Source organism: Pan paniscus, chromosome 21 (genome assembly GCF_029289425.2).
Source record: "Pan paniscus chromosome 21, NHGRI_mPanPan1-v2.0_pri, whole genome shotgun sequence".
Taxonomy (NCBI): Eukaryota; Metazoa; Chordata; class Mammalia; order Primates; family Hominidae; genus Pan; species Pan paniscus.
The window spans coordinates 5,285,389-5,357,477 of NC_073270.2; positions in this window are offsets into that span (position 1 = coordinate 5,285,389).

Sequence of the window (72,089 nt, forward strand, 5' to 3'; positions counted from 1 at the left end):
ATGGAAGGTTTGAGGGATCACGCACCATCTTCAACTAATTTTGAAAGTGTCCCTCCTTCCCCTCCCTCTCTCTCTCCCACTCCCGTCTCTCTCTCTTTTTCCTGCCCCCTCTCAGTAGCCAATAATTCCTTTCCTTGTTTTAGTGAAGTGCTTTTCCTCCTCTCCAGTCTTGGCATTTGCTGTCACTCTGCCCATGAGGCTCTGTTCTGGCCCAGCAGGCTTCTTCAGGCAAACCTAAACAAACATAATGTTCTTCTGGAGGGCTTCTGGTAAATTCAACTCTCTCCACCTCCTACGCTAGAGACAATTCAGCCTACCTGGGAAAGAGATATTTTATCATGAATTAGCCAAATCATCCCTTCCTATTGATAGGAGATTTAAAAAGAATAGAAATGATTAACTTTACAAATATCTGAGATGCAGAATCCTCAAATCATCAAAGAAAAAAAAAAAGAAGGGTTAACATGCCAAGCCTATCAAAATGTGTTTCAAACCAATGCTTCTCAAAGTTCAACATGCACACAAATCCCCTGAGGATCTTGCTAAATGTAGGCTCTGATTCAACAAAACTGTAGTGAAACCTGAGATTCTATAGCTTTCACAAGTTCCTAGGGGTCACTGGCCCACAGACCAATTTAGAATAGCGAAGTTATAGACCAAGGGATTTGAAAGTTGACTGCTATTGGAATAACCTGGGGAGCTTAAAAGATATCGATGTCTGGACTTACCCCAAGAGTCTCATGTAATTGAGAATGGCTGGGCATTGGTATTTTATAAAATTTTCAGGTGTTTTGAGTATATAGCTGATGTTAAGAACCACTGTTCTAAAACAGAGCATCAAGCTCATATATTAATATCTGATCTTTTCCTATTTGGAGTACTTGAGCCTGCACAGAGGTGGACAGGAGGAAAGCACAACCCCTTCCTAAGGGGGACACCAATTGTCACATTCCAAGCAGCCCTCAAGGGCTCTGGGGAGAACCGGGTAGAAGCCCAGCTTTAGGATTGCTGTGCTGATAGCAAATGATAGTAAATTAAAAGAATATGCTAATCCTTTTAGTTAATTAATAAAATGGCAAATTGAGCTAAAATAAAAAGATTAAAAGGATAAAGTTCTGGATATCTCCAATAAGCTAAAAAGAAAAAAATTTTAAAGAATAAAGTGATAAAATGGTAAAATAAAGTGGTGTAACTTGATATAATGAAAAAGCAAATAGGACATATTTGATACAATAAGATGAATGTTTATGATTAAAAATTAAGCTACCATATACTCTTAGGTTGAATATAAGAAATAGCCAATATTTGATCTCATATGACCTAACGAAATGGCAATTTCATGCACCTGCAAAATAACAAAATGATGAAAAACTAGAAGATTTAATGATAAAGCAAAATAAGGTTAAATGCTAAGAATCAGCCTCAGGAAGAAGTCCCTTGGGCAGCCCTCTGTGCATTGATGAGAACAGTGTCTTGGCCTGAGTGCCTACGAGGGCAAGATCCTTCCAACTGGGTCTTGCTGAGGCTTGGGATTTGGGGGTGACACGATCCCCAGGGCAGAAAGCTCTTGGCATTGGCCATCTGGTACTTGAGTGTGTGTCTTGAGATCCTTGCCAAGACCTTTAACTGCTCTCAGAAAGCATCCCCAGGTGGCTTTTGTTCCTAACAGGTAGCAAGTTCTTTAGCTCAACTCATTGGCAAACAGCCTACAGACTGCTAAGATTCTTATTAGAGACTTGGAGAAGGGTACTGCTGGCAGGCTGGTCAGATTCGCAGATTAAATTCCATTTATTAAACATTTATTAAATTTCTCCTCTGTGCCAGGCCCTGTGGTAGGTGCTGAAATATGACAGTCAACAGGAGATCAGAGAGTGCTGCGTTTAAGGTCTGGTAGCTTAGGGCCCTGGAATGGAGTGAGGGGGTGTTATAGGTTGGGGTCTCCTAGAAGCGGAATCTGAGATGAGGTTTAGCATGTGGATCTATTGGAGATCTGGGGATCAAATCCTGGGGCATTGGGAGAAACTGGGCTACAATGGAATCCCAGTAAAGGCCTCAGTTCTCCCTACATGGAGCTCTGGTGCTGGGATGGCTCTTCTGAGTTTTTCACATTGCATGGAGTGTACCGAGCCTTGCTCTTCCCTCACTGAAACAACGCATGAAACAAAATACTTAGATTACAATTATAGATATATAGATATATTAGAAAACTAAATTTGTGATGTAGTACTCTATGTGTTTCTTTAATGACCCATTAAAGAATCAGATCTAGCAGTGTATCAAATAACTCTTGCATTTTCAAAGTCGTGCTGAACACAAATGACACCTACGGAAGATATCTATGAGTGTCATGAAATGTGAAAAAAAGTGTGATTTCTATATGTAACAAAACTGCAGGTATTGCTAACACCACTGTGGTTTGTTACTTACATTACATAACTGAAGGAGGTGCTAAGTGTTGGTTCACATTAGTTAACTAAATATTAGTTTAGTTAAATGTTAGTTAACTTTTTCTCACCAGGTTCAAAGATTCCCTAAATTCTATCTACATTCAGCCTGAGGATACCAGCATGAAGATCCCTGGAGTGACTATAGCAGGGAGTTGGCAGCCAACAAGGCTGAGGACCACTTATTGGGTCAGATGTCAAAAGGCTCATGCCATGGGTGGCGGGGTGGGGAGTCTCTAACTTTCCCCAACCCTCCATAACTTTATACTCCTTCCTCTGGCATTCAAGGAACTTTCATTTTAATCTGACACGAAACCATCATCCCAACCAGGAAGAAGCTTTTTGTTTTTTGTTTTTTTGTTTTTCTTTTTTTATTATTGTACTTTAAGTTCGGGGATACCTGTGCAGAATGTGCAGCTTTGTTACATGTGTATACATGTGCCGTGGTGGTTTGCTGCACCCATCAACCCATCATCTACATTAGGTATTTCTCCTAATGCTATCCCTCCCCTTGCCCCTCACCCCCTGACAGGCCCCGGTGTGTGATGTTCCCCTCCCTGGGTCCATGCGTTCTCATTGTTCAACTCCCACTTACGAGTGAGAACATGTGGTGTTTGGTTTTCTGTTCCAGTGTTAGTTTGCTGAGAATGATGGTTTCCAGCTTCATCCATAGCAAAGACTTGGAACCAACTCAAATCAATGAGAGACTGGATAAAGGAAATGTGGCAATACACACCATGGAATACTATGCAGCCATAAAAAGAATGAGTTCGTGTCCTTTGCAGGAAGAAGGTTTTAAATAAAATACCTCAAGTTGTTTTTCCTGCCATTTGCTACTATTATCCCAGAGAACTGTTCTATTGGGAGGGTTTACCAAGGGGCAGAATTAAAAGCTTTGGGTAAGGACGAAGTTAGAACTGAAGTCTAGAACGCGCTACCATGTTGGGAGAGGATGTGAACCTAAGGCACATCTTCACCACCTTTACCCAGCATGTATTGTTCATTCAAAAACAGAGGAATATATTCCAGACTTAAGGACTATTAAGTTTTGGGGACTTCATACCCCATTTCTTTTTCTTATGAAGTTTACAATGTTTAATAGAGTTGTACTGATAACAGAAAATGACCTGATTTTATATCTGATATTTTTCAAACCTAGTGTGATAAAGTGAATCATTGGTCTCAATTCTCCCCTTCCTGTTCTGCACATTCATTCCTTTGTTATGGTGTTATGTTGGGTAGAGTGTATTCCCCAATTCCTTGACTTTGAGCCCAATTATGTGACCTTCTTTGGCCAATGAGATGTTAGCAGATAGGACATAAACCGAGGCTTGAAATATACTTGTGTGTTGGATTTATCTTCTTGTGCTCTTGCTTTTTGCCACGAGAATATACCCTGGGTAACCGCTGGACAAGGAAAATATGGAGACAAAAAGAGCAGATCTGGGTCTGGCCTATACCTTGGAACCAAGTCCAGCTGAGCCTGGATTAGATTAGGCCAGCCAGCCAACTTGCACATGTGTTAGCCGGAGAATCAATGCTTGTTATTCTATGCCACCGAATTTGGGAGATGGTTTTTATTGCAGCACGATTGTAGATAGAGCTGACTAGTATACAAGAAGCATCATATTTTCAAGGCTTTATGGTTTGTAATAAACTTGTCTTAATTTACCCATTTCTTAAAATTCTGCATAAGAAGTTTGCTTTAAAAAAGAGATGGCTATTAGTTTATTTAAGTTTAATATTTATTTTTTCCAGATTCTGGCTGTTGGCCACTTGAGATATTACTGTACATTGGACACACACAAACTGAGGTGACTCAAGGGTAAGTGGTGGGATGTTGGTGAGATTAAGTAGGGAAGGCTATTATAGATTTAACTCAATTAAATTCAGCAAATTATATATATATTTCTTACTGTATGCAAGGTGCTTTTATAGGTTCTAGAGACACATCGATACAAATCTCTGCCTTCATAGAGCTTTTCTTCTAGTAGTCATTCACTAGATATAGGGATCATCTCATTCCATAGCAGAAGAGGGTTCTTAGCATCAAACCATGGATTATGAGAGCAAAAGTGACACAAAGAATCAGGAAAGGTCACACTCACTGAGCCTTTACTCTCTGGAAAGAACTATTTACTGTGAAGAGAAAACATAAGGAATGAATGACAGCCTGGGAAATAAGTAGCAATGAGTTTCATTTAAAATGGGGAAAGAATTCCATCTACCAAGTGGGAAACCTAAAACTGTAACAATGAAGTCAAATCAGGGGGAGGAAGTGGCTTTTTTCTTGCCAGGAGTTTATCTAAGGGCCAAGAAGAGAAAGAGAAATAGATTTCAAATTTTAATGAACAATTACAGTCTCTTCCTCCTAGGTAGGACTGATTTTCTAAGCCAGTCAGAGATTCTCCTCTATTGCTAACTATACATGCATCCTCAAACATCCTCTGCTTCTTCCAGGTTCCTTTTCCTTGAAGAGTTGTTAAGGGGTCATCGGAAGTCTTGGTGATCCATCTAAACTATCCACTCTACTGGGTAGTCCTAGTGTTGATTCTGACCTTGTTTGGCACTCATCCCAAGATATTTGCAGAAGATGTGAAAAAGCCAGGCAGTCTACTAGGTAGATGTCTGAATATATGGAAAATTCTAAACAACAATGACCTAGACAAGGTAGAAATTTATTTCTTGTTCACATAAAACTTTGAGCAGGCTGCCCACAGTGGTGATGGTGCTCTGTGGTATCAGGGACTCTGGTTTCTTCTACCTTGTTGCTCCTTTGTGACCTGGGCTGCTAGTCAAAGATGGCAGCATCTACCTTCCAGGTTGCAGGATAAAGAAGAAGAGAGGCTGGGCGCAGAGGCTCACGCCTGTTATCCCAGCACTTTGGGAGGCTGAGGCAGGTGGATTGCTTGTGCCCAGGAGTTTGAGACCAGCCTAGGCAACATGGCAAAACCCTATTTCTACAAAAAATATAAAAATTAGCTGGTGTAGTCCCAGCTACTTGGGAGGCTGAGATGGGAGGATCACTTGAGCCCAGGAGGTGGAGGTTGCAGGGAGCCAAAATCACACCACTGCACTCCAGCCTGGGTGACAGAGTGAGACTCTGTGTTAAAAAAAAAAGAGAGAGAGAGAGAAAGAACAGCAAAAGATATATTACTGCTGCTCCTATAAGGAAGGGGCAATATTTCCACTTATGTCCCATTGGCTGGATTTTAAACATATTCCTTCTCTCAGCCACTAGGCAGGTTGGAAAAATACAGTCTTTATTCTGGGTAGCCGTGTGTCCAGCCAAAACTTAGGGGATCTAACACAGTGGAGAAAGTGGATTTGGGGGATGAATTAGTAATAATAGATTAGGCTATGCTGTGGTCATATAAACCCTAATATCTCAGTGTCTTGACCCAACTAAGGTTTATTTCTCACTCAGGCACCTCAGTTGACAGGTGCTTCACCATCCCTCTGCTGATTGCTGGAACATGGGGCCTTCAAGACAGCTGTTAGAGGGGAAGAGAGGAGGACATGAGGCAGAACACCAACTCCTAAATGCTGACTTCTAAATGCTTACGACTGACATCCCTCATTTCTGCTCTTAGTCCCTTGGCCAGAACTAGTCCCATGGTTTCTACCTAACTACCAGACAGCCTGGAAAATGTGGAAAAGCATTTTATTATTACAAGTGGGCAATAAATGTCTCTGCCACTTATTGGGGTTAATACTTGAATTCATTTAAAGAGTTGTATACAATGACTAATTGCTACAGCATGCTGAAGTTTTGATTGAGCACTTTGTCAGCATTTAACATTCCTCTCTTCCCCCACAGGCTTATTTGTGGCTTGGAGCCTCCGTGTCCTTCTAGCCCCGTCAATCTGTGGTTTTCTCTGTGTATCCACAGTCTTGAGGAAAAGCCCTGGGCACTGGCGCTAGGTTTTCCCATTTGACACAGAGGAGGCCTCCCTTTAAACGACAATAAAAATAGCCTCCATTTATGTTGCTGTTTCTTTCCCTTTGTCTCTTCTACTAAAGGAGCCAATTAAACAAAATGTGTGCTTTCGGCGCCTGTTCTGTATTCACTTTAAGATTTAATCAACCCTCTGAACCTGCAGCATAACTGCCTCATAACGTCAAGTTAATATATTGAGATCAGCTCAAACCCACCATTCCCAAGGGTGGTTTTGTTTAAAGGCAAGTTGTAATTGAATTTCTAAGCAACTGCCAACTTTCAAGGTACCAAAATAAACATTATCCAAACAGAAACTTATCCTGGAATCTTTGGTTAACTTATGTGTACTTTAAGAAAACAGAGGTTTTCAGAATTTAAAAAAAAAAAGTAAGCTGAACTCTTTGAAGTCCCTTCAAAAGTTAATCGCTATTACCTTCCCCCACCCCCATTTCTTGAGGCACTCACAGCTGAGTACCCAATCAGGTAAATCAGCAGCTGAGTAGTCAGTAAAACACAGCTTTCTTTGCTTCACAGGAAACTGTCCTTCAGGCTCCTTTGACTTTTGGGCTCTTTCGTTGCTCAGCTAAATATCTTCAGGGATCCTCACTGCCCACAGAATAAAGTCCAAACTTTCCATCCTGGGATTCAACCTTTTCTGTGATCTGTCTCCAACATGCTTTTCAGGGCTTATCTCTACTTACAGAACCCTGTCTCCCTTCACCCAAGCATGAGCCTACTCATCAATCATATCCCACGGTTCACTTCTTGCAGATATGTTTGACACTTTTCTACCTGGGTTTTTGTTGATGTTAGTCTCTTAACCTGTAATGTTCTTCACCCCAAATCTATCTATTAAAATCCCACCCAAATCAGTAGCCTCTTCTAGTTCCCCACAGTTGCATTAAATGTCACCGTTGTGCTACGTAGCACTTGGAGACACGTTTATTGTTATACTTCCCTTATTCTGTTGGCATCTGAATAAGTTCCACCCAGCTTCCACATGAGTTTATATGTTCCTCAAGGCCAGGAAGCGTATCTTCTGTTTTTCTTCCCTCCTTTGTTTTTAATGGACCTTTATTAAATACCTACCGAGTGCCTGGCACTGTGCAAGAGACTCTGAGAATTACAAATCAAGCACAGTTTAGACTCTCAAGAATCCCACAGCAAAGATTGGATGCAATGTTTTTTCTTTTTTAAAAAATATTTTTGGCCCCCTCTTAGGAAAAAAAATTTTTCTTTTAAAAAATGTTTATTTATTTATTTTTATATTTTGGATGCATATTGAAGAGAGGGGACAGAATGAAGACTAAAGAACTCGTGTTAGAGATAGCAATAAAATGTATAAATGTGCATAAAGTTAAAATATCTGGACAGTGCTCTGTGTCATCACTGGTATAAGATACCTTAAAAGAAGGGGGTATTGCTTCAGATTCATGGCTGATCCTGAGCATGAATTTGGACATTCATAGACAAGGAGAAATGATGTATTAGGGGGAAGACAGCAAGGAATTGGGAGTTTAGTGAAACTCAAAGGGAACAATAGATGGTTTTTTTGTTTGTTAGTTTTGTTTTTTTGAGATGGAGTTTCACTCTTGTCACCCAGGCTGGAGTGCAATGGCATGACCTCAGCTCACTGCAACCTCTGCCTCCCGGGTCCAAGTGATTCACCTGCCTCAGCCTCCTGAGTAGCTGGGATTACAGGCACCCGCCACCATGCCCCACTAATTTTTGTATTTTTAACAGAGACGAGGTTTCACCATGTTGGCCAGGCTGGTTTCAAAGTCCTGACCTCAGGTGATCCACCCACCTTGGCCTTCCAAAGTGCTGGGATTACAGGCGTGAGCCACCGCACCCGGCCAATAGATGGTTTTCAATATAAAGCATTTGTAAAGGGAATCATTGGGTGGCAGATAGTTTGGAAATTAAAAAAAAAAAAAACAAAATCGTAGAAGTCCTGAATTTCCAGATGAAAGAACTTGGACTTTATTCAATAAGCACAGGCAGCCACCTACAGTTGTTGAGCTTTGGTGTGATGTAACCCGTGCTTTTCCAGGGACTGTTAATCTGGCGTGGGTGCAGGTTGATGGGAGAAGCTAGAGGATGTCATTAATTCAGGAAGAAAACCGATGGTCTGGATTGAGGGAGCAGCAGCAGCAGTGGGCATGGAGGGGAAGAGAGGAATGAGTAAACTTGGTTAGAGGTAGAGTCACCTGGGTTTATGAACAAAGGAGATGTAGGATTTAGAGATGGTCCTGAGTTTTTTGATCTAGATTGCAAAAACAATGGGGCTACCGTCAGCAAGAGGCACCTAAGAGAAGGCTCAGATTGAGGGCAATTTGTGAGCATAGGGGCCAACAGGAAATCCAGGTGGGGGGCTCCATAGGGAGTAGAAAATGTAAGCTGGGATTTGGGAAGGGGTCAGGGATGGATATAAGTAATATTTGAAGAAAGTAGGCTTATTTTCAAATTTGGGGTATGTTAGCATTTTACTGCTGGACTGTCTATGCATTTCATTATTGGAGTATCTTAATACAAACATTTGAAAACCTCTTCTGAAATGCAATACATGTATCATAAATTTCACCCACTGGAAGTGTACAATTGAGTGATTTTCAGTATATTCACAAGGTTGTGCAACCATCAATGCAATGTAAGCTTAGAACATATTCATCACCCCCCAAAAAAACTTCATGCCCATTAACAGTCACTCCTCATTCCCCTACAACCTCTCCCCAGTCTAAGGCAACCACGAATCTTTTTGTGTTTATAGATTTGCCTATTCTGCACATTTCATTTAAATAGAATCATACATTATGCAGTATTTTGTGACTGGCTTCTTTCACTTGGCATGTTTTCAAGGATGTACACGGTTTTCAAGTATGTTTTCTTTCGCTTAGTGTGGATTGTACTTAATTCCTATTTATTGCCAAATAATGTTTTATTGTATGGGTAAACTGTATTTTGTTTAATCTGTTCATCAGTTAATGGACATTTGGCCTATTTCTAGTTTTTGGATATTATGAATAATGCTGCTATAATCATTCATGAACAAATTTTGGCAGGGATGTATATTTTTATTTCTCTTGGGTATATACTTGGAGTAAAATTGCTGGGGGATATGGTTACTCTATGCTTAGCATTTTGGGGAATTGTCAAACTGTTTCCACAGTGGCTGCACCATTTTACATTCCCCCCAACAGTACAAAAGCGTTCCAATTTCTCCACATCTTTGCCAACACTTGTTATTACCAATCTCTTTGATTATAGCTAGCCTAGTGGGCATGAATGGTATCTCATTATAGTTTTAATTTTTCATTTCTCTAATGACTAATGATGTTGAGCATCTTTTGTATATACGTATTGTTCATTTGCATATCTTCTTTGGAGAAATGTCTTTCAAATCTCTTACCAATCTTTCAACTGGGAAGTGTCTTTCACAGTGTACAAATTTTTAATTTTAATAAAATTTAGCATATCAATTCTTTTTTTCAACAGATTGTGCCTTTGGTGTTTATCAAAAAGTCATCATCAGACATCATCTAGATTTTCTCCTGTGTTATCTTCTAGGAGTTTTATAGTTTTGCATTTTACATTTAGGTCTGTGATCAATTCTGAGTTAATTTTTGTGACAGGTATAAGGTCTGTCTCTAGCTTCATGTTTGTTTTTTTTTTTTAAATGAATGGCCAGTTGTGTTAGCACCATTTGTTGAAAACACTCTTTTCTTCATTGTGTTGCCTTTACTCTTTTGTCAAGGATTAGTTTCAGTCAGATTTTCTTATTTTAATGTCTAAGGGATCTGCAGTGATGTTTCATCTTTCATTTCTGATATTATAAATTTGTGTCCTCTTTGTTTGTTCTTATTCTAAGGGCTAAAGAATTTTATTGATATTTAAAAATAAACAGCTTTTGGTTTCATTGATTTTCCTTATTGATGTTCTGTTCTCAGTTTCATTGATTTCTACTTTGATTTTATTATTTCTTTTCTTTTGCCTACTTTGGGTTTAATTTGCTGTTTTTTTCTTTTTTCTAAGGTGGAAGCTTAGATTATGGATTTCAGATTTTTATTCTTTTCTAACGTATGTATTCAGTGCTATAAATTACTAACTAAGCACTTCTTTTACCACATCTTACAAATTTTGATAAGTGGTGTTTTCATTTTCATTTTGTTCAAAGTACTTTTAAATTTCTCTTGAGACTTCTTTTTTGACCTATGTGTTATTGGGAAGTGTGTTGTTTAATCTTTAATTGTTTTGAGATTTCCTAGCTATCCTTCTTTTATTGATTTCTACTTTAATTCTATTTGGTATGGAATGAAAGCAGACATGGTATGATTTTTATTCTCTTAAATTCGTTAAGGGGTGTTTTGTGGCCCAGAATGTGGTCTATCTTGGTGAATGTTCCCTATGAATTTGAGAAGAATTAGTGTTTTGTTGTTGTTGTCTGAAGTAGTCTATAGATGTACATTATGTCTAATTGATTGGTGGTGGTGTGAATTAAACAATGTCCTCACTGATTTTTTTGCCTGCTGGATATGTCCATTTCTACTAGAGAGGTGTTGAAGTCTTCAACTATAAAAGTAAATTTATCTATTTCTCCTTGCAGCTCTATCAGTTTTTGCCTTACGTATTTTGATGCTCTTTTTTTTTTTTTTTTTTGACAGAGTCTCACTCTGTTGCCCAGGCTGGAGTACAGTGGCATGATCTCGGCTCACTGCAAGCTCCGCCTCCCAGGTTCACACCATTCTCCTGCCTCAGCCTCCCTGGTAGCTGGGACTACAGGCACCCGCCACCACGTCCGGCTAGTTTTTTGTATTTTTAGTAGAGATCGGGTTTCACCACGTTAGCCAGGATGGTCTCAATCTTCTGAACTTGTGATCTGCCTGCCTCAGCCTCCCAAAGTGCTGGGATTACGGGTGTGAGCCACCGTGCCTGGCCTTTGATGCCCTTTTGTTAGGTGCAGTGACGTTAAGGATTGTTATAATTTCTTAGAGAGTTGACTCCTTTATCATTTTGTAATGTCTCTTCTTCATCTCTGATAACTTTCCTTGCTCTGGAGTCTGCTCTGTCTGAAATTAATTTAGCTACTCCCACCTTCTTTTGATTGATGTTAGCATGGTGTATGTTTTTCCATCCCTTTAGTTTTAATCTATATGTGTCTTTATACTTAAAAAGAGTTTCTTGTACATAACTTATAGTTGAGTCTTGTTTTTCTCACTCTGATAATCTCTGTCTTTTAATTGATATATTCAGACCATTAATGTTTGATGTGGTTATTGATATAGTTGGGTTAATATCTACCATATTTGTTACTGTTTTCCGTTTATTGCCATTATTCTTTGTTCCTATATTTGTCTTCCACTCTTTTCCTTCTTTTTGTGGTTTTAATTGAACATTTTATAATTCTGTTTTCTTTCTTTTTAAAAGAATGTCAGACAATTGACTTTGTGGACTTGGGGGAAAGAGTGGGAAGGGGGTGAGGGATAAAAGTCTACAAATAGGGTGCAGTGTATAGTGCTTGGGTGACGGGTGCACCAAAATCTCACAAATCACCACTAAAGGACTTACTCATGTAACCAAACACGAATAACCTATGAAAAAAAAAAGAATATGTTATACTTCTTTTTTTATTTTATTTTATTTTATTTTTTTTAGACCTGTACAGTTTTTATTACATAAAATATCACAAAATTCACAAGTACAACACTGCTTATTTTCTTGCTTGAAGATCAGATCTCTGGTTTATTTAATATCAACATTCACCACAGCTGAAGGAAATTAAACTGAACCTTTAAAAGGTACCGCATACGGACCTGGTTGGGGTTATAGACAATATATTCATTGTAGTTGAGGGTATAACCATCTGGATTCAGAATTCCTGTGTCACTTGCTGGTCCTAATGGCACTGTACTCCCATTCAGGGTGACGAAGTGGGCAGAACTGGGAGCCATCTTGCCCAGCCCCTTGGTGCTATGTTTACCTTGAAGCAATCCTTCGGCCTTAGGATTAGCCTCTAGTACTTCATTACACTGACCTAGAGCTACCTCTGATAAGAGCAGCAGTCCTGTATTCTTTAGGCGAGAGGCAAAGCAGTAATTGGCACTCTTGGAAGACATGTCAGCAAAGTAGATTCCTTTCCCAAACATGTAACCTGTGATGGGAGCTTCAGGTGGGGCTTCTTTTACTTTTTTAAGTTGTTATCCTAGAGTTTTCCATATACATTTACAACTAATCCAATTCTCTTTCAAATGTCATGATACCACTTTATGAGAATTACAAATACTTTATAACAAAATTATCCCAATTCCTTCCTCCTATCCCTTGTGACATCGCTGTCATTTGTTTCACTTATACATAATCAAATCCATCATTACTGTTACTATTTAGAGCAAACTGTTATCTGTTCGATCAATTAAGACTAAGAAAAATAAAAGTTTTGTTTAGCTTTTACTTATTTCCTCTCTAATATTCTTCCTTTCTTTATGTAGATCCGAATTTCTGAATTATATTATTGTCCTTCTCTTTAAGGAACTTCTTTAAACATTTCTTGTACGGCAGGTCTACTGACAATAGAGTCCCTCCATTTTTAAATTGCTTTTCAGGTTTTGTATCTCCATCATAAAATCATGAAATTTTTTTTTTTTTTTTGAGACAAAGTCTTGCTGTGTCACCCAGGCTGGAATGCAGTGGCACAATCTCAGCTCACTGCAACCTCTGCCTCCTGGGTTCAAGCGATTCTCATGCCTCAGTCACTCAAGTAGCTGGGATTACAGGCATGCGTCACCATGCCTGGCTAATTTTTGTACTTTCAGCAAAGAGGGGGTTTTGCCATATGGCCCAGGCTGGTCTTGAACTCCTGGCCTCAAATGATCTGCCTGCCTTGGCCTCCCAAAGTGCTGGGATTACAGGCATGAGCCACCATACCTGGCCTGGATAAAGTCTTTATTTTTCTTTCACTTTTGAAAGATAATTTCATCAGGTACAGAATTCTAGGTTCTTTCTCTCAACGCCACCTAATAAAGGTGCCTCCTGCCCCCCACCCCACTTTGGCTTCTTTTAGAATTTATTCTTTATCTTTGATTGTGTGTAGTTTGAATATGATATGCCTAGGTGTTTTTTTTTTTTTTTGGCATTTATCCTGCTTGGTATTCTTTGAGTTTTCTGGATCTGTGGTTTGTTATCTGACTTTAATTTTGGGGAAAGTTATCAATTATTCTTGTTTTAAATATTTCTTCTGTTCTTTTCTTACTCCTCCTTCCTATATTCCCACTATGTGTATTTACACCTTTTGTAGTTGTCACATCGTTCCATTCTATTTTTTTTTTTTTTGGTATTTTTTCTCCATGCTTTTCAGTTTGGGAGACTTTTATTGTGCTATTCTCAGGCTCAGAGCGTCTTTCCTCATCTGTATCCTGTCTACTAATAAGCCCATCAAAGGCGCTCTATATCTGTCACAGTGTTTTTGATATCTAGCATTTCTTTATTGCTTTTTCTTAGAATTTTCATCAGTCTGTTCACATTGCCCATCTGTTCTTGTATGCTGTCTACTTCACTCATTAGAGCCCTTAGAATATTAACTGTATTTGTTTTAGATTCCCAGTCTGATCATTTCAACATACTTGCCATAGTCGAGTGTGGTTCTGTCTCTTCAAACTGTGTTGTCTTTTAATATGCCTTGTAATTTTCTCTTGATAGCTAGATGTGGTGTGGTGTATATAGGGAACTTCTGTATATAGGCCTTTGTTAATATGGTAAGTTGTGGAGAAGGGAAGCATTCTATAGTCCTATAATAGGTCTCAATCTTTATTGCCTGGGCCTCTGGACTTGACAAATACCTCTCAATTCCTCTCTCTCCCTCTTAAATGGCACAGAATTGCTATAGTAGGCTTGAGCTGGGCATTTTTCATCTTCCATATCAAAGGTTAGAGTTGCTGGAGTTGAGTATTTCTCTTCCCATAAGTCAGTTAGGGTCTAATCAAACCCCAAAAGATTAGACTCTGGTTAATAGTTTCTCCTGAGGACACATCTAAGAAGAGAATATTCTGGCATGTTTAAAAATGGTTCATTTTCCCCTCACCTTTCTGAAAGTGGGACAGAAATTTTCTCTAATATTCACTTTGAGAATCAGATCAAGCTATTGGTCACAAAAGTGTGCCCCCCCTACCCCAGTGCTTGGTGCCCCCTGGGATTTTAAACTCTCAGACTTGTCCACATTAAGCAACCAGTTCAGGCATTTTTATCTTGGCACTGGTTCCTTTGGTGATTTTTGCTTATGGTTTTCTGCTCTGGTAAGTTGTGATTCTTTGTTTTTCCCTGTCTGTCTTTTCAATTTTGGGGGAAGCAATTTGCCCTGTGACCTCACTTCTGTTAAAGAAGTCTAAGAAAAGTTGTTGATTTTTTTAGTTTGTTTAGTTTTTAACTTATTGTTAGGAGGGAGTGGTTACTTCCAAGTTTCTTACATGCCAGACCAGAAATTGGAAGCCCATACCATTGATTTCGGTATATTGGTCTTATATTTTTTCACTTTGCTGAACTCATTTATTAGTTCTAATTCATGGGGTGTGTGTGTGTGTGTGTGTGTGTCTGTGTGTTACTTAGCATTTTCAATATACAAGACCATCTGTATAGTTTTACTTTTCCCTGTTCAATCTGGATGTCTTTATTTCTTTTTCTTGCCAAATTGTCCTGGCTAGAATTTATACAACAATGTTGAACAGAAGTTATGAAAGTAGCTGTTCTTATTCTGTTCCTGATCTTCCCTTAGGGAGAAAGCATTCAGTCTTTCATCTTTAAATATGATGTTAGCTATGGGTTTCTTGTAGACGTGACTTAGTAGGTTGAGGAAGTTTCCTTCTATTTCTAGTTTGTTGAGTGTTTTCTTTTTATTATGAAAAGTGTTGGGCTTTCTCAATGCTTTGTTTCTGTCTATAAAGATAATCACGTGGTTTTGTTCTTCATCCTATTAATACAATGTTGCATTAATTGATTTTTAGATATCAAGCCAACCTTGTCTTCCTGAGATACATTTCACTCTGCTATGGCTTATAATTCTTTTTATATGTTGCTGGATGTGATTTGTTTGCATTTTGTTGAGGATTTTTGCATCAATATTCATAATGGATATTGGTCTACAGTTTTCTTGTGATGATTTTGGTATCAGAGTAAAACTGGCCTTGTAGGATGAATTTGAAAATATTTCCTCTGCTTTAGTTTTTATTTTTAAAATGTACTTTATTTTATTATTTTATAGAGATGGGTCTTTCTCTGTCACCCAGGCTGGAGTACAGTGGTGTGATCATAGATCACTGTAACCTCAAACTCCGGGGCTCAAGAGATCCTCCTGCTCAGCCACCCAAATAGCTAGGATCACAGGCATGCAATGCTATGCCTGGCTAATTACAAAAAAATTATTTTTGTAGAGGCAGGGTCTTGCTATGTTGCCCAGGCTGGTCTTGAACTCCTGACCTCAATTGATCTTCCCCAACCTTGAATCCTTTCCAAGTTTTATATTAATTATTTCCTAAATATTTGGTAGAATTCATCACTGAAGTCATATGCTTTGAGATTTGCTTTGTGGAATGTTTTAAATTATTAATTTAATCACCTGAATTATCAGATTTTTTATTTCTTAAGTTGTTTTTTAGCAGTTTGTATCTTTCTAGGAAATAGCTATTTCATCAAGGTTGTGGAATTTTTGGATATAAACAGTTGTTCCTAATTTTCTCTTATAATCTTTTTCATTTCTGTGAGGTCGGTTACAATGTGTCCTCTTTCATTCTGATTTTTGTAATTTGAGTTTCTTTCTTTTTGTTTTTTTTTTTTTTGGTTGATTTAGCTAGAGATTTGCCAATTTTGTTCTCTTTCAAGGAATCACCTTTTTGTTGCTTTGATTTTCTCTGTTTTTCTGTAATCTCTCCCACTTATTTTCACTATAAACTTCATTATTTTTTCCTTCTGCTTGCTTTGGGTTTTATTTTCTCTTAATTTTGTGTTTCTTATAATGAAAGACTAGGATATTTATTTGAGATGAGTTTTAGTAGTGGCATTTATTGCTACAAATTTTTCTCTGAGCACTACTTTACCTGCATCTTATAAGTTTTAGTATGTCATAGTTTCATTTTTGTTCATCTTGAAGTATTTTCTGATTTTCTTTGTGATTTCTTCTTTGACCCATTGTTTATTTAAGAGTGTGCTGTTTAATTTTCACATTAGCAAATTTCCCAAATGTTCTTCTGTTATGGCTTTCTAATATTATTTCATTATAGTTAGAGAATATATTTTGGATGATTTTAATCTTTTTAACTTTATTGAAAAAAAATTTTTTTTTTTTGAGATAGAGTCTCGCTCTGTCACCCAGGCTGGAGTGCAGTGGCACGATCTCAGCTCACTGCAAGCTCTGCCTCCTGGGTTCATGCCATTCTCCTGCCTCAGCCTCCTGAGTTGCTGGGACTACAGGTGCCCACCACCATGCCCGGATAATTTTTTTTTGTATTTTTAGTAGAGATGAGGTTTCACCATGTTAGCCAGGATGGTCTCGATCTCCTGACCTCGTGATCTGCCCACCTCGGCCTCCCAAAGTGCTGGGATTACAGGCTTGAGCCACCGTGCCTGGCCTATTATTTCTAATAATGCAGGTCTGCTATCCACGAACTCTTTCAGCTTTTCTTTATCTGGGAATGTCTTTCTTTTACTTTTGTTTTTGAAATATATTTTTGCTAGATATAAAATTATTAGTTGACAGGTTTTTTTTTTTCCAGGGGTTTCAATATGTCATCTTACTGCCTTCTTGCCTTCATTGTTTCTAATGAGAAATAAGCTGTTAATCTCATTGAAAGTCCTTTGTATGTGATGAATTGGTTTTCTTTTAGTGTTTTTGAGTTTTTCTTTTGTATTTGGTTTTCAATATTTTGACTATGATGTATCTGAGTATGGATCTCTCTCTGTTTATCCTACATGTAGTTCATTTTGGATGTGTAGATTAATGTCTCTCACCAAATTTGGGAAGTATTCAGCCATTATTTCTCTGAACATTTTTTTCTTCTCTTTTCTTTTTACTCTCCGTCTGGTACTCCATTACTCCCCTTCTGGTACTCCATTACTCCTGTTACACATATGTGGGGGTACTTAATGGTGTACTACATTTTTCTGAGTCTCTGTTCACTTTTCATTCTTTTTCCTCTCTTCTCCAGATTGCATAGTGTCTATTGATCTACCTTCAAGTTCACTGATTCTTTATTTTGTCAGCTCAAATCTACTGTTGAGCCCCTCTAGTGAATTTTTCATTTTGGCCATTTTCACCTCTAGAATTTCCATTTGGTTCTTTAAAAATTTCTGGGCCAGGCATGGTGGCTCATGCCTGTAACCCCAGCACCTTGGGAGGTCGAGGTGGGTAGATCACAAGGTCAGGAGATCGAGACTATCCTGGCCAACATGGTGAAACCCCGTCTCTACTAAAAATACAAAAATTAGCCGGGCATGGTGATGGGCACCTGTAATCCCAGCTACTTGGGAGGCTGAGGCAGGAGAATTGCTTGAACCCAGGAGGTGGAGGTTGCAGTGAGCTGAGATCACGCCATTGCACTCCAGCCTGGTGACAGAGCGAGACTCTGTTAAAAAAAAAAAATTCTGATTTTAATTGATGTTTTCTATTCAATGAGACTTTTTTCAATCATAATTTCCTTAGTTCTTTAAATATAGCTTTCTTTAGTTGTTTGAACATGTTTATAATAGCTACTTTGAAGTCTTTGTTTGCTATGTTCATCATCTGGGTTTTTTAAAAGGTAATTTCTATTTTTTGCTGCTTTCTTCCCTAGGTATAAGGTCAAGGTCATGCTTTCCTGTTTCTTGGCATAGCTCATAATTTTTTGTTGAAAAATGAACATTTTAGAAAATATGTTGTAGCAGCTCTGGATACTGATTTCCTTTTCTCCTTGCCCTGGGGTTGATGTTACCGTTGTTGCTTGCTTGGCAATTTGTTTCTTTGTTTGGTAACTTTGCTAAGCTAACTTTGTTAAGTCTATTTTCCTTGCATTGTGCAGCCTCTCATGTTTCTGTTCTGATTTGCATTTCTTGTTTTTATTTTTTAGTCTGGCTACCTAGGAATCACCCTTGAATCCACAGGTGGTACTTATTGGTCAGATGTTGTGCTTACATTACTTTAGCCTGATAGATGCTTACCTCCTCTCCCTTTTGCGGGGGCTGTGTGTTGGGGGCTTAGAGGTTGCTATTACAGTCCCGGGAGTTTATGTTTTGGCCCCACATTCAGCCAGGGACTAGCTTGGAGGTTCCTTTTCCAATCACTCCTGAAAGGGCATAGTCCTGGGCTTACATGCATTTTTCCAGACTTACATGCATTTTTCCAGGGACCTGTGTGGATTTATTTTTAAGCCCAGTTTTCTAAGAGTTCCCCTGGGTTATAGTAGCTTATTGTTTAGCCAGTGTTTTATCAGAGGTTGTGCTTAAACTCCTTGTGTGTATGAGGCCTATGTTCTTTGTTGATAAATCTGTATTTTGCGTGGGGAATGCTTACAAGTCTGGCCCATCTCCAGTTTGATTGCTCCTAAGCGTGCATAGTGCATGTGCACAATCTTCTTGATCCTCAGGGATTGCTATGATCCCAAGAGGGTTCTTCTTGGCTATCTTTCATGCTGTTTGTTTCTGTCAAACTTCTGGACATTCTGCCATTTCACTGAAACTGTTGCTACCATAATCATAGAGATACCAGCACCCTCTCGATTACCCTTCACCAACATCTCCTTGTTTTCAATAACACCCTTAGGCATGGAATTTTCCACATTCAGTTCCAAAAAAAGTCAGTTTCTTCAGACAATGTTGTAGAGTTCTTCATCCTTATGACCTATCACTTCCCCTGGGAAGAATATCTGCACAACTGCACAGGACCTGGAGTTGGGGCAGTGGACTGTTTCTCCTTTCCTCTGCAAGCAAGTATTGGAAGGAGTGGTAACCTCTTCTCAGCCTTTCTCTACAAGCATGAAACCTCTATTTGATGAATGAGCTGGGGCCGAGATGATTGGAGCCTCAGTATGCTCAGCCTGCTACATCTAGGCTAGGGCTTCCACCATATGATAGGGGTTCAGTAGGCGCAGGGGTCCTCAGACCTTTTATCCATACCTACTCAGAATAGAGCTTCTGCAACATAGGGCTGGAAGGGCATGAGAAACACTGGAGCCCTGCCCCTCTCAAGGGTGAAAGTGTAGCCCTAGGCTGGAAACTGGGGGAAAACGAAGCCTCTGTCTTCATGACCGAAATACCACAGACTCTTGCCATCCTTGCTGAAATTTAGTAGACTTTCTTGAATGAGTATTTCTCCATCTTGTGTATGCCCTTAGAACAATTCTAGAGACTATAAGTGATGTTTTCAAAACATCATTTTTGCCACTTAAATTCTTGTTTTTCTGTGGAAAGAATATGCCAACCTATTCACTTTCACATTCTTGAGGTCCCCAAGATCAAGTGTCTTATTATCATTTAATCTCAATGCAAGAACGACCATGAAATACTTGACTCCTTTTCTTTTTTGTATCCAACTGTCCAAGAAATCCTGTTAGTGCTACGTTGGAAATTTGTCTAGTATTCAACCCCTTCTCACCTGCTCCACTGCTGTCGCCTGGTCAGAGCTACTATCTCCTCTCACTTGCAAGAGCCTCTTCCTTGGTATTCTTGTTTCCACCCTTTCTCTCCTGCTTTCTGTTCTTGACACAGCAGCCACAGTGATCCTATAAAAGCACAAGTCGTAAATCCATTCCTCTAGACGGTCCCTGATGTAGTTTGGATATTTGTCCCTACCCAAATTGAATTGTAATCCCCAGTGCTGGAGGTGGGGTCTGGTGGGAGGTGTTTGGGTCATATGGTCAGATCTTTCATGGCATGGTGTTGTCTTTGCAATAGTGAGTGAGTTCTCATGAGATCTGATCATTTAAAAGTGTGTGGCACCTCCCCAACCCCTTGCTCCTGCTCTAGCCATGTGATGTGCCTGCTCCCACTTCATCTTCTGCTATGAGTAAAAGCTTCCTGAGGCTTCCCCAAAAGCAGATGCTGGTCCTATGCTTCCTGTACAGCCCACAGAGCTGGGAGCCAATTAAACCTCTTTTCTTATAAATTACCCAGTCTCAGGTATTTCTTTATAGCAATGCAAGAGTAGCCTGTTACAGTCCCCTTTTTAACTGGCCCTGCATTACCTACCTGAGCTCCCTACCGTTTTTTTTCACTCCACTCCAGCCAATCTATTCTTCATTAAACAGACCAAGCCCACCTGTAACTCAGGGCTTTTGCAATGATTGTGCCCTGTGCATGGGATACATTTCTCCAATTATCTACGCTGATAACTCTTCACTCCAAGTCATTGCTTAAGGCACCCTTCCTGAAGAGATCTATCCTCACCCCCCTTTATAAGTGCAACATGCCCCCTTCCTCCCAGTGCTCCTTATCCCACCTTCCTGCTCTACTTTTTCTCTTTTCCATGATGCTTATCACCTTCAAAACTACGACTTGTTTATTATGATGATTGTTTCTTGTCTACCTGTCCCCATTGGAATATGAGCTGCATGAGGGCAGAAATGTTCGTGTTTTTGGTTCACTGTTGCATCTTTAGCATTCAGAACAATACCTGGAACAAAGTAGATGCTCATTAAATATTTGTTGAACAAATTAATCATTCATTCACATCCTCTGATTAGTTATGTGGACAGCATGCTGGATGTAATTTGGGAAATAAATAATATAGATGAATGAATTTCAGGCCTTGGGTTCAGAATAACCTTGAGGCTTAATTAACGTACTCTTCTGACACCTTTCAGACCCTTGTTGGGGAAAATGAAAATTGCTCACTTGTGTTCCCAGGAAGATACAAAAGGCAAAAATGTAGTATTGCAGTCTCATGAACATGAGTGTGAGACTTCTTTATCAGACTACAAACCTCCTCTTGACCAGAAGTTTGATAATTTAAGTCAATATGTTAAGAAACTAAAAGCTAGAGGTCTTTGTGGGATAGTGATATGGCTGTCCCACTTATGATGGGTCCCTTCCTTCTGCTTCACCTCCAGTTTTGTTCTGCTCCTTTATTTACTCTGTCTCAGGTGAGGTGGAATGATGTAGCTGGCTGCTAAATTTGGGAAGAATAAACTGAACCTGCCAAGCTCAGCAACTTGAGTTTTCCTCTAGGAGATAGCCTACTTGCAGGTGTCAGTTCTCCTCTGCCATTTTGGGCCATAAGTCTTACCCCATCTCTCTATCCAGATGGGGAGAACTGTCCCAGTCAACCTGGAATGGGTAAATCTGCCTTCTCTTGTGATTCATTTAACAGGCCTATTTCATAATAAACTATGCTCTCCATTAATTTAGCCTTTATAATAAGAAGGGTGAAATTTAGGCCCTCAAATGCCACTCCTTTTTCTTAATTCCCAAATCATTGAGAAGTCAGGAAGGGGAGAAGCGTGCAATGGTGAACCTCTTGAGAGACCTTTAGTATTTTGCTTTCATTATATTGATGAGAACGGGTTTACCTGGCCACTTGGCTGCAAGGGAAGATGAGAGAGCCCTTATTTGGCATTTACACCCTCTAAATTGGAAGACAGCAGGGGAGGAGAGGTTTGGGTTGGCAGCTGAGTTAGATGTGCCTATCACAGAAGTCATCAAGATTTCTTGCTCCTTAAACCACTGGCACAAGCATCACCTGGAGCTTTTTAGAAATGCAGATTACAGGTGCTACTCCAGACCTATTGAATCAGAGACTGCTTTTTAACAAGATCCCCAGGTGAGTTGTGTGTACATTAATGTTTCAGAGGCACTTCCTAGATCAGAGATCCGCAAACTACAGCCTGTGGGCCAAATCCAGGCTGTGTTTGTAAAGCTTTGTTGGAACACAGCATGTTTATGTGTTTATGAATTGTCAGTGGCTGTGTTTGCACTATGTAGTGGTTAATATTGAGTGTGAATTTGATCGGACTGAAGGATGCGAAGTATTGTTCCTGGGTGTGTCTGTGAGGATGTTGCCAAAGGAGATTAACATTTGAGTCCGTGGACTGGGAGAGGCAGACCCACCCTCAATTTTGGGTGGGCACCATCTAATCAGCTGCTGGCGTGACCAGAATAAAAAGCAGACAGAAGAACGTGGAAAGACTAGACTGGCTGAGTCTTCTGGCCTCCGTCTTTCTCCCGTGCTGGTTGCTTCCTGCCCTCGAACATCGGGCTCCAAGTTCTTCGGCTTTGGGACTCTTGGACCTTTGACCACAGACTGAAGGCCGCACTGTCGGCTTCCTACTTTTGAGGTGTTGGGACTCATATTGGCTTCCTTGCTCCTCAGCTTGCAGACGGCCTATTGTGGAACCTCACGCCTTGTGATCATGTGAGTCAGTACTCCTTAATAAACTCCCCTTTATATATACATCTATCCTGTTAGTTCTGTCCCTCTAGAGAGCCCTTACTAATACACACTGCAATGACAGAGTTGTGGCAGAGAACATATGGCCTGCAAAGCCTCAAGTATTTACTATCTGACCCCTTACAGAAAAAGTCTCGTTGTTCATATCAAGTTGAGAGCTGAAAGTGTGGCTTGGTTGACAATGCTGGGGAGACACTTGACAAAGAAAAATGTGTCTTTTTCTCCAGAATGAGAAAAATATGAGAGTATTGAGGGGTAAAAGGTAAGAGCTGGTACAGAGGGAGACGCTGATGGAAAGAAAGGCAGGGTGAGTTTCTGGTGGGGGGTGGGGCAGAATGCAGTCAAGGGTGCAGGTTAGAGCTAGTAGCAAGGATAGGGGTAGGTGGAGGTTGAGTGAGGATGAAGGTAACTGTTCAGGTGAAAAGAGGGGAGTTGACAGACTCCTGGTTGGGTGAGAATCTCCCACAATGCTTAGCACATAACCTAACATAAGGTAGGCACCAGTCAATGTTTTTGAATTGAAAAAGGTGATTTGAAATAAGTTGTGGTTTCCCATTGAGTACTTTGCTTTCAAACTCCAGGACTGTGTACTTTTGCACAAGCCCTGTGGGACAGGAAGGAGCTGGCCTGCTTTGTCTTATTCTTATTCTCACTTCACAGCTGGGAAATGGTGGCCAAGGGAGGATAAGTAACTATCCCTGGGTCACCAAGCCAAGTGGCCGTTTGCAGCTGGGGCTAGAACCCAAGACTCTCCGCCCAAGACCTTTCTCCGGGAAGGCTGCATGAGAACCGCTGAGACTGGGCTTAGGGGATTAGGGAAGGATTTCCCTCCAGGAGGGCTTGCTGTTAGTTTATGTTGGCTGCAAGGAACTCCAGTTATCTTTGTCAACAAATCAAAATACAAATTTGAGGATTTTAGAGGAGGCCTCTGATTTTGCGATACCTGTGCCCAAAAGCGAGGATTGCATTTCTGTACCAGACCGAGCTCTTGTTGGAATGTGAGGTGAAGTGGGAGCCAGAAGGGGAGAGGGTGGGAATTTTGGCCAAATGCCTGAGCCTCGGCAGGCGGTGGGGGTGGGGCGGGAGGGCAGGAGGCCCAGAGTGGACAGAAGAAGAAGATGCCAGAGGCAGTCTTTGTGGCCTTTCTTGTTTCTGGGGGCTTGCCCTTCTCCCTGCTCCATTCTCCCAAACATCCTCTTCCTTCACTGTTTCCCCAGCTGCCTGAGCCCTGCTCCCCAGGGTCTCCCTGTGGCCTAGGCTCCTGTGCATGCTCTCACTGCCTTAATTCCTGTTCCCAGGCCCTGTGCAAACTTCTCCGGGCTGTGTTGCAGCCCCTCAGGAACGTTTCCTAAAACATTCATCCATGCTGACTTTTGACAGAACCTTGGAAACCCCTTATCCCATGGGCAACAGCAACCCAGATGTTCAGGGGAGTCAGGGTTCCCCAGAGTAACCCTTGACCAGCAGGGATCAGAAACTGAAAGCATAGTGCTCCTACCTCCTGTCCTTTGGGCGGACAGTCTGGGAGATTTCTGCATGTGTGTCAGGGTCCTGGTGGAAGGGAGTCTCATTCCCACAAGATCAACCTCAACACCAGGACACAAATTTATGTGGCTTTTCTTTCTTCCCAAACCCATCCTCCTTCTTCCCAAGTCCTGCTTCCTGGGATCCCCTCCAAAATAAACCACCTGCACCCAAGCTTGTTCAGGCTCTGCTTTTTTGGTTGAGTTGTATTTTTTAGATGGACAACCCTATGCCTGTAAATCAGAATGTTTTTGTCTCTTTTCTTCCAATATTTATACGTCTTATTTTTTCTTATTTTATTCATTGCCTAGGACTTATTTTTGAAAAATATCTCCCTGGAAGTTGGCATCTTGGTCTTGTTCTTGACTTTTTTTTTTTATTATTATTATACTTTAAGTTTTAGGGTACATGTGCACATTGTGCAGGTTAGTTACATATGTATACATGTGCCATGCTGGTGCGCTGCACCTACCAACTCGTCATCTAGCATTAGGTATATCTCCCAGTGCTATCCCTCCCACCTCCCCCCACCCCACCACAGTCCCCAGAGTGTGATATTCCCCTTCCTGTGTCCATGTGATCCCACTGTTCAATTCCCACCTATGAGTGAGAATATGTGGTGTTTGGTTTTTTGTTCTTGCGATAGTTTACTGAGAATGATGGTTTCCAATTTCATCCATGTCCCTACAAAGGACATGAACTCATCATTTTTTATGGCTGCATAGTATTCCATGGTGTATATGTGCCACATTTTCTTAATCCAGTCTATCATTGTTGGACATTTGGGTTGGTTCCAAGTCTTTGCTATTGTGAATAATGCCGCAATAAACATACGTGTGCATGTGTCTTTATAGCAGCATGATTTATAGTCATTTGGGTATATACCCAGTAATGGGATGGCTGGGTCAAATGGTATTTCTAGTTCTGGATCCCTGAGGAATCGCCACACTGACTTCCACAATGGTTGAACTAGTTTACAGTCCCACCAACAGTGTAAAAGTGTTCCTGTTTCTTTTATGTGACTAATTCTAATGTTTTACCTTTCAGTATGATGCTCGCTTCAGGTTTCTTGTAGAAACTTTTTTCTTTTTTAAATTAAGGAAGCATTTTCCTACTATTAGCTTACCACAGTTTGCCAGTAGTTGTATGACAGTGTTTTAAGCCATGCAGGCGTTGAATTTTACCAAATGTGTTTTCATTGCATCAGTCAACTATTGCCACCGTAATATTGTGTAATGACCACTTCTGTGCTAGTCCATTCTCACATTACTATAAAATAGTGGAGACTGGGTAATTTATCAAGAAAAGAGGCTTAATTGGGTACAGAAAGCATGGCAGGGTCTGCTAGGCTTCTGTGGAGGCCTCAGAGAACTTACAATCATGGTGGAAGGCGAAGTGGGAGTGAGTCACTTCACATGGCCAGACCAGGAGGGAGAGTGAGGGGGAGGTACTACACACTTGAAAACAACCAGAACTCATGAGAACTCTTATCAGGAGAACAGCATTATGGGGAACAGCATTAGAAACCAAGCCCATGATCCAATCACCTCCCACCAGGTCCCACCTTCAACACTGGGGATTATAATTCGACATGATATTTGGGCAGGGTCATAGATGCAAACCATATCACCTACATTCAGGTTTGATACAATAATTATTTTTCTCACTCATACTTTTTTAGTGTGGCTAGGTTTGGCTAATCTAGCTTGATTCTAAGTTTAGGTTGAATCTAGGGCTGTTTCAAATGTCTCATCTTCCTTGGACCAGTGGTCGAGACGGGGTGTGATAGCAGAAGTACAAGAGGGAACAAGTGGAAGCAAATGATATCCCATGAAGCCAAGGCTTGGAACTGGCACACTGACACTCTTAGTTCCAATTTCCACAGGCTAAAGCAAGTTCCGTGGCTAAGCCCAACAGCAGTGAAATTGGGGGAGATTACTCTGCTTCTGTTGGAAGAAACTCAAAGGATGTAGCAAAAAGGGTGGATGGGGTGAGAATGAAAAACTGGGAAGAATGCAATTGATCACATGCATCTACTGAGATATCTATAGATACTCTCTCCTACTCTTAGTATATTATATAATTACATTAATAGATTTTCAACCGTTGAAACATCGTTGCGTGCCTGGAGTAATCCCTGCTTATCTGAATCCATTATTAACATTAAATGGCTGGTTTTAATTTTCTAAAATGGTTCCTGTGATTAATAGGCTTCCACTGGTGATTGTGGGTTAAGGCAGATTGGACTCATTTCTGTGTGGAATCTGCCAAAGTTTGTTTCATGAGAGTGGGCCTCTCCCCTTCCTCTGAGGAGTCAGTAGCCACCTGGGCCTTTGTGTTTCTCTGGCTCTCGTGTGCAATTTCCTGCTTTGGTTCAGGTGTAGTTGCCTTTTCCTGGTACTTGGCACAGACAGGGGAAAAGGAGGGTCCAAATGCTAAGTGGTTCTGTCTACAGTCCCCTGATATGGGTTGACATCTGTGTTCCCCCCATGATGGTTAATATTGAGTGTCAACTTGATTGGATTGAAGGATGCAAAGTATTGTTTCTGGGTGTGTCTGAGGGTGTTTCCAAAGGAGATTAACGTTTGAGTCAGTGGACTGGAAGAGGCAGACCCACTCTCACTCAGTGTAGGTGGGCACCGTCTAATCAACCACCAGCATGGCTAGAATAAAGTAAGCAGAAGAGGTGGGAAAAACAGACTTACTGAGTCTTCCAGCCTTCATCCCTCTCCTGTGCTGGATGCTTCCTGCCCTCAAACATCAGACTCCAACTTCTTCAGCTTTTGGACTCTGGGACTTATGCCAGTGGTTTGCCAGGGGCTCTTGGGCCTTTGGCCACAGACTGAAGGCTGCACTGTTGACTTCCCTACTTTTGAGGTTTTAGGACTCAAACTGGCTTCCTTGCTCCTCAGCTTGCAGATGGCCTATTGTGGGACTTTACCTTGTGATCGTGTGAGTCAATTCTCTTAATAAACTCCCCTTCATATATACCTCTATCCTAGCAGTCCTATTCCACAGAGAACCCTGATTAATACACTCCCTAATTCATATGTTGAAATCCTAACCTTGGAATCCTTCAGTACCTTGGAATATCACCTGATTTGGAAATAGGGTCTTTGCAGATACAATCAAATTAAGACGAGGTCATTAGGGTTGGCCCTAATGCAATATGTCTGATGTCCTTATAGAAAGGGGAAATTTGGATACAGATACACACATGGAGAATGTCAAGTGAAGATAGAGATGTGGGCGATGCTTTTACAAGCCAAGGAGGGCCAAAGGTTGCTGGCAACACACCAGAAGCCAGGGGAGAAACATGGAACAGATTCTTCCTCACAGCCCTCAGATGGAACCAACCCTGCTGATACTTTGATCTTGAACCTCTAGCCTCCAGAACTGAGAGATGAAAAATTTCTGTGGTTTAAGCCCCCCAGGTTATGGTACATTGTTACAGCAGCACTAGCAAGCAAATTCGCCTTCCCTGCCAAATATGACCCATCCCCCAAATACGACCTGTCCCCCAAATGTGACCTGTCCCCCAAGTGTGACCTGTCCCCCAAATGTGACCTGTCCCCCAAATGTGAACTGTCCCCCAAATGTGACCTGTCCCCCAAATGTGACCTGCCCCCAAATGTGACCTGCCCCCAAATATGACCTGCCCCCCAATAACTGGCAAATTCTTCCGGACCCTCAGAACCCTCACTCACTCCTTTTGTCTGTTAATCTCAGCCTGGCGGTCCCTAGAACTTCTACTTCTCTAGCAGTTTTTCCCCTGCTTGTGTTTTTGATATTTCTTCCCATCTTTTTTTCTTTGTAGATTTGATACCATCATCAACTTTCTAGTCAATGTTTTATGCAAATGATGTCAGTCTCATTTTCCAGAATACTATAGACTCATTCAACCTTGCATACATGGTCATTTTTTGCAGTTTGAGGCCATCTACTTCCCTGAATCAATTTTGGCACAGACATTATAAACTCCATTTTATGTATGAAAACAATGATGCCAGATAGGGTGAGTTACTTGTCTCTGATTATGCAGTCATGGGACAGGAGACACCTCAATTCTTAAAAATTTTGTATAAATTTATGAGGATACAGTGCAATTTTGTTGCAGGCATAGATTGCATAGTGGTCAAGTCAGGGCTCTTAGGGTATCCATCACCTGAAAAACACCCGTTAGGTAATTTCTCAATATCTCTTCCCTTAACCCCTCACCCTTCCAAGTCTCCATTTTCTATCATTCCACTCTGCCTGTCCCTGCATACACATTTGTTTTTTAGTACTCACGAGTCAGAACATGTGATATGTGACTTTCTGGTTCTGGCTTATTTTACTTAAGATAATGACATCCAGTTTTCATCCATGTTGCTGGAAAATATATAATTTCATTTTTTTTTTAAAATTTTTGAGACAGGGTCTTGTTCTGTCACCCAGGATGGAATGCAGTGTTGTGACTTTGACTCACTGCAGCCTCAACCCCCTGGGCTCAATTGATCCTCCCACGTCAGCCTCTCAAGTAGCTGGGACTACAGGTGCATACCATCATATCTGGCTAATTTTGTAGAGATGAGGTCTCACTATGTTTCCCAGGCTGGTCTTGAACTCCTGGGTTCAAGTGATCCTCCCACCTTGGCCTCCCAGAGTGCTGGGATTACAGTGTGAGCCACTCTGCCTGGTCAATTTCAGTCTCTTTTTATGGCTGAATAGTATTGCATTGTGCATATATACCACATTATCTTTATTCAATCATCCATTGATAGACACTTAGGTCAGACACCTGAATTCTTAAGACAATGTGTGTTTCACAGCAGGAGTGGCAGGAAGATTTTGTCTGGCATGATATTCTAGCAGATGAGCAGAGTCTGCTTAAAGCACTGTATTGAGAAGGGTTCTGAGGCCTCATCCAAGGTCAGTGCTGTGATCAATTACAGATGTCTGCCACAGGCAAGGGAGGGAGAAGTGGCAGGGGTCTACTTTAGGTTTTGCTATTATTCCTCAGAATTTTGGCTCATGCTCTTGAGACGTCATGGTGCTTGCAGACTATGTGGAAGGAGTCTGTGGGAATAAGATCAGTCACTGTGGCTGGCTGTGCTTTAATAATTAGCTTTCCTTTTAGGCCCAATCAAGATTTGCATTTTAACATAAACTTACAAGTAGCGAGAGAACTTAGTCCTCACCTATCTATAATCCCTCCCCATCTTCTTCACTTCTCTTCTTTCCAGTTTTTCCAACAGATTTTCAGGCAACACCATAGCAGACCAATACTGTCTACTGGGTGGGATTTGGGGCCATAAAACTGTCTACTGGGTGTGATTTGGGGCCATAACACTTTTAATTGGCTTGAAGATCTCTTGAGGGATGGGAAGAAGGATGGGTTTCAAAGTGAGACTACTCAGGGCTCAAATTCCAGCCTTGCCAATGACTTGCTGGGTGAACTTGAACTACTATCTTTGATCTCAGTTGTTTTCTATACATGGGGGTAACCATTCCTATTTGTAGACTTGCAGTGATAACTAAACAACATGATGGGGGCAAAGAACATGAGGCAGGGTATTCATTCATTTGTGCATTCATTCATTCATTCAGAACAGTTTGCAGAGGGTCTGCTATGTGTTAGGCTCTGGCAGTCCAAAGGTAAATAACACATGACTTCCCATGATGTTCTCAAAGCCTGGTGGGGGACACAAACACCCCACCACAAATTCCTTTCTTTTTTTTTTTGAGACAGAGTCTCACTCTGTCGCCCAGGCTGGAGTGCAGTGGCATGATCTCGCCTCACTGCAATCTCCGCCACCCGGATTCACGCCATTCTCCTGCCTCAGCCTCCCGAGTAGCTGGGACTACAGGCGCCCGCCACCACGCCCGGCTAATTTTTTGTATTTTTAGTGGAGACGGGGTTTCACTGTCTCAGCCAGGATGGTCTTGATCTCCTGACCTCGTGATCTGCCCTCCTCGGCCTCCCAAAGTGGTGGGATTACAGGCGTGAGCCACTGCGCCTGGCCCACCCCACCACAAATTCTAAGAGTCATGTGTCAAGGTCGTGGGCAAAGGGGTGCACATGAAGCTTCCCCACATGGGGAAAGGGGTGGTCATGGGGAACTTCCCTAAAGAGAAATCTCCAAAGCTAAAATTTGAAAGACGAAGGAGATGCTTTCAGGAGGTGACAGGAGAGGAGTAGTCACCAAAGCTGCAACAGGAGTTTTCTCTTCACTATGTAGCAATGGTGTCTCATGGGCAATGCTAATCTTCTGCTCTGCATAATTTCTGGGGACTCAGAATTTCAGGCATCCCTGAGGGATCCTCTGAGACATAACCCTTCTCTTAAGGAATGATGTTATCCTCAAGATGCGATAAAGCCACAGCATATTAACAGTTGACAGAACTACTCCTTCCTCAGCCCCAGGACTCTGGGTGGTTTGTCCCGTGGGGGCTGTTTCTGGGGAAGGAGGAGGCAGGAAGAGCAGGGGGCAGAGCCCAGCTCAGGGAAGATGGAAAGGCACAGCATGTTTCTCCTTGAAGAAGTCTGTGGTTACCCATTTATATTTAGCCAGTAAAATGAAATGTGCCTGTGGAGGCTGGGTGTAAATTGTTATTTATTGCTTTGTGAGAAAACTCCCACATGGGGTTCTCTGGCAAGGGAAGCTTTGCAAAATATTTTTGGCAGAAGCAAGGTATGGCTTTGATTTCCACTTTGCCTCTAATGTTTGTCAACGTGTCACCGTTGAGAGGGAAAACAAAATCGGAGCGTGCATTTTTGGCCAAGTTTGTTTATTAGTTAGCATATATTTATTGAGCAACCATTGTATGCTAGGTGCTGGGGATATAGCGGTAATCAAGGCAGATGTGGTTCCTGTCCTTACAGATGAGATAAGACAGATGATAAACAATTCTAATAACATTTGGGGGTAAGGGCCCAAGAATCATCCATTCTCTCATTTGGACTCTCAAGATGGGGGGCAATGAAACAAATGAAATCCAAAGTATTTGCATTATCAATGGCTAGGAAAGACCCAACAGGCCACCAAATTCAGAACTCTCTGGTATCAGGCAAATTACAGAAGTTGGATGAAATTTGAGGTCAAAGTAGAGCCTTCTCTCTTCCCAAATCTAGACCTTGGAACTTACCTAGAAAGAGAAAAACAAAGAAACAAGTACTGTTACCCAGCCAGCCTCAGGCCTGTGGCCAACAAACTGGAGAGAGAAAGACTGTGAAAGACAGGCCTGTTCCTTACAATGACTCTGCCCTCTTTTAACAAAGTGTGTCTTCAATAACATTCTAAACATCCTAAACTTTTATTGGATGTTTCTTGTAGAAATGGTTCTCTGCTACACCATTTGCAATGTAACTTGGCACTTCATCCTTCAAGACATAGAATCTCTTTTCCCTGCCCTTGAATCTGGGCTGGCCTGGATTGCTTTGGCTAATTGAATGCAGTGAAAGGGATGGCATGCCAGGCCCAGCCTAAGCCTCAAGAAGCCTTATGAGCCTGCAGTCTCACTTTTGGAAGCTTGCCACCACCCTATGAACAAGCCAGGACAGACAGCTGGAGAATGAGAGAACAGAGAATGGGGCCAGGCCCCAGGCAGGTGAGAAAGCCCAGCCAAGATCAGCAAAGCCATTCCCAGCCCACAGTGGATGGCAAATGCATGATCAGCTGACCTAGCTCAGATCAGCAGAACCACCTAGCTAGCCCAGAGAGTGGTAAGCAGTAATAAATGGTTGTTTTAAGCTACTAAGATTTTGTTTTGAAGACTCTATTTTTTTAGAGCAGTTTTAGGTTCAAAGCAAAATTAAGCAGAAGGTACAGAGATCTCCCCTATGTCTCCTGCCCCTCCCCAATTATCCACATAGCCTCCTCCATTATCCACATCCCCTACCAGAGTGGTACATTTGTTACAATAGATAAACCTACATCGATACATCATGATCACCCAAAGTCCATGGTTCATGTTCGGGTTCACTCTTGGTGTTGTACACTCTGGGTTTGGACAAATGTATAATGAGATGCATTCATCATTATAGTGTCATGCAGAGTATTTTCACTGTCCTCTATATCCTGAGTTTGTCAGTTTGGAAGCTGAATTTACCCAGAGCTTAACATCACAGAAAGCAAGTCATAGTTTGTGAGTATATGGACAATGATCTTAGCTCCAATTCTGGCCACGGCATCTTATCAACATCAGCACTCAAAGTTACCAATGTCCATATGAGGGCCACCACATCTGATAAGAATCAGCAGCATAGGGCTGCCTAATGCATACAACCTATAGGCAAATGGTTGAGGCAGCAGGGCCAGCATATACATGAATCAGTTCTAGAACCAACAACTTTGGGTTCACTGATTTTCATAGAGCAAGGGTAGGGACAGAAACATCCCTAGGGGAACCAATCCCAGAGAGAAAGCTTCCCACTAGATTAGTATAAACCTGGAGGTTTCATAGTTCCGTGGCACTTGCTTCCACTTCAGTGGTGACTGCTGTCCCTCTGCTCTCTGAACATGTGAAAGTCGAGTTGTGGGCTGCAGATTCTGGACTTCACTCCAGTGAGAGTCCTGGGAAGAATTCAGTCTATGATGCCTAGGTTGCTGCCAGGAAGTGATCGAGTGTCCACACTCTCAAGGTAACTATTGGATCATCACAGAGGCTAAAGTACAGTGGTCTCCTATCCCTACCCCAAAGAAATATGTTGGCGAGGGAGGTACGGTTGGGGGCGGGGATGGGATGGATATTGATAAGCATGTTTAGCCTAGATAGATTACACAATTTTGTACTGTGTAATCCTCTTATGTAGAGTAATTCCATAATGAATGCAAGTTGTTTAAAAAGGCTTCTGCTTGTCAGTTTTCAATTATGGTGAAAGCCAGGAAGGCTGAAAGCCAAGCTGTTTCACTGGAAATCTTCAAATGCCCATAGCTTTGACACAAAAAAAATGTCTGGAGCCTCTAGGGTACATTGATTGACTAATCCCAAACTCCACAGCTAATTAGGAAAAAAAGATAATGACACTGTTGTCTAAATCAGGCCAGTCTCTCTGGTCACAAGGGCTCATCTATTCTTACTCTGACAGTTCAGGTCCTTCCTTTTGGTTCCTGCTTCTCCCCTGTGCCCTGTGCTGCTGGAGGGGCTTGTCAGCCTAAGGGTGGAAACATAATTTCAAGCTGGCTAATCAGAACATTGACCGTGTAACCCAGCCAATCAGACCTTTTCTGGAGTTGATGTAGTTTGTGGGAGACAAAGGGCCTCTCACTTCTCTGAGATGCTCTGTAAATTACGACCTCCAAAGGAGCTCCTAGGCTCATCTTTGCCAGAAAGAGTGCATGAAAAGAAATTCACCCCAAAGAGAAACAGGGCAGAAAGATGGGGAGAAAGGAGCAGATACTGGAATCTCCTTGAAACCTGGATCTAGCTAGACTGGAATTCAGACGTACCTCTGGACTTTTGAGTTCCATTAATTCATAAGTTGCATTTTCCTTGATGTGGCTTTAGTTGGGTTCCCCTCCCTTATAAATGACCGTGCATAGAGGACAGAGAAAAGCCAAGACCTTTGGTATCTTTGTGAAGAAAGGCCAGAACTCCCCAACCATCAGGGCCCTGTAGGAAAATAAGTTTTGCAGGAATAGCTATGGGAGCCAGCAAAGGGTACTACTAAAATGCTCGCTTCGGCTGCTCTCAGTGCCTGAAGTCTCTGTCAGAAGAGCTTGGCCTTGGAGGCAGCATCATTTTTTGTTAAACTATCAAAGCCTCTGGAAGAGGTAGTACAAAAGTGAAGGAGAGGCATCCTTGAGAAAGAATGTTACCATGGTGAAGGAAAATGGTTTTCTTTCACCAGGTTAGCATGAAGTAACTCCTAGCCGACTGTGGCTCCTATGGCATCATTCTAACTCCTGGGAAAAATACTCTTGACATCATGATCCCAACATTCAGTCTGAATGAGTGAGTCTTTTGAAGGCATTTCCAGGGTATTGGCAGGTTATTGGGGTGTCTTGTGGGTGCCCCTTAAGTAATACTGCATTTGTGGCATCTACTCCACTTACTGCAAGGGCTGGTCCTCGCCTGTTGATGGTCGTTCCAGGTGTAACCATCCAGATCAGAGCTGCTAATTGAGGAACACCCTTCCTCTCTCCCTCAAGGGTGAGCGTGTGACTTTTACTTGAGTGAAATCTTCTGTTGGGGTCCAATTGAACCTGCAGATTGTTCTTGACTGACTCTTGACTATTAAGAGACTATACTATGTGGGAAAGCACACCATTTAGAAGCAGGGAATAACTTTCTGGAGGAATGTCACAAAAGACCCTCTCTACCTCCCCAGGAGCAAATCCTTCGCCTACAGTTCTTTTTCATTCTACACTTCTCCCGTGCAATGAGACCATAATTAAAACACTGTGAGAAAGAATTAGAAATACTGCTTCTGAACTTTAATTATAAACTCCATACTCAGGTTCCTTGGGGCTTATACAGGCAGTCCACAGTCTTATTTATTCTCTGGAACTTGGAATCCATTTCTCTACTAAACCATTGTTGGCAACATGCCCAGCCCAGGCCAGTGCATTATGGCTCATGTTAGCCATGGTTACCTGAGTTATAGTGTTAACAGTCCTCAACCAGGATTATCTGGTTGCAAGCAACAGAAAACAATTGTGACAAAAGTTAGCAAGAAAAAGAAATATGTTGGGAAGACATTGGGTAGTGTGTCAGTTAGGGTTCAATGAAAGGAGAAAGTTGTAATGATTATTATGGAATAAGAGATGTAGTAGGAATCTGACCTCACAAAGTTGTAGGAGGAGCTAAGGAAGAGAGGTCCAGCAAGAGGAGTAAGAGATTCAGAGAAAAGTCATTAACCAGGCCTCTTGAAGCACTGATGTGGGTGGACACGTTGAAGCTTACAGGATCATCAGGGAGCCAGTTACAGCTAGTGCTAGACGGGAACCATGAAGAGGAGCTGGGGAAGAAGTCTAAGGAGGATTACTGCCACTAACTAGTCACAAAGTCAGTGACTTTGTCTGGAGGTGGACTTGCTGTTGGTCTACAGACCTGGCAGTCAGGGGAAACCTAACCTAAGCAGAGTAGAGAGATGAGCCTGAACCTGCTGGCAGTTCAGCACGTATCTCTTGCTGCTCTTACCCGAAAGGAACTGCGGAAAATAACGGATGCTGAGTCACTTCCGCTTTTCAGATCTAGTACAAATTCTTTTTAATCCATTTTAACTTGAAAACATATAGGAAAGGTTGCAGAATCAGAGGAAAAATGATGTGGCCAAGCCCATGACAGACGGGTCTCAGTAGCAGGAACTTGGGGTTAGCTCCAGGCATGATTCAGTTCCAGCCACTTTCTGTCATGTGTGTCAGATTCCACGTTCAAATTCCATGTTCCTGGGAGGGTGGCTGCAGTCAATCTAGCCTGAGCAGAACCAACTCTTTTGGTCAGAGTAGAGTTCTGTGATTTGCAGCCCACCGGAACTATCTGGGAGAGGGAGAGGGGCTCCCTCAAAGAATATATGCTTGCTGGATCAAAAGAGAGGGAGTCCATTCTTAGCTCTTTCCACCATTGTTTCAGAGAGAGAAAACTCATTGGCATTTCCAGTTTTCTTATAATTCAGCTCCTGCAATGTAGACACTTACGATTTCTCTCCCCTTCTTCTGAAGCCAAAGCCATAGTGTATCACTGGATGGCAGATTTTTTTTTTTGAAACAGAATCTTGCTCTGTCACCCAGGCTAGAGTGCAATGGTGCAATCTCAGCTCACTGCAACCTCTGCCTCCTGGGTTCAAACGATTCTTCTGCCTCAGCCCCCTAAGTAGCTGGGATTACAGGCATGCACCACCATGCCTGGCTAATTTTTGTATTTTAGTAGAGACAGGGTTTTGCTGTGTTGGCCAGGCTGGTCTCAAACTCCTGACCTCAGGTGATCTGTCCGCCTTGGCCTCCTAAAGTGCTGGGATTACAGGCGTGAGCCACCACACCCGGCCTGGATGGCAGATTGAGGAATTAAAATGATTTTGATAGGCTGGACAAATGGACAAAATTGAATGGAGGTAATTATATGCTACAGAAATCAACTGTGCAAAATAGTTCACGTGGAAAATATCTTAGGAGGTTTGGCGTTGGGAGGGTCAATTGAGTCAACAGGAGAATGAGGCCTTTAGAAATTTAATGCCTTTCAGAGCCCTGTTACGAAAAGCTAGTAACCAGAACCAGACTGTAGGCAACTCCCTTGCAGTGCATGAGTCAGGCAGGGCCCCTTGCAGAAGGGCAGGATTTGGGTTTCTACTGGGCCTGGAGCTAGGAGCCAGCTTTGCCATAGGCCTAGGACCATGGGCTGGATATTCCAGTACCCTTGTGTGTTTCTTGACTGCAAAACAACTGGCTGGACCTGTATTGCTCTGATGTTCTGTGATTCTGTGAGCCCTTGGTGTTCACCTCTAGGGCCTCATGGTTGAGAAGGGGAATCAAAACAGGGAAACAGTAAGGACAGAGAACTAGAAAATGTGTCCCATATTTAGGAACTGGGGCAGGGAGGGCTTGGGGAGGGCCAACCCTCTAAAACATGAAAGGATTTCCTTATGGGTTAAAGAGAACACTTATTCTAATTCTTGCACAAGTGGACATGGGCTTTCAGTTTAACATATCCAAGAATGTTCTAAGAGGTGGCCCTCATTGTGAAGTTGTAAGATCTTCGTCTCTGGGGGCTTTCAAACAAAGGCTCAGTGACCCCCACCTCAGGAATGCCCTTGGAGGGGCTCGTATCAGGTGGCCTCAGATATACATCTTTCTTAGGAGGTCATTCAGCCCTGAATATGTCACCTAATGGCAAATGGCCCAGACTGCATAGGCATTGTGAAGTATCCTGAAGATATGGAAAACAAGGTTCCTGTGCCTTGGGAAGTCAATGAGGGGAACACATATACCCCCTTTTTATTTGACAAGAGTTTTCTGTCCTGACTGACAGCCACTTTCCAGGGCAGGAACGGTGCCTCCCCACTACTCAGGCCTGGGATACTATAGTCCTTTACTCAGTTCATTATTTTGTTGTTTGAAGGAGTTTCCTAGAAACATAATTCCTCTTTCCCAGCTCTCTGGTCAATATGAGAACATGATGACTTCTTAGAAACAAGAAGACATTCTGCCTTTTCTCTGGCCTGCCCGCAGTTTTGATTTTTTGAAAGAAGGCTTAAAATATTTTTGAAGATATATATAGAGCCCAGTCTTTCTGGAAGAAGCCACTGGTAGTAGCAAGCTTCCCACAAGAAATGCTCCCTGACCTTAGTTGTTTTGTTGATAGGTCTCAGCTGGGCCACCATCTCCCTGTCCAGTGAAAGTTGCTGATGAGCTGCAGCATTCCAGAATGGAATGTGATGCTGTCTGCTTCCGCCTGCCCCCTTTTTCAATTGTCTGGAATCAAACATGTGAGATTCTAGCCAAGGAAGGGCAGAAGGAGGAGTAGAGAGAGAGAGAGAGTGCAAGATGAGTCCATTAAAGAGATGGTCCCAATCATCTAGTTGTAAGCAATTTCCAACTCCCCTAATCAGGGGCTCTTCAAAGTGTGGTCCATGGACCAGCAATCCTCCTTGACAAATCTGTTAGAGATGCAAATCATAGGCCCTACCCCATTCCTGCAGAATCACAGGAGATCTGTAATTTTTGTGTTCAAAAGCCCTCCAGGTGATTTTTGTGCATGCTTAAAGTTGAGAAGCACTGGAAAACCACACTTTGGAAGTTAAGTATTTTAAGCAGAATAGGTGGCTGGTGATTATACAGAGAATTTAGGGGAGCAAATAAATACGCCCTCCCATCCCAAGAGAAGTCACCCACTCCCCTGGCATCTGCTACCTATGCCTAAAATCCCTCCATTAGAGCAAAGCTTTGGGTTGTATTGGGTTCAGCAAATGATATCCCAAAGTGAAGGCTTCAAATGCAGCCTCAAAAGCAAAGTTTCTTTCTGATCTTCTGCCCTCCTGTCTCTCACCCCTCATTCTCCAACCCCCTCAGCCCTCAAGGCAAGCCACAGAAACTAGACCCTCTCCTCCCCATGGCAGGTCATAGGACTTGAATAGATATTTCTTAAAAGAAGACATACAAAAGGTCAACAGGTTTGTGATTATTAATTTACATCATTAATGACCAGAGTAATACAAATTAAAATCACAATGAGATATCACCTCATACTTGTTAGAATGTGAGGTTTATTATCAACAAGATGAAAGATAAAAGTATTGGTAATGATGTGGAGAAAAGGGAACACTTGCACACTCTTGGTGGGAATAAAAATTATTATGGCCATTATGAAGAACAGTATGGTGATTCCTCAAAAAAAAAAAGAAAAAACTAAAAATAGAATTACCATAGAATCCAGTAATCCCACATCTGGATATAGATCCAAAAGAAATGAAATCAGTATGTCAAAGGGATCTCTGAACTGCTATGTTCACTGCAGCCCGAAAGCCCATGTCCACCTGTGTAAGAATTAGAATAAGCGTTCTCTTCAGTCCATAAGGAAATCCTTTCATGTTTTAGAGTGCTGGCTCTCCCAAGCCTTCCCTTCCCAAGTTCTTAAATATGGGACACATTTTCTAGTAGCCAGGATATGGAATCAACCTAAGTGTCCAGCAGTGTATAAGTGGATAAAAATATGGTATATATTCACAGTGGAATACTATTCGGCCTTTATAAAGAAGGAAATTCTGTCATTTGCAACAACACAGATGAACGTGAAGGACATTATGCTAAGTGAAAGAAGCCAGGCACAGAAGACAAATACCACATGATCTTACTTATATGTGGACCTTATACAAAGTTGGACTTACAGAAGTAAAGAGAAGAATGGTGATTAGCAGAGGCTGAAGTGTGTGTGTGGGGGTGTATGGGGAAATGGAAGACATTAGTCAAAGGTACAAAGTTTCAGTTAGACAGGAGAAGTTTCAAGATCTGTTGCATAGCATGGTGACTGTATTAACAATAATGTATTGTACATTTCAGAGTTGCTAGAGGAATAGATGTTAAACATTCTCACTAGATAAAATGATAAGTATCTGAGGTGATGGATATGTTAATTAGCTTGATATACTCATTCCACCATGTATATATATCAAAACATTACCTCATATCCCATAAATATATATAATTATTTGTCAATTAAAAATACATTTTTAAAGTGCAGAAAAAAAAAAACCCACAACAACGCAGAATCCCTTTTCCTCAAAGCCAGCCATAAAACCTGAAAATGTCACTTTAACCTTTCCACACCTTTCTATGTAAGAACTGGCCATAAAGAAATTCTCTGATTTGCCTTGTTTGATTGTAGGTCATAAGACCCTCATTCCAGAGAGGGTCCTGTCCCATCCCCAGGAGGAAAGAATGCTATGCAGAGAGGCCAAGAAGAATCTGAACAGGCAGGCCTTGCTGGTTTTTCCCACTCAGTCTGGAAGCATTAGACCACACCCTTTTTGTTCAATCTACACAGCTGGCCTGTCCATTCTTCACTGAACCTAAGCATAAAAATGAATAGCTTCCCCTGTATCTCTGGGTCTTTATTCTGAAGGTTCTTGTGTCATGTAAAATTATGATCAAATAAATTTGTTATGCTTTTCTCTTGTTAACCCATCTTTGTGATAGGGTTGTTGGCTGTGATCCTTACGATGGGGAGGAAAGGGATCATGCCCTTTCTGCCCTTACAGTTGCCATTCTGTCTCTGATAAAATGCAACCATTATAACTATCTCAGTATGCCGTCTACCTCCAACCTTTTCTTACTCCTTTCCCTCTTTCCTTTTGAAGAGAGTGCTCAAAAGATATAATGAAAACAGCAGAGGTTCCAGAAATGGGGGTGGGTGTAACCATGGTGGAGGTGGGGGCTATTTTAGGACTTGAAATGCTCAAATCCCAAAGTACTAGCCCTAAGTGACAACTGATGTTGGCTTACTGGTCACATATCAGGGTGTAGGACTGACCCATTGTCTTACACCTGGCTCTGCCACATAGTTCCAGCATCTGTCTGGACCACAGAGGTGCTGGAATCTGTGACTCTGCGTTCATTGTTAAAGTCATGTATTTTTTAATAGTCATAAAATTAGCTTTTAACAGCTCATTGTGTCTTCTTGTAAGTAAGGAGAAACTTACTCCTTTATACTTAGGTTGCCCTAAGTGTTTTAGGAGTATGCCGGGAAACACACAAGTGTCTTGTGTGCCTAATGATTTAAAAATAAAACTATCATGGCCGGGCACGGTGGCTCATGCCTGTAATCCCAGCACTTTGGGAGGCCGAAGTGGGTGGATCATGAGGTCAGGAGTTCGAGATCAGCCTGGCCAAGATGGTGAAACCCCGTCTCTACTAAAAATAAAAAAAATTAGCCTGGCATGGTGGCGGGCACCTGTAATCCCATTTACTCAGGAGGCTGAGGCAGGAGAATTGCTTGAACCCAGGAGGTGGAGGTTGCAGTGAGTTGAGATCGCACCGCTGTGCTCCAGCCTGGGTGACAGAGTGAGACTCCGTCTCAAAATAAATTAAAAAAAAAAATTAAATAAATAAAACTAAAACTACCCTGGAGATTGGGAACGCACTCCCCACAGCCTCCTGGAGCCAAGCTCCTTGGAGCTGCTCTTTGCAGCAGGGTGGGACCTGTGAGCTGGGCTCTGAGATCAGCTCTCCTTGCCCACCTGCCATGGTCCAGGTGTAGCCATCGTCCCCAGGCCCCAATTAACACCCAGCATGACACTGGCACTCAACAATGGTAATTTCTAGGGTTGTGATCATTTTTCCCTACATGGCAAAAACTGAATAGAAAATGACTGTCCTCCGAGGGAGAACTGAGAAGCTTTGTGTTTCAAGGGCTCTCTGTGAAGAAGATTGGGTTGTTTGTTACACTGAGGGAAGTACAAACTGTTTAAAAAGGTGTGAACTGAGCTGGTATAAAATAATACAGCTGGGTCAGGTGTTTCAAACTCAAAACTGGGCAATGGAAATGAGGCCTTAAAGATTCTCTTCTTTTCGCCCACTCTCTGTGTTCCTGGCTAATGTCTCTCTGGTTTCCCTTTGATCAAAATGACAATTATAAGGCAGTTTGGGAGATCATTCTGTAATGTTGCTGCAAACCCACTTTAAAGCTTCGTTCAGAAACTTGCAGTCTAAACCGTGCTTTAGACTGTTCTGGGGTGAAATGGTTCAGGTTCTTTGAGAAAATAGTTTCTGGAAATATAGCATAGGAAGTGGTATGTGAAAGGCAGGCGTGCTGGAGTTTTGCCCAGGGCTGTCTCAGCTGTGGGTGGGTGGGAAGAGGAGGAAGACAGAAGTATGTGTCTACTTACGGATGTGTATTTAAGTCAAGTCATGACAGGAGGAAGCTTATGTTCTAACCCCTGATTTATTTGGAGGCAGCCACATGAAGCAGCCTTCATTGAATGGAAGAGTGGTTTCCAAATGTCCTTAGGCTTGCTGGAGACCTGCAGCTTCCCTCCCAGAGGCAATACTGAGCGCTCTGCCTCCTGCAAAGAAGCCCCCAAGACACACAGCTGCCTTGGGCAGTAGGAGGGTAGGAGAACCCTGAAGATCTGTTTCAGAAGCTGCTCAAATGGGTTATCAGGCTTGCCCCTGCACTCTCTGTTCTCAGTCATATTCGGAAAAGGCAGAAGGACCACTGGGCTATTGTTCCCAGTTCTCTGGGGACATCCAAAACATTCCAAATTGTGTGAGATGCCTTTAAGATGGCTTTCAAGCACTGATTCCATCTTTTTCATCAACCTCCTGGGCTCAAGTGATCCTCCCACCTCAGCCTCCCAAGTAGCTGGGACTATAGGCATGCACCACCACACCTGGCTAACTTAAATTTTTTTCTTTTTGTAGAGATAGGGTCTTACTATGTTGCCCAAGCTGGTCTCAAACTCCTGGGCTCAAGCGATCTTCCTGCCTCGGCCTCCCTCAGTGTTGGGATTACAGGCATGAGCCACGCCCAGACCATCATCAACATTTATTTCTATTTGAAACTCAGTTTTGACAATGGCTAAAAGAATTTCCTACTTCTTTTTTTTTTATTTTTTAGACAGATTCTCACTCTGTCGCCCAGGCTGGAGTGCAGTGGCACAATCTCGGCTCACTGCAACATCCGCCTCCTGGGTTCAAGCGATTCTCCTGCCTCAGCCTCCTGAGTAGGTGGGACTCCAGGTGCACGCCACCATGCCTGGCTAATTTTTGTATTTTTAGTAGAGACGGGGTTTTGCCATGTTGGTTAGGCTGGTCTCGAACTCCTGACCTCGTGATCCACCCATCTCGGCCTCCCAAAGTGCTAGGATTATAGGCATGAGCCACCATGCCTGGGCGAATTTCCTACTTCTTTAGGTCAAAACTAAACAATTGACCTAGAGAAGTAGGAAATTATTTCTTAAAGCAATTCTTAAAGAACTACTGTGTAATTCACTACCCAGTATATTACTGTAACTGACTTGTATTAAAGAAACAATTATATCTAAATAGTACAAAATGAGAAAATGTTGTATGACTTCTTTTTCAAATAACTGAAATATTTTCATTTTTAAATGTGAGTGTAGGTGCCAGTTGTCTTTCCTTGTGAAGGACTGTTCATGCTAAGGTTAGAGCCTTCCTAATTTTTTGTTTCTTTTATTAAATGATAGCAACAGGAGATAACAGGCATTTTATCATCTTTTATCACCTAATCTCCCAAATGTCTTTTAAACTTTTACAAGTATGGAATTAAAAAACAATGGAAAAATAGCCAGGCATGGTGGCTCACGCCTGTAATCCCAGCACTCTGGGAGGCCGAGGTGGGCGGATCACTTGAGGCCAGGAGTTTGAGACCAGCCTGACCAACATGGAAACCCCATCTCTACTAAAAATACGAAAATTAGCTGGGCATGGTGGTGTGTGCCTATAGTCCCAGCTACTTGGGAGGCTGAGGCAGGAGGAGGTTGCAGTGAGCCGAGATTGTGCCACTGCACTCCAGCCTGGGTGACAGAACGAGACCCTGACTCAATTTGAAAAATAAATAAATACTGGAAAAATAGAGGAGATAAAAGTGGCAGTAGCAGAGGGGTACAAAAGAATAGAAAGGCTTTGGAAAAAGCCAGAAAAAAGGCCTACACCACCACTTGTGAGCTGAAGAGTTTCAGTGCCAAGAGTGATGGGGTTTTGTTCTGGAAGATCTAAAGGGAAAAGAGGATAAACAATTAGAAATTTTGTCATTATGACCAAATGAAAAATTTTACCTTACTTCTGGTTTTCTTTAAAATGTTGTTGTTTGTACATGTCCTATTTTGAAATATTTCTAAAGGTACCCATTTAAAGAGTACTTACTGTGACAGATACTAAGCTGACAAGTGATCACTTTGGTATCTAGATAAAAGGTGTATGTTGCAGGGGACCCTCAGAATACTTGAATTAATTGTACTTGATAGCATTATGTGGTCTTCCAACTGGAGTATCCAACAGAATCCCTGGAGGGCTTGTCAAAGCACAGATTCCGGGGCCTCACTCGCAGTTTGCTGATTCAGATTGCTGGGTCCGAGGTGGGCCCCGGAAACTGCTTTTCTAACAAATTTGCAGATGATCTGATACTCTTGCCCTGCCTGGGAGCCACACTTTGGGAACCACTGCTTTAGGGAACTACTTCTAAAGGATGAGAAACTCACAAGTTCTGAATCTCTGCATAAAGCAATAAAGGGATGATGAATATAAAGAAAATTCATTGATTATTTTTGAAACCTGTGGGAATGCGTATTCTGTCTCCAGTACTTTTTCCTTACTTTTAGCTTCTTATATTTCCAGACCCTTCAGTGTTTTTCAGGTGTTCAGTATACAGCCTAGGCAGTGATCCTCAACTAGATTTAGACTTTGCACATTTATAAACACTCAGAATGTCACTCATCATTTAACTTTTCTTATCATAGCTTTTTTGTGTGTGCAAAAGCCCTTACATTTTTTTTTTTTTGAGACAGGGTTTTGCTCTGTCACCCAGACTGGAGAGCAATGGCAAGATCATGGCTCACTGCAGCCTCAGCTACCCAGGCTCAGGTTATCTTTCCACCTTACCCTCTTTCCATTTATTTATTTCAATAGGTTTTTGGGGAACAGGTGGCATTTGGTTACATGAATAAGTTCTTTAGTAGTGGTTTCTGAGATTTTTATACTCCCACCTTGATATCTTGAATAGCTGGGACCACAGGTGCACACCACCGTGCCCATAAAAATATTCTCCCACCGTATTAGTTTTTCTAGGGCTGCTGTAATAAACTGGGTGGCTTAAACAATAGAATTTCATTCTTTCATAGTTCTAGAAGCTAGAAGTCAAGGTGTTGGTGGGGACTTGCTCTCTCTGAAGATTTTAGGGGAAACTCAGTTCCAAGCCCTCCTCTTGGGTTCCGATGTTGTGAGCAATCTGAGTGTTTTTTGTCGTAGACGCATCACTTCAGTCTTTGCCTCCGGTGCCATGGCGTGCCCTCCTCATGTGTCTGTGTCTTTCTCTCTGTTTTTACTCTTATAAGGACACCTGTTCTGTTGGGGTAGGGCTCATTCTAATCAAGTTAGACCTCATTTTGGCTTAATTATATCTGCAAAGATCTTATTTCCAAATAAAGTCACATTCACAAGGACCAAGGCTTAGGAATTCAACCTATCTTTTTAGCAGGCAGAATTCAGTCAACACCACCTGCATTTTCTTCTATTAGTTTTATCCTTTTTCCTTTCATTTTTACATCTGTCATCCAACTAAATTTCACCCTTGTGTAAGGCATGGGATTTACTTTCTTTATATAGTGAGACAGATTTCCTGATATTATCTACTCAAGTGTTAACTGGATCAACAGCATGGGCATCACTTGGGAACTTGCAAATTCTTGCATTCCACCCCATTCCTACCAAATTATAAATTCTCAGGATGGGGCCCAGCAACTGCATTTAACACCCCATGTCCCTGCCCCTGCCCCCACCCCGCTAGGAAAGACTGGTTCACATGCAGTTTGAGAACCACTGCACTAAAGAATTCATTTTTCTCCACTGATTTCTGATGCTATCTTTATCACGTTTTAAGTTTCCATATATAGATGCATTTGGTTTTGAACTTCATTTCTGATCTGTTGATTATTTTGTCTGGTCTTAGACCAGTACTTTGCAGTTATTGTTGTTGTTCTTAATACTAAACTTTAACCTGTCTTAATATTGGTAAAATAAGTCCTTTCGCTTTTCTTCTTTAAAATTGACTTAGCTTTTTTGAGCGTTTATTTTTGTATATAAATTCAAGAATGGTTTTATCAAGATCTTCAAAAAATCTCTGCAGGAATTAAAAAAAAAGCGACCAAACTTATAAATTAATTATCTTTTTAATATTAAGGCTTCCAAATAGTGAATATTACCTTCTCAGTTTATAAAATATTCTTTTATATTTTTAATACTGTTACAATAATTTGGCCACAAAGATCTCATGCGCTCTTTTCATTAGGTTAAATCTTAGGTATAGTACAGTGTCTCTTGGTCGTTTCAATGGCATTGTGCTTCTGAAACATGATTGTAGGACCTCGTTGGATTTTGCTGGTGTAGAGGAACTCACTGGTATTTGTAAGCTGAAACTTAGAAAGTTGTGTCCAGTAACTTTCCTGAGCTCTAGTTTGTTGAATCTTTTAGGTTTCCATATCATCTGTAAACAATGAAAATTTTGTCTTGTATCTTCCAATCCTTACACTTTTATTCCTCTTCCTTTGTTATTGTGGAAGCCTGCAGCTCCAGTACTGTGTTGAAAGCAGTAGTAATAGTAGCCATCCCTGTCTTTTTCTCATTCTAAAGGGAGTGCATCTAAATTTTCTCCACTAATTGTGATGTGGCTTTTTGGAAGATGTTCTTTATAAACTGAACAAAGTTAACACATCCCAAATTGGAATAAATGATTACTCTGTTGTTTTCTTGCACCTAGCATTGCTAGTGATATCAATCTGATAATCTTTCTTATGTGGATGGGCTGCCATTGCTCTCTAGAAGGTTTTATGTTACTCCCTTTGTCTCTGGGGTTTTTTAATTTGACAATAATGCTTCTAAGTGTTTATTATTATCATTATATCTTCTATTTTGCACTCTATGATCCCTTTCAACCTGAAAGGGATCTTTAATTCTGGGAACTTCTTGATCATTATTTTTTAACAATCACATTTCTTTATTTTTCTCTTTCTAGAACTCATTCTACACCTCTATGTGCTATATTTCTTACCTTTTTATGTGTATTTTTACATTGCTCCCGACTCCCCATGTGTTTTGACTTGTTCTTCATCCTGACCTTGGAGCACATTAATCCATTACACCATTGTTTTCATTCTGCTGTTCAACCCATTATTGAGTTCTTTATTTCAGTTATTACATTTTTTTCATACTTGGTATTTCTACTGATGCTTCTTTTAGATTTATAGTTGCAGTAATTTGCTTTGCTTTGCTTTTTATGGGTTGTTTAGTTTGTATTCCCTTATAGAGGTAGTAGCAGTCCTCAGCTAGCATGGTATTTTTCTTTGTGGGCATATAATCCTCACTGTGGGTTCCTAACCTTGTCTGTACATCGAAATCACACGGGAGTTTTAAAAAAATACTGATACCTGGATCCCATCCTCATACATTTGATTTAATTGGTCTGAGTGTGACTTGGACATCCAGGTTTTTTTTAAAAAAAATCTCTCCAGGTGATTCTTTTCTGCAGCTAAGATTAAGAAACACTTCAGCTTCCAGTATCAGCTAGTTTGGCTACTAAAGTGTTCATGGAGAAAGGGGCTAAAGTCCAAGCCCTGGGAGTGAAGTGAGAGGGAGTTAGAAGTGGGAACCTCCGTCAGAGTAGAGAGCCACTGGGGCTACTATCTATCTGAAATGAGATTTTTCTGTTTGCCACCAACTCAGCTACCTCCCTCCATGTCATTCACAAGAACTTACCTTTTCCAAGAATGTTATGTGTAGATCGCAGTCATTCTACCTTTGGGGCATGGTGGAGTTTGGAAAAGAGGGTGAACAGGGCTGGTAAAGGGTATCTTCCCAAAAAAATGACCCCTTCTATGTTTATGCTGGTTATAGTCTGTTCTCTCCTTCAGCCAGGCTTGAATGGTGCTATAATAATACTTCCTGGTACCCACACTGGGCTGTTTCTGACATTTTTCTTCCTTACGGAAAATGGAGCAGATAATGGTTTATCTAGAACATTGTGGGAAAAGGCAAGAACATAACTTTAAAAACTCCATTCTCAGCCTGTTTTCCCTTCTATGGTGCCAGGCCCTTTTTGGCTTTCTTCTAATACCTGTGTCTCCCCAGTTAATAATTTCTCACCACCCCCAATTTCCTCTTATTTGTGGTAATTCCACTGTTGGTTTGGGGGAAGGATCCAGTCTCCCCAGCTACTCAGGCTGGAGGAAATTGTCCTGTGCTGTGAAGTATGGTAGGACATTTTTATTCACTTGGAAAAACGTGAAATTGGATCTTTACCTCATATCATATGCAAAATTCAAGTCCAGGTGAATAAAGAACTTAACTGTCAAACCCAAAAATGTTTAAGTCTTAGTAGAAAATCTAGTAAATATATTTAAGTCCTTGGTAAGGAAAGATTCTTAAATAAGATACAAAAAGAATCTATTATAAAATTGATAAATTCTATAATACTAAAAATAAGAATGTTTGCTCACTAAAAGATGTTTTCAAGGAACTGAAAGCCAAGACATAAACTGGAAGCAGATATTTGCAATGCACATTATATGGTGAAGGACCGTTATCAAAAATATATAAAGAACTTCTGCAGATCAGGAAGAAGAGCATAAATTCAACAGAAAGGTATTAAAGAGATAGGAACAGGCATGCATGGAGAGGACTCAAATGAACCCAACAAGTATATGACGAGTTGCTCAGCCTTGTGATGACTCTACGAGAGCCACAAGGCCAAAATGAGGCATTATTTAATTGGTAATAATTACAAAGTCTGATGGTATAAAATATCAGAATGGATATAGCTCCACAGATGGTGGGAGTGTAAATTAATGTAACCAATTTGGAATATACTTTGGCATTACCTTCAAAAGTTTAAAATTCACACACCCTGTGAATGAGCTATTCTACTCCTAGTCACTGCCAATAGGAAACATTATGTCTGTACAGAAGAAAGTACAAATAAGAATGTAACATTGTTCATAGAAACAAGAGCCTAGAAACAACACAAATGCCCACAATTGGGAATTAGATGAATAAACTGGAGCATATTCACACAATGAAATATACAGCTGTCAACATAAAGGTAGTAGGGCTACAATTTGATGAATCTTGGAAATATTAAGTGAAAAAAGTTAACTCTCAAAAGATTACACAGAGTTTAGAAAGATAAAACTACTAAATATATAGTTGTCAAAAACCTTTGCTCCGTGAAAACCCATGTAAAGAGGATAAAAAAAGAAGTTAGAGACTGGGAGAAAAATACTTGCAAATCACCTGTCCGACAAAGAACTAGTACAGCATTAAGAATTTTTAAAATTTTTCAAAACTTAACAGTAAAAAACAATTCAATTAGATGGGCAACAGAAGTAAAGAAATTCACCGAAGAGTATATACAGATGGCAAATAAGCACATGAAAAGATGTTTAACATTAGCTACAAGGGAAATGCAAATTAAAATCACAATAAGGTATGATTACAAACCTCTCAGAATGGCTAAAATTAAAAATACCGACACTACCAAATTCTGGAAAGGAGGCAGGGAAAGTAGAGCACTCACATATTGCTGGTGGGAATGTAGAATGTTTAGCCACATAGGAAAACTGTGTGGCAATTTCTTAAAGAATTAAACATGCCATTACCATACAACCCAGCAATTGTATTCTTGGGAATTTATCCCAGAGAATGAAAACTTATGTTCACACAGCAATCAGCCCAGATGTTTTTCAACAGGTGAATAGTTAACAAATGACCTAGTTTTGCACTCACATCTTTGTCTTAAATGCTTCTTCTAGGGGTACCTAAACTAAGACAATGTGAAGAAAACTAGCAAGAGGAAAATTAAAACTCAGGAAAGCAGATGTAACAGATGTCTGAGAAGATAAACAATTCAGTTTACAAAATGATCTGCAAAATACCACATCTCTACAACACTCAAATTAAAATTAACAGATAGATTTAACAAGATGTTGTAGCTTTAATGTACATAACAGCAAGTTGCTACTTGAATGGAACAATCAAGGAACAACGACAACAAAATAATTTCTGGAAGTTAAATTTGTGATTTGCAAAATAAAAACAAATATTTAATAGTTGAACTTGAAGATAAGATCGGGAAGTTTCCCAGAATAAAGACAAAAAAGACATATTGACTCACCCTCTGATAAAAAGAATGGCTAAGCCCCAGAGAGAATCAATCAGTTCCGGAGTTTCGTTGTATTCTTCACATTTGCTTTCTTCCGTTGTCATGATTTTTGTGGTTCTTTCCTCTTAAGCAACGAATCCTTTAGAATTGTGCCTCTTCGTGTCTAAACATAAAGAGCTTCTTTCTTGTTTTGAATGATTTGTTTTTGTTTATCATTGTTTTAATTGTATTTTGATCAGATAAATTGATGTATCTGCTACTCACTCTTTAGAATTGGTTGAGATTTCTGAGCCTGTGGACAATGAATGCTTCCTGAGTGCCTGTTCTTAGCGTGATTAAATGGAAGGTATATGCACTAAGGTTGGATGCTGCATTCTGTATACCCATTTACCAAGTGCTATAATTGTGTGGCTCACTTTTCTAAATCCCTACAATATTTTTGTCTGCTTGATCAATTAGTTTTTGAGAGCAAGGTGTTTATAAGTACCATCTCTGGATGTGGATTTGTCAATTTTTGCATTGAAATTTTGCCAATTTTTTTCTTTATTTTTCAAGTCAGTGTCATTTGGTGTTTGCATTTGTATGACTATTATACTTTTTAGGTGTATCCTTTAAATAGCACATATTAATAGCATGATTTTGCTTGTTAAAATTCAGTCTGGGACTTGTACTTCTGGGAAGATGGAGAATATATGTTTTTTTCTGTAATTCCCACTAACTAAAATCTCTGAACATTATATATAAAACAAACCTGAGACTTTGAAAGGTAGTGAGAAGGAGGCAGATTGGCTAGGGAGCTCAGGACCTGGGGAAAAACATGGTAATGAGTTTCCTTTGTTTTCTTTTTGCCCTATATATCCTAGGCTACACACTGAAGAAGCTAACACCTGGAAATACCAACAAACAGGTAAATAAAGCCTCAAGGAAGGCTTACTCTACCCAGCCAAAGCCCAGGAAAGAGGCAGCCTAGAAAGACAGAAAACTTTTAGGCAGCAGTAGTCCTACTCCTGCCCAAACCACAGGAAAAACAAACGAACAAAAAGTCTGCATCCCATTCCTACCACTGCCAGAAAGGTTCCAGTGGGGAGCCTACACTTCCACCCTCCCAGGGCTGTTGTGAGATGCTCCAACCATTTTGGTGTTATCATGTTTCACGAGATACCATATGGATGTTAACAGCTCCTCTCCTCTACGTTGTCAGTGGATATCATGCGGAAAGCCACTTGTACCTGGCAATATCAAAGCATCTCTGTCCCTCCCCACTAATATGGTATCAGAAGACACCTCTTAGGAATTCAGGACTTTTACCTCTACTTAGTAGTAATGATACTGCCCACTCCCACAGTGTCAGTGGAGACCATGTGGAGAGCCGAACACCACCTCAACCTGATGTTAATGGGGCCTGCCTCTCCACCCAGGTGTCATTGGAGGCTGAGTGAAGAGCCTGGCCTTCCAACCCCGTCTGGGAGTACGGAGGTGGCATTGTGTTCATCTACCAGAGTGGTGTCAGCAGAGATCGGCTAAAACAACACAAGATTTAAATAAGATCTAGAGCCTCAAAAGAAAGTACCACAAATGTCTAGGATCAATTTTAAAAAATCACTCACCGCCAGGTGCGGTGGCTCATGCCTGTAATCCCAACACTTCGGGAGGCCGAGGTGGGTGGATCACCTGAGGTCAGGAGTTTGAGACCAGCCTGGCCAACATGGCAAAACCCCGTCTCTACTAAAATACAAAAAAATAGCTGGGCATAAGCGTGGTGGTGGGTACCTGTAATCCCAGCTATTTGGGAGGCTGAGGCAGGAGAATCGCTTGAACCTGGGAGGCAGAGGTTGCAGTGAGCCAAGATCAAGCCGCTGCACTCCAGCCTGGGCAACAAGAGCAAAACTCTGTCTCAAAAACAAAACAAAACAAACAAACAAACAAACACTCATTGTATTAAGAACCACAAATATCTCAAACTGAATGGGAAAAGCCAATCAACATATCCCAACACTGAAGTGACACAGATGTTAGAATTATGTGGTATTTGACATCATAAAATACTTCAGTGAGCAATTATGAACATGCTTGAAACAAATGAAAAAAAAAGTTTCAGCAAAGAAAAAGTACATGTCAGCGAAGAAATAGAAAACATAAAGAAGAACAAAATGAAAATTTCAGCACTAAAATTTACAATAACTGAAATAAAAAAACTCAAGGATGGGCTCAACAGCAGAATGAAGAGGGCAGTGCAAAGAATTGGTGAAACTGAAGCTAGAACCATAGAAATTACTCGTTATGAACAACAGAGAGCAAATAGAAAATGAACAGAGCTTCAGGAATATGCAGCAACATAAAAAAGTTTATAAATTTGTGCAGAGAAGAGAAATAGAGTAGGACTGGAAAAGTATTCAAAGAAGTAATAGCTGAAAAATTCTAAATTTTGCAAAAGATATAAGCCATTGTTATTCTACATAGTACTGGAAGTTCTAGCCACTGCAGTAAGGCCAGAAAAATAAGTAAAAGGCATACAAATAAGAAAGCAAGAAACACAACTATCTTTCTTTGCAGGTGACATCACAGTCTATGTAGACAATCCCAAGGAATTTATAAAACCTCCTAATAAGTGAATTCAACAAGATCACAAGGTACAAGATCAACATACAAAAGTCAATTTTATGTTTGTATACTAGCAATGAATATGTGGAAGATAAAATTACAAATATGGTAATATTTATAGTTGCTCAAAAATGAAATAATTAGTAAATCAGACAAAACATATATAGGATGTTTATGCTAAAAACTATAAAACACTAATGTTTTCATGATCTACTTATTTAGCTCTTTTATTTAAAAAAAATCTAAACCAAAGATCTAAATAAGTAGATCTAAATAAGTAGAGAGATAAGTAGAGAGATATTTTGTGGTCTTGGATTAGAAGAATCAACATAGTAAAGATGTAAATTCTTCTCAAATTGATAAACAAGTTTTAAGCAATTTCTATCAAAATCCTGGTAATTTTTTTGTATATATAGATAAGCTTATTCTAAAACTTATATAGAAAAGCAAAAGAAGAAAATACCTAATTCTTAAATAGGAAGTAAGTCAGGAGGAATCACTTTACTTGATTTCAAGACTTATTATAACATATAGCTACAGCAATCAAAACTGTTTGGAATTGGCAGAGATAGGCACAAAAGTCAACAAAATTTTATAGAGAACCCAGAAATAACCCCACATAAGTATGTCCAACTGATTTTTGACAAAGAAGCAAAAACAATTCAAGGGAGGAAAGACCATTTTTTCAACAAATGATGCTGGAGCAACTCTATATCCATAGGTGTAAAAATGAGCCTTGACCTAAACCTCAAACTGTATAAAAATGAACTCAAATGGATCATAGATTTAAGTGTAAAGCATACATTTATAAACTTTTAGAATAAAAATCTTCAGGACCTAGAGCTTGGCAAAGAGTTCTTAGACATTGCACCAAAAGCATAATCCATAAAAGAAAAAAGTCTATAAAGTGGACTTGATTAAATGTAAAATCTTCTGCTCTGCAAAAGATTGCATTTGGAGAATGTAATACAAATTATAGACAGAGAAAATATTTACGAACCACGTAGCTGACAAAAAACTCTTATCTAGAATACATAAAGAACTTTCAAAACTCAACAGTGCAAAAACCAAAAAATCCTATTAGAAAATGTATAAGAGACGTGAACACACATTTCACCAGAGGTGACATTGCATGTCATAAGCACACAAGAAGATGTTCAATGTCACTAACCATTAGGGAAATGCAAACTAAGACCATAATAAGATATCACTCACACCTATTAACACAGGCCCAATAAAAAAACAGTGACACCACCAAATTCTGGCAAGGATGCATAGAAGCTGGATCTCTCATACGTTGCTAGTGGGAATGTAAAATGTATAGCCATTCTGAAAAATGGTTTGGCAGTTTCTTAAGAAACTAAAGTTACACTTATCATATAAATCAGCAGTTATACTCTTGGACATTTATCCCAGAAAAAATGCAAACTTATGTGTGCATAAAAACGTGTATGGGGCCAGGTGCGGTGGCTTACGCCTGTAATCCCAGCACTTTGGGAGGCCGAGGTGGGTGGATCACAAGGTCAGGAGATCGAGACCATCCTGGCTAACACTGTGAAACCCCGTCTCTACTAAAAATACAAAAAATTAGCCGGGCGTGGTGGCAGGCGCCTGTAGTCCCAGCTACTCGGGAGGCTGAGGCAGGTGAATGGCGTGAACCTGGGAGGCGGAGCTTGCAGTGAGCTGAGATCGTGCCAATGCACTCTAGCCTGGGCAACAGAGCAAAACTCTGTCTCAAAAAACAAACAAACAAACAAAAAAACGCTTATGGGATTGCTCGTAGCAGCTTAATTTGAAATAGTGCAAAACTGGAAACAGTGCAAAAGTCCTTTAATGGGCAAATGAATAAGCAAGGTATAGTAAATGTATTCCATGGAGTACTATGCAGCAGTGAAAAGAAGGGACTACTGATACAAACAACACCTTGGATGGATCTCAAGGGCATTATGTGAATGGGAAAAAACCAATCTCAAAAGGTCACAGACTGTATGATTCCATTTATATAACATTCTCAAAATGACACAACTGTAGAGATGGAGAACTGATTAGTGGTTGCTAGGGATTAGGTATAGTAGGGAGAATGGGTATGGCATGAGTGAGATCTTTGTGGTGATAGAATAGAGATCTTTGTGATGACGGTTGTATCCACACAAATGTACACATGTGATAACACAGAACTGTAACAAGTTGTACCCATGTCAATTGTCTGGTTTTGATGTTGTACTCTAATTATGTAAGATGTAATCATTGAAAAGAACTAAATGAAGTTTACATAGGGCCTTTCTGTACTGTCTTTGCAACTTCTTGTGAATCTATAGTTATTTCAAAATAAGGATTAGAAAAAAATCCAACCTGAGATTTTTCAGTCCCTCACTGAGTTTAATCATTTACATATATCATGATTCCTGATACATTTGTATTTGTATTTATTGTTACTTTTTCCATTTACTGTGCCCTTTTTCTTCATCTTTCTGTGACCTTCTTTCTTGCATTCTATAATCTTGATAGTGTTTGCTATGCCCTTTGGCCTCTCCACTGTTTGGAAGACCATTTTTAATTACATTCTTTAAGTGGTTAAACTAAAAACTTTACCGCATTTACTTAACTTTATGTGTTTCTCACACAATCTAAAGCCAAGTCAATCTCTCTTCTCCCTTTAAATAAGGCAATTATCTTAGAATTCTCCTATCCCCTCTACATCCTGTATGTTATTTCTGGGGTATAATTTGGTTTCACTTGGTTTTCAAACATGAAAATTATTATTTATATACATTAAATTTTCTTTTTAGATTTATGAACTTTAAAAAACCAGTTTACTCCTCTTTATTTAACATTTCTTGGATCTCATTTCTTCTCTTGGGGCTTATGTTTATTCTTGATGAAGAATGTTTTTAGTAACTCTTTTCAACCTTTGTATGCCTGAAAGTATATTTAATTTGCTCTTGCTCTTGAATGGAAGGCTTAGCTGGGTATAGCATTCTTTTCTCTTTGCACCTTAAACATGTTGTCCCTTTCTTCTCTGGCACCTATAGCTGATAATGAGAAGTCCGCTTCTTTGTATGTGACCTGTCTTTTGAATTTCTGGGAGCTTAAATTCTTTTTTGATGTTTGAAGCTCTATAGTTATAGCATGAAATGTTTGGATATAGCATAAGAGAGATATTTCTGGGGATAGAATAGTTCTGAATCTTTTTTTCCCTTAAGGCTCCTGGATCAGAGACAAAAAATAGTTCTGAATCTTGAATGTAGTGGTGGTTTCACAAATCTACACATGTAATAAAATGGCACAGACTCTCCCCCACACATATGGTACCCATCTCGGTGAGTTTCTACCTTTATTTCTCAGCTTTCATAGCAGTTATCAATATCTAATGTTATTTCATGTGTTTGTTTGTGGGTTTATTTTCTTTCTTTCCCAAGTAGAACATAAGCTCCATAGGGGCAAGGACTCTATTTTGTTCCCTGGAGTGCCCAGGACAGTGACTGGCAAATAGCAGATCACTGAGCAATAGATTTCATTGCCAATGGACTCCTGAGGACACAAATAAGTAAGTGAACAAAATGATCTATAAAGCATCCCTAAAATTAACAAATATAATTGACAAGATATGACAACCATAAGGTAAGTATAGCTTATGATAAAATGGAACAGAGAATAAGAAAGAGTTTCTTGGAAATTAAATATGTAATTGGCAAAATAAAAAATTCAATGGATTGTAGGGACCAGCCCCACAGGGTTGGAGGGTCTCTCCCTGTGTGCGACGACCAGAGAGTGTAGAAATAAAGACACAAGACAAAGAGATAAAAGAAAAGGCAGCTGGGCCCGGGGGACCACTACCACCAATGTGCGGAGACCGGTAGTGGCCCCGAATGTCTGGCTGCGCTGTTAATTATTGGATACAAGGCAAAAGGGGCAGGGTAGAGAGTGTGAGTCATCTCCATTGATAGGTAAGGTCACGTGGGTCACGTGTCCACTGGACAGGGGGCCCTTCCCTGCCTGGCAGCTGAGGCAGAGAGGGAGAGGAGACAGAGAGAAAGACAGCTTACGCCATTATTTCTGCATATCAGGGACTATTAGTACTTTTACTAATTTACTACTGCTATCTAGAAGGCAGAACCAGGTGTACAGGATGGAACATGAAGGTGGACTAGGAGCCTGACCACTGAAGCACAGCATCACAGGGAGATGGTTAGGCCTCCGGATAACTGCAGGCCAGTCTGACTGATGTCAGGCCCTCCACAAGAGGTGGAGGAGTAGCGTCTTCTCTAAACTCCCTTTCCCGGTCTGCTAAGTAGCCGGTGTTTTTCCTTGACACTGAGGCTACCGCTAGACCACCGTCTGCTCGGCAACGGGCGTCTTTCCAGACGCTGGCATTACCGCTAGACCAAGGAGCCCTTCTGGTGGCCCTGTCTGGGCATAACAGAAGGCTCGCACTCTTGTTTTCTGGTCACACCTCACTATGTCCCCTCAGCTCCTATCTTTGTATGGCCTGGCTTTTTCTAGGTTATGATTGTAGAGCGAGGATTATTATAATATTGGAATAAAAAGTAATTGCTACAAACTAAAGATTAATGATATTCATATATAATCATATCTAAGATCTTTATCTGGTATAACTATTCTTGTTTTATGTTTTATTATACTGGAATAGCTCGTGTCCTCTGTCTCTTGCCTCGGCGCCCGGGTGGCTTGCCGCCCACAATGGATGACCTAGAAGTTGATGTCAAATAAATTTCCCAAAATGGAAGAGGAGAAAGACATATCTTTTTACCCTTTGATAAAGAGAACAGATAATCATAACAGAGAATCAATTTAGGAGTTCCAACATCTAACAGATACATTTCCCTTCAAGCATGTTTTCTGTACACCACAAGTTTTCCTTTCTTTCCTTGTCATTCACTCTTAAATGTTTCATAATTTTTCATGCTGACTTTTTTGCTAAGAAATGTCATTTAGAATTGTGTCTTTGAATGAGTAAATATCAATCATTTGTTTTGCTTTTCTTCCTCTTCTTTTTTTCTGTACTGCCAGAGACATGGGAGTCCCCGGCTTATGCCCAAGCTTGGCACAAATTCATGTTCCAATCACTCATAAGTGACTCTATTTCTATTTTCTCATATGGCTTAGAAGGGATCAACAAGTAGAAATTTTTCTACCCTCATTCATAGATAGAACATTATTTTCTGGTTCCTTGCGATGCACAAAACTTGAGACCTTACATCCCAGGCCTGTGTGATCATAAGTCCCCATTCCCTTGTACATGTATTTGGTCTACATTTCTCCTTCCCCATCCTCAGTTCACCCAGGGACTTTGTGGATCAAATGTGCTCATTGCTTTAAACGTAGGTTTCCTTTTCATTTTTGACACCCGGAATGTTTTTCTATTTTTACCTTTCAGCTTAACAATGTATGTGTAAACATCACATTTTATCCATGTATGTCTGCTTATTGGAGTAGCACAGGTGACTCTTGCCTATAGTCAGTTTGACATCTTTACCAGAAGGTACGTTGGCTCTTTCTCCCAGTTCACCAATGTGCTCTTTAGCTATGACCTTCATATTATCCAATGTCTTGAGTTTTTATTTCATCAACTTTTTCTTTTCTTTTTTCCCACTTATTTAAATTGATAATAATTATGTATGTTTATGGGGCACGATGTGATGTTTTGATCTATGTATTCATTGAGAAAAATTAAATCAAGCTAATTAACATATGTATCACTTCACCAACTTATTTTTTTATGGTAAAAACCCTAAAAACATTGTAGCAATTTTGAAATATACAATACATTATTATTAACTGTGGTCACTATGCAGTGAAATAGATTACTGAAACATACTTCTCCAGTCTAACTGAAAGTTTGTAATCTTTGTTCAACATCTTCCTTTTCCTCATCCCTTCCTTTTTCCTGCCCCCAGCCTCTAGTGACCACCCCTTTACTCTCTGTTTCTATGAGATCAGTTTTTTTAGATTCTACATGTAAGTGAGATAATACGGTTTTTTTTTCTTTTTGTCTTTCTGTGCCTGGCTTATTTCACTAAGCACGATGTTCTTCAGTTTTATCAATTTTTTTCTTTTTTGTTTTTTGAGACGGAGTCTTGCTCTGTTGCCCAGGCTGGAGTGCAGTGGCATGACCTTGGCTCACTGCAAGCTCCACCTCCTTGGTTCACGCCATTCTCCTGCCTCAGCCTCCCAAGTAGCTGGGACTACAGGCGCCTGCCACCATGCCTACCTAATTTTTTTGTATTTTTAGTAGAGACGGGGTTTCACAGTGTTAGCCAGGATGGTCTCGATCTCCTGACCTTGTGATCCACCCACCTCGGCCTCCCAAAGTGCTGGGATTACAGGCGTGAGCCACCGCTCCTGGCCTCCATGTTGTTTTAAGTGACATAATGTCTTTCTTTTTAAAGGCTGTATAGTGTTCCATTGTGTATATATACATTTGCTTTATCCATTCATTCACTGATGGGCACTTAGGTTGCTTCCATATCTTGGCTATTGTGAATAATGCTGAAATGAACATGGGAGTGCAGATATCTCCTTGATGTACCAATTTCAATTCCTTTATATATATAACCAGAAGTGGGATTACTGGATCATATGGTAGTTCTATATTTATATTGAAGAACTGCCAAACTATTTTCCAAAATGCCTGCATTAATTGTCTTTTCTCCATATCCTTGCCAACTTGTTATCATTTGCCTTTTGATAATAGTCATTCTAGCAGGTGTGAGGCCATATTTCATTGTGGCTTTAATTTGTATTTCCCTGATGAACATTTTAAAAATATATCTGTTGGCCACTTGTATGATACCCAAAGTCAGAGAAGTACACTACAAAAGAAGAAAACTACAGGCTAATACCCCTGATAAGCATAGGTACAAAAAAACTCAACAAAATACTAGCAAAGCAAATTCAATAGCTCATTAAAAAGATTATTAACTATGATCAAATGGGATTTATTCCAGGGATGCAAGGATGGTTTAACATACATAAATCAATAAATGCAATACACCATATTAACAAAATGAAGATTGAAAACCACACGATCATTTCAGTAGTTGCAGAAAAAACATTTGACAAAATTCAACATCTCTTTATGATAAAAACTCTCAACAAAGAAGGTATGGAGGAATGTACCTCACCACAATAAAGGCCATTTATGACAAGCCTACAGCTAACATCATACTCAATGATGTATCTTGCATATTCAACAAGATAAGAATTTCCACTCTCCACTTCTATTCAGTATAATACTGGAAGTCCTAACCAGATCAATTAGACAAGAAAAAGAAATTAAAGGTATCCACAGAGAAAAGGAAAAGGTGAAATTGTCTCTGTTTACTGATGCCATAATTTTATATATAGAAAACCCTGAAGACTCCACCAAAAAAAAAAGGTGTTAGAACTGATAAATTCATTGAAGTTACAGGTTACAAAATCAGTAGTGTTTCTGTACATCAACAGTGAACTATCTGAAAAAGAAATTAAGAAAGCAATTCCATTTATAGTAGCATAAAATATTTAGGGTAAACTTAAGGAGTTGAAAGATCTGCACTCTAAAAACTATAAAACATTGATGGAAGAATTGAAGAAGCACAAATGAAAAGATATACCATGTTCATGTATTGAAATAATTAATATTGTTAAAATGTTGATACTATCCAAAGTGATCTACAGATTCAATGCAATTCCTATCAAAATTCCAAAGTCATTTTTCACAGGAATAGAAAAAAAAATCCTAAAATTGTATAGAACCACAAGAGACTCTAAATAACCAAAGAAATCATGAGCAAAAGAACACAGCTGGAGGCATCATACTCCCTGATTTCAAAATGCATTATAAAGCTATTGTAATCAAAACAGCATGGTATCGGCATTAAAACAGACACATTGACTGATGGAACAGTTTAGGAAGCCAAGAAATAAACCCAAGTATTTGCAGTCAATTGATCTTTAACAAAGTTGCCAAGAAGATGCAATGGGGAAAGAAGAGTCTCTTCAATAAACGGTGTTGGGAAAACTGGATAGCCACATGCGGAAGAATGAAATTGGACTCTTATCTCACACCATATACAAAAATAAACTCAAAACAGATAAAATAGTTAAATGTAAGACCGGAAGTTTTAAAATATCTAGAAGAAAACACAGGGGAAAAGCTCTACAACATTGGTCTGGGCAATAATTTTTTGGATAGAACTCCATAAACACAGACAACAGAAGCAAAAATAGACAAATGGGATAACATCAAACTAAAAAGCTTCTGCACTGCAAAGGAAACAACAGTGAAGAGACAACTTATGGATTGGTAGAACATATTTGCAAACCATACATCTGATAAAGGGCTAATATCCAAAATCTATAAGGAACTCAAACAACTCAACAGCAAAACAAACAAACAAACAACAACAACAACAACAAAACCTGATTAAAAAGTGGGCAAACGACATGAACAGACATTTCTCAAAATAAGACATACAAATTACATCACATTTTTTATTTCCAAGATTCCTAGTTGGCTCTTTTGTCAGACAGCATGTTCTTATTTGATTGATATTTATGTTTCTCCTTGTCCCAGGTGTTGGTTTTTCTTCTTTGTTGAGTTGGGATTCTGTTTGTGAATGGTGTTAGTTTCCCTCAAGACTTTGATTAGCCGTGTGTGTGTGTGTGTGTGTGTGTGTGTATTTCTCTATTTGAAGCCTGCATTTATTACCTGCAGCCTATCTCCAGTAGGGGCAGGGATGGATATGATGCCAATTGTGTAAGATATTATCTGGGCTTGATGGCTGCCTGCCCCTTTTGGAAACCACTAGCCTTTATGATAAAGCACTGGCACCCAGTGCTACCATAGGGAGAGGGATAGGGACAGGGAGGAGACAGAGTTTATCTCTAACTAATTTTCCTATTGGTATGTCTCGGATGCCACTCGCTTCATATATTCATTGACTCTGAGCTTGGAGCATTTCTAGAGTCTCTCCTAACTTTTGCAGCAAGTTTCTCTGAACATCTTTTGGGTTGTGGTTTCCTCCTTCAATCCAATTCCATCTACTTTTCTTAATTCAGGTATGTCTTATAATTTATGGTCCACCTAGGACCACCAGTGCACTCCTTGTTTGCTGATATTTCCATGGAGTTATTCTTTGTTTTTGTATTTTTTTTTAGACAGGGTCTTGCTCTGTTGTCCAGGCTGGAATACAGTTGCATGCGATCGTAGCTTACTGCAACCTCAACCTCCCAGGCTCAAGCAGTTCTCCCACCTGAGCCTCCTGAGTAGCTGAGACTACACGCATGCACCACTGTGCTTGGCTAATTGTTTTATTTTTGTGGAGACAGGGTCTCCTTATGTTGCCCAGGCGGGACTCAAGTGACCCTCTCACCTTGGTCTCCCAAAGTGCTGGGATTATAGGCATGAGCCACCGTGCCTGACCACATTTGTTCTTTCAAAAGTATCTTTTCTGTCATTTCTAAGGATCTTGCAAAGGAAAGTGAGGCTAGCACAGCTTCTCAATCTGCCATCTCCTGAATATTTCTGTTATTATTTGAACTCTTAAAAACATGTGCCACTTTTTCTAGAAAAATGCAAAACACTAGAGAAATGTTATTCTGAAAGAATGTAATGATGGCTACTATGTGAGACTATCCAAGACAATTTTAAAAAGAAAAGTAATATAAAGAGACTTTTACCACCAGATATTAAAAGATATTTTAAAGCCAAGTTAATAAGAATATGATGTTGGCATAGAACAAAATGGACAGATCAGTGGAAAAGATTAGGAAATCCAGACACAGAATGTAGTATATAATAAAGTTGGCATTTTGAATCAATAGACAAAATATTGTGTTTGCACAAATGGCTGACCATTTAATAATCTTGGGGTAGGAAAAAACTTTTCTAAGCAGACACCAAGTCCAGAACCAAAAAACTGATAAGATTTTATGAGTTGAAAATAACATTTTCAGTACAGCAACAGCAATCATAAGCTCAAGAGACAATTAGCAACTAGAAATACTTTCAATATGGGTGGTAAACAAAGGATTAACATCATTAATATATAAATACTCAGATTCCAAAAAAGAAGAAAAATAACTAGTATACTCACCAACATACCATCTTTTATATGGAAAATAATGTGTATATATACCATTTTTATACACTTGGATTAGCAAATATTAACCAGAATGACAACACCCAGAGATGACTTGGGTGTGGTACCTACTACATATCTGTAGATGGGAAAGGAAAGTAAGGATAACCTACAGGGAGGGAAATTTGACGTGATGCATCAAAATCCTTAAAAATGTGTCCAGAATATTTGATCCAGATGTTCTAATGCTAGGAATATATTCTAAGAAAATGATCAGACAAATGGACAAAGATGTGTATGTATGTGTGTGTGTATATACACACACACACACACATACACGCACACACATATGTATATACACACATAAGGTAGTTTATATCATGGCATTGTTTGTGATAGGGAGAATGCATAGCAACTTAAGTATCCATCTGTAGGGAAATGATAAAGCAGTGGTTGTCAGATGTGAGTGTGTGTGTGATTTTTCCCCTCAGGAGGCATTCAGCAGTGTCTGGAGACATTTTTGGTTGCCACAACTGGGGTGAAGGGAGTGCTATAGGCATCTTATGGGTAAAGGTCACAGATGCTGTGAAACATCCTACAATACACAGGACAGCCTCCTTCAACAACAAATTATCCAGTCCTAAATGTCAACAGTTCCGAGGTTGAAAAACCTTGAAATAACTGTTGGTACCTTCATAGAGTGGGAAGCTTTTTGTGTATTCAAGATGAGCCTGTATATTTCCATTTATTGAAATATAAATATGGCCATGAAATATTATGAAAAAATGTTGCTGGTTATAAATCAGAAGTAGCAAAACAAAGCTAGACTAAGCAGTGGTTGAAACAGTTAAGGTATCTGATTGTATCCAAATATTAACTGTCTCCAAAATTGCTCTAAATGGTGTATCATCTTTTTCAAAGTAATTAGTAACTACCAAATATTTATATGTAGTTGTTTTAGTAAGGAGACTTTTAAAAATAACTTCTATTTCTGGAGTTCTTAGTATATGCCAGGTATTGTACTAAGTGGTTTATTTCACTTCTCTTTTTAAAAAGGAAAGCTTTTTATTAGTACCAAAGCAGGACATGTAAATTGTACAAAATTATAAATATGTATAATCAAGCATTTACATTATTAAGATGTTCCCACTTCCCAGGGGACCCCATTTCACAACACATTGGTGCATATCCTTCCAGATCTTTCTCTGTGTGTATACTTTTATACATATATGTAGTAAATGAGATCGTGGTGTTTTTAATGTGCTTTTTTTCAATTCACAATCTGCATCTTTCTGCTATAGTACACTTTTATATCATCCGACCAATATTCAGACCATATGCAAGCTTTCCCAAATGATCCAACAATGTCACTTGGTTTATCTTCCAAAAAGAGAGAGAGAGAACACGAAAGAGAAAGAGAAAAGACACACAGAGAGAGAGACAGAGAGAACAGGAAAAAATAAACCTAATTCATCACCATTTGAAACAGCTATTTGGAAAATGGTAATTAAAGGGGAAGAATCAAACAGTTATACTGTCTTTCCTTTAGGAACTGAATTTTAGGGTGACTGGAAAGCTCCTTAATGAAAGAAAACCCTGTTTTACCTGTGTGCCCTTTGACTTGAATCTCTTGCATACCTTAGGAGCTCAACAAATGTGTGTTGATTATGGATGAATGTGGACCACTTGGTAGGAAGTAGCCATGAGTAACTCACATCCTGAGTGATAGCCTGGGAAAAATAGACCTAGGAATCACGGCCAGGTCAGACTGTGAAGAACCAAACTGCCCATCTCTTATTGGCCTACACTTAAGAAACAGTTCATATTTTAAGTATTAGGTTTGCTTCATCTACAGACAATAGCATTTGAGAGACTGTATGAGTCAGAATTGTTGGCTGGAAGCAATAAAAACTGCTTCTGATTAACTTAAGTCTGAGTGGGATTTATCAGAAGGGTTTTGGGCAGTTTACAGAAGACATGGGGGATCCAGAGAGTGAAAGACGCAGCCACAGGCACTGTCTGACCATGAGGGCCCAGTCACCTGAAACACTCTGTTCCTTCCACAGCAGGCATCTCCACCATACCCTGCCTGGCATCCTCTATTCCACTCCAGTCACATTGAGAAACCTTCAACAGATCATAGTCCTTTGTGTCATTCCTTTTATGTTCAAAATCCTGGGTGTAAATGTCTGATTGGCCATATTTATGTTGTGAACACATATTTAGTTGCCAGGAGGCATGGAAAAAGAAATATCTCCCCAATTTCCATAGCCAAAAGTTGGGCTACTTCCCACTCTTCCTTGGATGAACCTGTAGTGGAAAAGGAGTTTGGATGAACTCTGTGCAGTGGAAATGACAACTGCCCACTCTAGAGACCAGTGCTCAGAAATAGTAGATATATGATTAAATGTCCCCAGTATTACAATGAACCCACATTTTCTCCTCTGCTCCTGGCCCTGGTTCCATTGTCTTGATTGTATAGGTAGGAAGCTGAGCCTCAAAGAGGGTGAGCAGAGTCCCAGATCCCTCAGCAATTAGTAGTAGAGGTGGGATTTGAACCCAGATTGTTAGAGCTTTTCCCATTGCACTGCAAAATGGTAATGGCTGTAGCCAGGAAGTCAAAGAGGGAAGAGGGTTTGCCAGAGATAAACTCTAGGGTTCTGTGCAAAGCCTGGGAGACAGAAAAACTGTGATCACCCTTAGCATGCCTGGACTCAAAAGCCATTGAGCTTTGGAGCAGGATGGGACAGAAGTTTCTTTTTCAGAAGAGGGGAAAGTATAAGAGAATGTTTATTAACTGTCCCATATAGACAAGGCTTGGCAAGATCCTCTTGAAGCAGTCCCAAACAGCCTCCTCCACAGCCCACCCAATCCTCCTGGAGCTCTCTCCCTCGACACTTCAGAGGGAGGTGGGGACCTCCACTAGCCCCTTCATGCCAGGAAGTCCTGCTTCTTCTGACTTAGCTGTAAGCTCAGCGGGTTTGAATGCAAGTCCTTCTCCATCTCCTCTTTTCTCCTCCTCAGTGCAGTCAGCAGAGCCTGGCACGTGGAGGGGACCATCCCCTTTGTTGACTTACAACTGGATTTCAAAATCAAGGTAAAGGTCAAGGAATGGCTGTAAAGCCACTTTCATGTAATCTTTCTAGCTTTTCTTGAACCATTTTGGGCAGAAGGCCTTACCTGTAAAGTGCACGAGGTCAGAGTGAGGCACTTTTGAAACAGAGAGAAGAGGAGCTGGCTGTCCTACAGACCTGGATTTCAGAGCTGTGCAGGAGACCCTGGGCAAACTACTTTCCTCCCCAAGCCTGTTTTCTCATTAGTAAAATGTGGATAAACATAGTACCATCCCCATGGGTTTGTGGTGGGGCACAGTGCTTGGCATTTGTATGAGTGCTTCATGAAACGTCTGTATTTAACAGAGGGAAAGAAAGAGTTATTTAAAACTAAAACTGGCTTTAGCCTTTTAAGGGGAGAGGCAGGGGAAGGCAGAAATACCTGCATTGGCGGACACATAAATTTCTACACTGCTCTCTTGTACTCATGGAGGGTCCAGGGCTGTGGGTGGGGGAGGAACAGCTGGAATTTCAAGTCTCTGTCAGGTCTTCTGAGTGGCTCAGGACCTGCAGTGGATGGCTCTTTGTTTAGAGGACACTTTGAACATCTGTATGTGAAAACATATGTTTGGAGCCAAGAAGAAGGTGGGGAGTTGTTACTGTTCATAATGAAGAATGGGTAAGAGCTGGCAAGAGAGGAAATAGCCAATGATGAGGGGTTTCACCTGCAGAGAAAAGCACAGAGAGAAATTCTCAGTGGCAGGGTGACCCAAACACTCAGGAGAACAAGAATGTCTGATATTCATTTTTAAGTTGTTTGTGTTGCCGTGACATAAATAGCCCCATCCAAACCTTCAGCAAAGTGTGCTCTTGACATTGATGTTTTGTGTGGGCAAATTAGGGGAAATCAAGAAAAAGAGGCTGGATTTCATGTCAGACTGGAGTGGAGAGAAGAAAAAAGCCATTGCAAGTGGCACACAAGTGAGGTCAGGACTTGGTGGAGGTGACCCGGGAAGCAATGCCAGGGAATTGCAGAATGCTCATAGAAGGGCATTGGACTTTCTGCAGGAGGAGAGATGCTGATTCAAGCCAGTTTTACTTAAATCTCAAAGACAGAATGACCTCAGGCAATATCTGAGTTCCATACACGCGGTTGAGAAATCACATCATGGAAGAAATAGACAGAGAGGCAGAATTGGTGATTGCAGCTGGAAACAGGAAACATTTAATTTTTTAATGTTAAAAATATCTAGAGTATGAGGGAGTATAGTATTCATTGGGGCTGTTTGCAAATGTTCCATGTCTTTCTCCTTCCAAGCACAGGGCAAAATTGCATTTCCCTACATGTCTGAAGTTCGATGTGGTCATTGATAAGCCTTGGCCTGTGAAAGTGAGCGGAGGGTTCCTTCCAGGCAGGAGCTGAGTCAGTGCAGGCCTTGAGCCTCTCTCTTTACCCTCTGCCTTGGTGACTGGCAATGGCTTAGAAAGTGGCTGCTTTGTCACCCTGAGTCCTCACTGAGGACAACATCAATAAGCCTTAAATAAAAGTTTTTTTTTTTGGTTTGTTTTTAAAGCAACGGAAATTTGGGGATGGGGGATTGCTATTGCTATATAACCTAAGCCCATCCTAAGCCCATCCTGAATGATACAGGAATTTGTGCAAAACCTTCCTTTATTAAGGAGGAACCTGAGACTTAGGAGCAGTGGCCAGCCTTGGCTCACTGAGAGACTGTGTAGAAAATCTTCAACTAGGACCCAGCTCTCCTGTTTCCCAGCAAGCAGCCACCTCAACCTTGAATGTTCCACCTGCTGGGAGTGTGATGCAGTGATGCTGAGACATCTACCTGCAGGCACCAATGAGAACAAGCTTCAGGCAGACAGCCCAAGCCACTTATGGGAAAATTCCTTAGAGTTCTCCCTCTGCCTCACCTGCCTCCAACTTGGAGGGTACTCCACTCATTTGCGCTTGATCTCTCAACCCCCAGTCCACCTGTCCTGAGTGTGCATGTTGCTTCTCTGATGATGGTATTTGTCAATCCTATTTGACATCATTCTGCCTTTGCCCTTTGTCCCCTTTGCGTTTCTGATTAATCTGGGCAATGGCCATCAAATAAGCCATATAGAGCCAAAATAATACTATATAACAAGAACCCTAAAACCTCACTGGTATTCCACAATAAGTGCTTAATATTCGAGCATCTCTTTCATCATCTTCCTGGGAGCAGGGGCCCAACCCAGGAATCTCATTCTCCTGGTGGTGGCAAAGGTACCAGAGAACAAACAGAAACAAGTCTGATTGTCTCCTGCCGTGCAGGCTTGTTGGTAGGACTCTGAGAGTCCCAGGTGGTATTATCCAGTGCATATAAACAGCCAAAGACAAGCTGAATAAGTATGTTGGATGGCAAAGCCTTTGTAAAAGATTTATTGGCCCCAGCAGAAACAGCCTTTAAATCGCCCAAGACCTGTAATTGCATTGGGTGTACAAGTAAATGCATCTAGCTAGCACCTGTGAGTCCAAGTTCACCCTTTGCCACTTCTTACTGGCAGAGTATCCATTCCTTATTTATTGAGTACCTAATAGGGATTGTACACTATACCAGGCCCTGGAGACACAAGGAAAATATGAACAACATTCTTCTCTTAAAGATCTATGAGGTCTACAGTTGGGTAGAAATGTATGGTGTGGTTAAGAGTAAGGGCACAGAGAGAAAGACTTTCTAGTACTGCAGAGGGGGCATAAAGGGAGGGTTGGATAACAAACTAAGCTTTGAAGTTGCATAGAAATGGATGTGATAGAGACAGAATGAGCATTCAGACAAAGGGAATTTCATGGTGGCTTAGTTTGTGCTGCTGTAACAAAAATATCATAGACTGGTGGCTAAACAACAAGTTATTTCTCATAGTTCTGGAGGCTGGGAAGTCCAAGACCGAGGCACTGGAAAATCTGGTGTCTGGTGAGCACCTGCTTTTTGGTTTGCAGAAGGCTGCCCTCTTGTATCCTCCCATGGTGTGCACACACACATGCAGAGAGAGAGGGGGAGAGAATGAGAGAGAATGAAAGGAGAGAAGAGAGAAAGTAAGCTCTCTCCTGTCTCTTTTTTATAATGGCACTAATCTCATCATGAGGGCTTCACTTTTATGACCTAATTACCTGTCAAAGGTCCCACCTCCAAACACTGTCACACTGGGGATTAGGGTTTCAACATATGAATTTTGGGGGGACACAAACATTCAGTCCCTAGCACTCAGGAAAAGGCAGGAAGAAAGGAGCATGGATATGATGTGTGTTTGCGCATAAGGTGGATGAGGAGTGAGTAGGTGGCATGCAATTCTAGCAGGGTAGGTTTGGGTGTGGTGTTCTAGGACCTGACATGCCAACGTAAGGACTTAGGACTTTATCCAGTGAACACTTGGAATCACTGAAGAGTTTTAATTGGAGGAGAAAGAGCATTCAATATTTGTTTTTGAAGACACCCTTCGTGTAATGTGGAGTATGCATTAGAGAAAATGACATCGGTTTGGGGACAGCTGTAAAGTGTCTAAGACAGAGACAGCAAGGCTCTGAGGGGTGGACAACAGTACAGCATGGGGAGGACACAGCCAGAGGAGACTTAGTTTTCTAAGTTGGGTGCCTTAATAGGAAGCACTGTCTTTAACTAGGAAAGAGAATGTGGAAAGAAGAGGGGCAAGGTTAATATGGGTTTGAGATGCCTGAAGGTTGTGTGGGTGGCAAGGCTTAAGAGCTTTGGAGCTGTGACTCATGAGTGCGGAAAGAGGTGGCTGGAGATTGGGAGCTGATTAATTTCCTCAAGGAGAGAGTGCAAGTTGAAAGAACATGAGAAAGAGTAGTCAAAGTGGTAGCAAGGGAATAGGGAGAGAGTGGTGTTGAGAAAGCTAAAAAGGAATTTTGCAAACAGAATAAGGCTGGATAGATCAGCCAACCATGTACAGTTTTGAAGGCTGTGTACAGCACAAATTTAGAACAAACTATTTCCAATATAGATTATGTGAATGAAGCCTTCTGGAATTGTGCAGCATGTGGCCAATATGGCTGTAAATGTCAGACCTGGCCACAAGGCTGGTTGGAAGACACCACTGGATTTGATGCCCAGACTTTACCTTATACCAATTAAATCAAGAATTCCAGGAATGGGAAGATAAAATGTAGGTATCAGTTTTGTTTTTGTTTGTTTGTTTGAAAGGAGTCACTTAGGGGATACGTAAAAGCTTCCCAGGTGATTCCCATGTTAAGACAGGGTGGAGAACCACAGTGTCCTGCCCTCTCTCCATCATCTCAGTCCTGCATCCTAGCAGCTAAGCATTGCTTAACAGGCCAGCTTCAAGTCAATTTCATGCTTACCTACCACAAATGAACATTCAACACTGCTCGGGAGTCGAACCATGTTACTCCAAGAGCTACCTTCCCATGATACAAGATGACCACTTTCTAGCTCCTTCTCAGTCCTCAAAATACATCCCCCAATTCCCATTCAGCTTATAATCTCATCTCAAATGTCACCAAGAAAACCCACACCATTAGAATGAAACTGCCTAATCTTCACACCACCAAATCTACAATCTTACCAGAATCTCTAACCATCTTCTCAGTGCTTGCACCGTCTCAGGCCATGCCCCTTCATGTACTCTAGACTCCACACCCACTCTATTCTGCATCTTTAGCCCTCTTTTTTATTATGATATTCTCATTTGCACCCAGGCAACCCTAATATCTCACTGTTGAGGGTACAGGCTGTTGTGGCTATCCGTACCTGGGTGACACACCACTCCAAAATTTAATGACTTAAACAACAACCATTTTGTTGCTCAACAATGTGAACAGCTCAGTAGGGATGGCTTGTGTCTGCTACTCATGATATTGACTGGCACTATTAAACTGGGGCTGAAGAGTCCAAGATGGTGTCATTCACATGTCTGGCACCTCAGCTGGGGAGGCTCCCTCACCTGGGGCTTGGCTGGGGTTGTTGGGCTTCTTTTCTTCTCATGGGCTCCCTCCTGTATCTGGGCCCTAGTTCTCCTCCACATGTCCTCTGTTTCCATGTGTTGTCTCATCTATCAAGACCTCTCTCCACTTGACCTCTCTCTCCAACAGTACAGTGTGGACTCCGCACATGGTGCATTTTCCTCTGAGCAAAATCAGGAGTTACAAGGCACCTTCAGGGCTGGACTTAGAAATCTCAAATTTTCATTTATGACAAATGTGTCTTCTGGTCAGAGCAAGTCACAAGAGCAGTCCAGATTCAAAGGGAAAGGTCCACCTCTGGATAGGAGGAGTAGCACTTATGTCCGTGGGAAAATGTTTGGTGGCCATGCATGCACATTGATACTACCTTGACTCTCCTATCAGAGTTCTGTGTAAAGGGGGAGTATTGCAGGAGTCAGACAAATGAAGATAGAGGTACAGAACAAGTTTTGTTGGAAGTAAAGCTAAATTGGTTTAGGCAACAATGGGCTAAACATAAACTTGTTTTAGGCAACAGTGAGCATCCTTCTTCTTTGACCCTGAGTTGGATTTACTCACTTGTTTAAATGTACAACCTCAAACCTTCCTAGCCTTAGGGGCAGAGCCTTCCTGGGAGAGTTCACCCAACAAAGGAGGATGGAGCAGGGCAGACACTAGAGGCAGAGGGTAGGTGCGAGCCACCTGAGTTCATTCATCCTTCTAGCCTCACAACCCACTCAGTCCTTCCTGATCCCATGGAAGAAAGGAGTAGGGATGAAGAGGAGAGCAGAAGACTGCTTCCCAAGAATGTGCTGGTCTTTCCACGTCTTAAGGACCTGACTCGGTGTGAAGGCAGAATAGCAGGGGAAGATGGTGCTCTGGAATACACTGGAGTCTGTCCACTTACATACCAGGTCTCAACTATGGTCAGCCAAGGGTGTAATCACCTCCTAAGGGGAAGAGATCGGTAATTCTTAGGGGGCACTCACTGGCATAGTAATGTAGCCTCACCCCAAGACCAATCAACTATTTCATCATTCTGAGATCAAGGGTATAATTTAGTTTTCTTTTAAAAAATTCTTTTTATAAAGCTGTCTTGACCAAGTCAGGGCCAGGTACCAGACAACTAGGGAGAACCTGTATGCCCCAGAGCCCACAAAATTGTTCAAATGAGCCAACCCACAGAGAGCCTGCAAACTCTAGCTAACCTCACCCTCACTTATATACAGGCAGCCCCTACATCTTTAGATTGCTGTTACTTTGCTCCCCGGGCACAACCTCCTGTGTGTGGCTGTGACTGGCAGCGTTCTCTTATTTGGAGCTGTGCATTACCAGAGTTTTGCCATTCATCTGTGCAAGTGTCATTGTATTGTGTCTCGTCAGCAGAAGAACCCTAAAATCTTATAAAACACAGGGTGGGTCATCTAGCTTTTTCCCTGAAAGCTCTGAAATAGATCAGCTCTGTACATTAACTAAACCAACTCTAAGACTTACATCCTGTGCTGACAATTCATTCTGTTCTGTTCCCATCTCCAGTGATGGCCTGTTGCACAAAATGGCTCAGCTTAGGGCATGTAATGAGCTCCAATGATAGATTTTAATAACTCTATTATCATAATAGTGGTGATATAAAACTGTCCCAAACTTGAAAAATAGCATTTAGCCTCCCACTATCAAATATTCAAATACCTGCTTGTAAATCTAGTCCAAGATACAGAAAATAAAAATTGTTAAGAACTCCATGAAAATTAAAATCTCCAAATCACTCTTGTCAATGTTAACTC